The 72089-nt window shown below is 40.7% G+C and overlaps 3 protein-coding genes across 3 annotated transcripts in view; 2 read left to right on the forward strand and 1 right to left on the reverse strand.

The window, feature by feature from the left end:
- Window positions 1-2391: 2391 nt before the first annotated feature.
- On the forward strand, window positions 2392-17943 carry ALAS2 (5'-aminolevulinate synthase 2; the record flags this gene model as incomplete). Its single annotated transcript, XM_039224821.1, has 7 exons — window positions 2392-2614; window positions 3170-3354; window positions 8705-8884; window positions 11426-11590; window positions 12154-12422; window positions 13550-13712; window positions 17658-17943. Coding segments are annotated over 7 exons (1349 nt in total), but the record flags the coding sequence as incomplete, so codon positions are not given.
- A 765-nt stretch (window positions 17944-18708) lies between these two features.
- Window positions 18709-28315, reverse strand: APEX2 (apurinic/apyrimidinic endodeoxyribonuclease 2). The gene is made up of 6 exons (XM_039224823.1): window positions 28052-28315; window positions 27003-27086; window positions 24904-25084; window positions 23973-24119; window positions 23151-23220; window positions 18709-19973 (listed from the first exon to the last, which is right to left on the reverse strand). The coding sequence occupies exons 1-6, from the start codon at window positions 28206-28208 to the stop codon at window positions 19068-19070; spliced, it is 1545 nt and encodes a 514-aa protein (XP_039080754.1). The 5' UTR covers window positions 28209-28315; the 3' UTR covers window positions 18709-19067.
- Window positions 28316-35979: 7664 nt separating this feature from the next.
- The window catches only part of PFKFB1 (6-phosphofructo-2-kinase/fructose-2,6-biphosphatase 1), an 84724-nt gene continuing 48614 nt past the window's right edge, over window positions 35980-72089 (forward strand). The window contains exons 1-2 of the mRNA XM_039224820.1: window positions 35980-36089; window positions 65695-65820. Coding sequence (XP_039080751.1) covers window positions 35993-36089; window positions 65695-65820 — 223 coding nt within the window. The 5' untranslated portion in view covers window positions 35980-35992. The remainder of the gene's footprint in view (window positions 36090-65694; window positions 65821-72089) is intronic.

The raw sequence follows: 72089 nt of genomic DNA on the forward strand, positions 1-72089 counted from the left end.
GGAAATTTAAATCACTCAGAGATCCACCATTCACCATTAACTTTTTGTTATATTTTCTTCCAGATATTTTCCCATGGCTGGCCACACACACACACACACACACACACACACACATACCTCCTATGCTTCCGTCCACATGCATTTTTTACTAGAAATGTGATTTTATTCTACCAGTTTTGTTATCTTGATTGGTTTACCTTACAATATGTCTTGGACATAATTTCATGTCCCTAAGCATAGAGCTGCATAATAATTATTAATAGTTGAAATGTCTTCTGTAGCATGGATACACCATCAGTTCAGTTAATCAAACATCTATAATTCAGGTTACTATATTCAAATTTTTAACTTTCTTTATTTATATTGTATGTTGGTTTTATGCACATATAAATGTACTCAAAGATAATATATAGTATTATCATAGACCCAGTATGGATATACTAGAGGTTATTTAGCTATTGAGTTGTTCTTAGTTTTTCCTATTACAAACAATGGTGTAATAAGCAATGTTGAATATATTCCTCATGCACATAGGTAAGTTTTTTTTCTCTAGGATAGCATTAAGAGGCGGAAATTCTTAGGGTGTAAGGTTGCATACAACTTCAATATTAATAAATATTGTCAATTAGTGCTTCTAAGGGGCATACCAGTTATCAAAGAGAGTATCCATATTTCATACTCTTGCCAGCACTCGATATTATCAAACTTTTAAATCGTTATCTATATGGGTGAAATTTTGATTTTACAGTTTGATTTTCCTTGATCAAGCATCCTCTTCTACATTTATTGAATTTTCTGTTTATATTCTTTGCCATTTTTCTATTAGTTTGAAAAGTTTTTGTAGTAATTTTTCAGAGTTTTTAAAAAATAAGTTCTGGGGGCACCTGGGTGGCTCAGTTGGTTAAGCATGGGATTCTTGATTTCAGTTCAGGTCATGATCCCCCAGTTCATGGGATTGAGCTCAGCATCAGGCTCTGCACTGACAGCTTGGAGTCTGCTTGGGATTCTCTCTCCCTCTCTCTCTCTCTCTTTCTGCCCCTCCCCCTCTCTCACAATAAATAAATAAACTTCAAAAAATAAAAAAGAATAAAAAAGAAGTTCTGAGTATCAATCATTTTTTCTGTTAAAAATGCTACAAGTATTTCTCTAAATATGTCAGCATTTGCATTTTAAAAACTCTTTTCCAAACATCCCTACAGCAAAGATGTTACCAACTTACATCCCTACCATGTAAGTGGTCATCTGCAACAATCATGATTTCTGTCTCATGTATAGAGTTCTAGAGTTTAACAAATATTTTGACATACATTATGTCCATTTATCCTGAAAATAGTATTGCTCCATTTTGTAGTAGTAGCAGTTTAAAAAAGTAAACTCTAGGTCATATACTTGTAGGTCACTTACTTGCTGCATAACCTTGGTCAAATTACCTAACCTATCTATGTCTCCATTTCCTCATCTGTAAAATTGAAAATCAAACTATCCAGGGACATCTGGGTGGCTCAGTTGGTTAAGTGTCTGACTTTGGCTCAGGTTATGATCTCGTGGTTCCTGAGTTTGAGTCCCGCATTGGGCTCTGTGCTGACAGCTGAGGGCCTGGAACATGTTTCGGATTCTAGCTCTCCTTCTCTCTCTCTCTGCCCTTCCCCCGCTCTGTCTTTCTCTCTCTCTCACTCTCAAAAATAAACATTAAAAAATAAAAAGAAACCTCTCCACCCAGGGCTGTTGTGAGGAATACGTGAAATAATATTTATAACGTCCCTAAAAGAAGGCATTACCTATAATAGGTACTTGTTAAATACTGGTTATAATAATATAATTAAATATTAGCTGTTACTATTACTATTACTACTACTACTACTACTATAATTGTAATAATACTACTATGTACCAGATATTAGTTTGAGTGTATTACATTCTGTTTGTCATCAAATGCTCACGATTCTGCAAGTAGGTATTATTAGCCCCATTCTACAGATGAGGAGATTAAAACTAAGAGAGGATTTATGACTTGCTCAAGGTCACATAACTAAGAAGTGGCGGAGAAATGACTAGAAACCGTATCTGTCGAAACTCTTTTTACTGAAACTAGAAGTAGTGATTTCAGTAAGAAGGCTAAGACACTAACCTTAGAAAAAGAGAGGAGGCCATGCCAGGGGTAGGCAGCCCGAGTGAATGTATGAATAATTTACTGAGTGAATAAGCAAGTGAGTAACCAAAGGGATACTTGAAGTAGTGGAGAGTTACTGTGGCTCAGTAAGTTAATGACTGATCAAATAAATGAATAAATAGAGAACTGGAGAACTCAAAATCAACAGCACAAATAAAATATTGACTAATCCGGAAGTAATTTAAAATGAATTATTTTCATCTCCATCTCTACTTCTGCAGGGAACCATGTTTTTGGTTATGACCAGTTTTTCAGGCACAAGATCATGGAGAAGAAACAGGACCACACCTACCGTGTGTTCAAGACTGTAAACCGCTGGGCTGATGCATACCCGTTTGCCCAACACTTTTCTGAGGCCTCTGTGGCCTCAAAGGATGTGTCTGTCTGGTGCAGTAATGATTATCTAGGCATGAGCCGACACCCTCGGGTTTTGCAAGCTACACAGTGAGTAGTAAGATCTGGGTCATGAGCTGTGGGAACACATACAGAGAAGAATCAAAGCCACACATGGGAAAGGCAGAACTGGCAGTGGAAACCTGTGTTCCACCTACCAACCCTTTTGTTCATGGTCTTCTAGCATATCTAATCTTCAGATATGAACCATGTCAGCCAACAAACCATGATTTACAAAGTCTTGATTGTCCAGTTTTATGAGGAGAAGATGGAAGACCAAACAAGGCCCACTTTCCATGAGCTCTTATTCTGGTTACAGAATGAGTATTGCCAGACATAGTATGTGATCTCATCTAGAAGGTTTTCCAAGCTGTTCAGATTCAACCTAGCTTCTCCCTCCATCCCTGAGTGCCATCAGCCTGGGAAGGAGGACCCTTGTCTCCTCATTTTCTCTATCCTGGCCTCAACTTGATTACATAGGACACAGCTCATAAGGATCACTAAGTCAACACTGATCTCAATCAATGAAGAGAAAACTGCTCAGTTCCTCAGCGCTTGACAAGTCCCCCCCACCCCCTTGTCTTCTCTCTGTTTTCTCCTGGTCAGGGAGACTCTGCAGCGTCACGGAGCTGGAGCTGGTGGTACCCGCAATATCTCAGGTACCAGTAAGTTTCATGTGGAGCTGGAGCAAGAGCTGGCTGAGCTGCACCAAAAAGGTGCAGCCCTACTCTTCTCTTCCTGCTTTGTGGCCAATGACTCTACTCTCTTCACCCTGGCAAAGATCCTTCCAGGTAAGCCTGGGGCCTGGGTTCTGTTATTGTTGGTATCCTGCACTACAGCATGAAGCCTCACTGCCTTCATCAACTTTTCTTTCTGTTCTGAGTTCATTTGCTCCCATTGCCATTCCTTCTTACCCACTTTGTGTATCCTCAACACTGGATGACTGTATCCCTCTCATTCCTCCCCTTCTTCACTTAGGCTGAAGACTACTACAGAGTAGTAGTAATACTAGTGCCCAACCTCACAGATGGGTGACATGATAAATTTATCACCTCCCAAATCAACTGGGCTCTTAACACTCATAAACAGTCCTTTTATATCTCCGTACTAGCTTTTTTTTCAAGCTTTATTCTCTCTTTTAAAACCTATGACTATCTCTTCCTTCACTCTTGGCAAATAGCATCACATCTCACATCGCAAAGAAAACAGAAGCCCCCAGACAGAAACCCTTTTAACTTACAGCCACCAAGCCTACAAATGTATCTAACTTTTATCTGTGCTTCTTTCATTCTTTCATTTTACAACTTGAAGGCACATCTCTTCTTCCTAAAGCCAATCCTAGTGGATCCCATCTGGACCTAATCTTCCCAATCTCCCACTCTCTAGTTAATAATGTCCTCGACTCTTGTCATTCCATCACAGCTCCAACCACAGATGAATATAACTCTCCACCTTTTCCTTACCAATACTAGGTGTATATAATTTCTCAGATGGGAACCACTAAAAATTCATGGTACTCAACCTTTACCAGGACCTCTATGCTGTCTGGCAATTCTGTTTCCATGCTCAGTCCTCTAAGTCTCCCAAGCAGTTTTGCAAATCCCCCATTCTTATCAGCCTTCCCACACTTCCACCTCACCCTCACCCATAGCAAATGACTTCACCTCTTTCCTCACCGACAACAGAAGTCTCCAGGTAGAGATGTCCTCAACTCCTTGACAAAAACTACCTACAAACTCAAACATCCCCACACGTCCTCTCTTCACTCTTTCTCTCCTGCCACAATTAAAGAAGTGCCTTTTTCTTGTTTTTTTAAAATGTTTTTATTTTTGAGAGAGAGAGAGAGAGAGAGAGAGAGAGAGAGAGAGAGAGAATGAGCAGAGGAAGGGCAGAGAGAAAGGGAGACACAGAATCTGAAGCAGGCTCCAGGCTCTGAGCTGTCAGCACAGAACCCGATGCAGAGTCAAACTCACGAACCATGAGATCATGACCTGAGCCGAAGTCAGACGCTTAACTGACAGAGCCACCCAGGCGGCCCCTTTTCTTGTTGACTAATCCTTTTTCTGGTGTTCTGTGTCTCATGCCCCTCTGCCTCCTCAGGAACCTTCATCTATCACTTCCTTCTCTCCTTCTTGTGTCTTCAACCTCTCCTCTTTAAACATGTTAACGTCTCTTTTATCTAAAAAAAAAAAAAAAAAAGCCCTCTCATCAGTCTCTAGCTACTGGCCTATCTCTCTCTTCCCTATAAGAGAAAAACTACTTGAGAGAAGTCTCCACACTTGTTATCTACTTCCTTACTTCCTGTTGATTCTTCTGCACACTGTAAACATCTCCACTACTTCTCAAAAACTTTTTTTCTGAGATCACACATAACCCCAACCAAACCCAACCTCTTTGGGAATTTTTTTAGTGAACCTCCTCCTCTTCAATCATTAGAATTCAACTTCTTTCCATTTCTACTGCCACCATCCTAGCCTAAATCAACATCATTTTCTTGATTTCACCTTTGCCCTCTTGTATTCTTTTCTTCGTGGCAGTCAGAATAATATTTTTTAAATGCAAACCTATCTTCATTACCCCTCTGCCAAAAACCCTTTAGTATATTCCTATTGTCCTTAGGACCAAACCCAAACTTTTTATCCTGGCTTCTAACGTCCTCAAAAATCTAGCTTCATTCTACCTCTTCAGCCTTATCTTTTGATTCCTCTCCTCTCACTCTTTCATTCAGTAACATATTTATTTACTCACTTATAAATAAGTAATTTGCTTATCCATCTGTTCATTCAAGAAATGTTTACTCAGCATCTACTGTATACTTAGCCTTATACTAAGTACCAGAGACAGAAAGATAATATATATGTGATTCCTTTTAGTTTTGTTGATCGTTTCCTTCCCTGTGCATAAGCTTTTTATTCTGATCAAGTCCCAATAGTTTATCTTTGCTTTTGTTTCCATTGCCTCAGTAAACATCTAGTAAGAATCTACACCCAATGTCAGAGATTACTGCCTGTGTTCTCCTTTAGGATTTTTAGGGTTTCGGGTATCACATTTACACCTTTAATCCATTTTGAACTTATTTTTATGTGTGGTGTAAGAAAGTGGTCTAGTTTCATTGTTTTGCATGTTGCTGTCCAGTTTTCCCAACATCATTTCTTTAAGAGACTTTTTCCCATTGGATATTCTTTCATGTTTTATTGAAGATTAATTTACCAAACAGTTCTGGGATCATTTCCGGGGTTTCTATTCTGTTTCATTAGTCTATGTGTTTATTTTTGTGCCAGTACCATACTGTTTTGGTCACTATAGCTTTGCAATATAACTTGAAGTCCAGAATTGTGATACTTCCAGCTTTTCTTTTCTTTTTATTAAAATAAATGTTTATTCGTTTTTGAAAGAGAGAGTGTGAGCAGGGGAGGGGCAGAGAGAGGAGCAGAGGACAGAGTATTCGAAGTGGGGCTCTGTGCTGAAAGCAGCAAGCCTGATGCAGTGCTCAGACTCACAAACCATGAGATCATGACCTGAGCTGAAATTGGGCACTCAAACAACTGAGCCACCCAGGTGCCCCTGCTTTTCATTTTCAAGGTTGCTTTAGCTATTTGAGGTCTTTCGTGGTTCCATACACATTTTAGAATTGTTTGTTCTAGCTCTGTGAAAATGCTGGTGGTATTTTGATAAGGATTGCATTAAATATGTAGATTGTTTTGGGTAGTATAGATATTTTAACAATATTTGTTCTTCCAATCCATGAGCATGGAATGTCTTTTATTTCTTTGTGTCCTCTTCAATTTCTTTCATCAGTGTTCTATACTTTTCAGAATACAGATATTTCATCTCTTTGGTTAGGCTTATTCCTAGGTATCTTATTGTTTCTGGTGCAATTATAAATAAGATTGATTCCTTAATTTTTCTTTCTGCTGCTGCATTATTGGTGTATGGAAACGCAACAGATCTTGTGACTTTACTGAATTCATTTATCAGTTCTAAGCAGTTTTTTAGCAGAGTACTTTCAGTTTTCTATATGTCATTTGCAAATAGTGAAAGTTTTACTTCTTCCTTACTGATTTGGATTCCTTTAATTTCTTTCTGTTGTCTCATTGGTGTGACTAGGACTTCTAGTACTATGTTGAATAAGAGTGGCAAGAGTGGACATCCCTGTCTTGTTCCTGACCATACAGGAAAAGCTCTCAGTTTTTCCCCACTGAGGATGATATTTGCTGTGGGTTATTCATATGTGGCCTTTATTATGTTGGGATATGTTCTCTCTAAACCTACTTTGTTGATGGTTTCTATCATCAGTGGATGTTGTACTTTGTCAAATGCTTTTTTCTGCATCTATTGAAATGATCATATGATTCTTATCCTTTCTATTATTGACGTGGTATATCACATTGATTGATTTGAGAATATCAAACCACCCTTGCAAACCAGAAATAAGTCCCATTTGATCATAGTGAATTACTTTTAAAACTATTTGCTGGATTTGGTTTGCTGGTATTTTATTGAGAATCTTTGCATCTATATTCATCGGGGATACTGGCCTGTATTTCTCCTTTTTAATGGAGTCTTTATCTTGTTTTGGTATCAGGGTAATGCTGGATGCATAGAATGAATTTGGAAGTTTTCCTTCCTTTTCTATTTTTTGGAATAGTTTGAGAAGAATAAGTATTAACTCTTCTTTAAATGTTTGGTAGAATTTGCGTGTGAAGCCATGTAGCCCTGGACTTTGATCTGTTGGGAATTTTTTGATTACTGACTCAATTTCTTTGCTAGTCATCAGTCTGTTCAAGTTTTCTATTTCTTCCTGTTTCAGTTTTGGTACTTTATAATCAACAAAACTAAAAGGCAACCTATGGGATAGGAGAAGATATTTGCAAATGACATATCTGATAAGGGGTTAGTATACAAAATATATAAAGAACTTATAAAATTCAATACCCCCAAAATGATTAATCCAATTAAAACTGGGCAGGAGACATGAGCCATTTTTCCGAAGAAGACATACAGATTGCCAACATTCACATGAAAAAATGCTCAACATCACTGATTACAAATCAAAACTACAAATAATATCTTTTATTGACATATAAGTGTCCATAAACTTATGTGTAGAAGCAGATGGGAATATCCACATACTTAACTCATTAAACTATACTGCGTATAATGTGTCTTTCAAGGAACATCTTTCACTAAGATATGTGTTTGTAAAGGTATTTGTAGAAGCATACGGGAATAACCATATGCTTAACTCATTGGAACTACACTATATAATGTGCCCTTCAAATAACATATTCTTGCATTAACAACAATAAAAATTTCTGACTCCTTATCTCAAGAAACTCCCAGTCTACTTTTCTTCATGGCACATCCTCTAGGAAGTCATGCTTAATTTCCTCAGTTAGAAGTGTTCCCTTACTCTAATGGAAGGCCATAGTTCCTTGATGTCAGTGCAATTTTGGGGGAGCCAAGAATAAATTCCATCCATCAATTTCCCACCTCTATCTGACCTCGCATATTTGTTCAGTGAAAAACTCTGCATTCCTCAGGTTATAGAGAAAGGAAAACCTTTCTCCAGACTTTAGCTTCCTCACTTGTACAGTTAAGGACCTGGATTCCATGTTCACTAATATTCTGTTCTGCTCTGACATGCCATGAGCTTATGATTCAAACTGAAAATGTGATAAGTATCCACCCTGTAACTATAAGCAGAGAGATGCTACCTGAAGGATGTGGTATTTCATCTAAACCAGGAAGAATCTAGTATCAGTCCAAATAAACAAGAATTCCCTGGGATAAACTCCTTTCCAAGGCCTGATTTTATGTATTTTGATTTTATATATTTTGACCCTGCCCTCAAGAAACTCTAGGGCTTCTTGGGAAATTAAAATTTCCTCCAAACCAAGATAGTCAGTGCCAAATCAGAGTTAGAATGGACTGAAGGGAAGGGCATAGGTGTCAAAATTTCAGGCAGGGTAGTTCTTTCAAGGGAGGAAGAGGTGTCAAAAAGACTTCCAGGGGAGAAGGAAGCAGAGCAGGATCTTCAAAGGGAGAGAGGGTTGGCTCTCTGCTCCTGTCAGGTCAATCCTGAGATTGAAGTGGAAATACTAGAACAGAAGCTTAAGAAATATGCCTCTGGTTCTTCAGGGTGTGAGATTTACTCAGATGCAGGCAATCATGCTTCAATGATCCAAGGTATCCGCAACAGTGGAGCAGCCAAGTTTGTCTTCAGGCACAATGACCCTGACCACCTGAAGAAACTTCTAAAGGAGTCCAACCCTAATACACCTAAAATTGTGGCCTTTGAGACTGTTCACTCCATGGATGGTATGTATATAGCAAAAACCATGATGATAATGATAATAGCTGACATGTATAGAAATTTTTATATCTCAAGAAAAATTATAGTATTTTACATGTATTAATTCACTTAATCTTCAAAACAATTCTATGAGGTAGGTGTTATTATTATTTCTATTTTTTTACATGAGGAAACTGAGACACAAACAAGTTAAATAACTTGCCCAAGGTCATATAGCCAGTATATGCCAAAGGATGGAGGCAGCTATGATACTGATCTTACAGGTTAAGAAACTGAAGTTCAGAGACAGCACTCAGCTTGTCTTGGTTGGATCAGTAAATTGGTGCCAAAGTATTTTCACCAAGGACATATGATTCCAATTCCTTCACACAACACTCCCTCCTTAGAAATGATGTGTGTATCAGTCATCCAAGTGTCTGGTTTCTGTAATGAAAAATTTTACAAACCATTGGCTGGGAGTTTTTTCAAAATCCAATATGAAGCATTGGAATCAAAACTTGTTTTCAAGTGAGACAGATTTGGGCTCAAATCCCACCTCTGGCACTTACTGGTTCTACGGTCTTTAGTAATTCTTTAACTCCCTGAGTCTCAGTTTTCCCCAGCATAAAATATTTGGTTGCAAGAACTAGAGACAATGGAAGTCTTCCCATTTATTATGATCTAAGTAGAAATCAATGACCTCTACCCTCCTTCCTCTGCTCTTCCCCCAACTTAAACAATGCCCAAATTATTCTATTGCTACCTTTCTTCAGTAGAAATCATGTGTTTTAGGCATCACCTTCTAGATTTATTAAAGAAAGATGTACTCACTTCACTTCAATCTGTTGTTTATCCAACTGAAACAAAGGAGAGTCCATAGTATTACCCGATTTAGCCAATGTAAGTGCCATCAGCATCATGTAACCATGATGCTCAGACAATGGAACCAGACTATTCATGTTCAGATCCCAACATGACAACTTAATAGCTTGGGCGATTTTCTTAATTGCTCTCCGTATGTTGCTTTATTTGTAAAATGGAGGTTATAATAGAGTATCTGTGAGAATTTAGTTGATATATGTGAAGAACTTATTGTTGTGCCCACTGCACAGTTCTACAACTAGCAATAAAGTAAAACTATCTCATGATTATATTTCCACTGCTGAAACTAGTCTAATTCATTGTCTTTAGTGGAAACAATTTTGGTATCATTTAACTTCCTTACATTTGCAAATGAGTGGCTCCTTATTTTGTTGGTGGAAATTGCTTAAACTATCAATTCTAGGGCTAAATTTCTCCCATTGAAATGATGCTTGAGACATCTTACTCTTTATCTCGAGTTCCACCTGCTATGATTTTCTTCCCTCATGTTGTCCCAAGAGTTGCTCACACTCTTTAATCCTGGTTTGGAGCCCGTTTTCACCTTAAGAACTTTCTTCTGTATTCCAACTCCCTGCACCTCAGCATTTTCCAGATGGGGAAAGACAGAATGTATGAGTTCCTGTATATGCAGAGTGGCCACAAAGTATATATATGAGATTCACTGCCATTTGAAGACCTTATAAACAACTATCAGCATAGAAGATGGCTAAAATAACATGGGAAAATGGTAAATCTGTATGAAAAATAGCAAGAAACATACAGAATACTTCTAATTCTCTTTCGTTCAATAGATTGAGACTGTGCCTGTGGGAGGGTGCCCCCAGGTAACAGTATTGACATAAGTGAGAGAAATTCAATCCCATAGAGACACAGAAAAGACAAAGAGACAGAGGCACAGAGAAACTCAGAGACAGAAAAGTACAGAGAAATAAAGTCTGAAGCAGAAAGAGATAGACAGAAGGGACACAAACAGTGAGAAAGTAAGTTAGGGAGGAAGGGGAGGGAGGGAAGGCAAAAAAGAAAAAGAAGAAGAAGAGAGGAGAGAGAAAAAACAAAAGCAGAGACAGAAAAATGGAGACATAAAAATAACAATGGAAATGGCTATGAAAAACAGATAGTGACAGAAATCCAGAAGATAGAAACAGGGAGGACCAGTGAAGTATAAAGATATTGACAGGGATTCCAAAAGCACCTGCCTGAGTGGATGAGTTGGATCTGAAATCAGGACTGCATTAACCTAGAGCAAAACATTGCTTTTAATTTATTAAAGGCATCATATGGGCCAGTGCAACCCTAAGTGAAAATACACAGATGTAGGAGGGAAAAAAATAGAATGAGGCTGGGAAATGCTTTAAACAACAGGACAGATACTGTCAGAAGTAAAAAATGGGAAGATAGAGAGGTAAGTTTTGATAGCAAACTAGGAGTAACACACACACACACACACCACACCACCACCACCACCACCACCACCACCACCACCACCACCACACCACCACCACACCACACACCTTTTGAATGGGAATGAGTTGGAAGCATTCAACACATTTAAAGAGGTTTGAAATAGTCCCAACTGAGTATACACACCCTCATCCTTTTCCAATCCAAAGTAGTTATAGGTCACAAATTTCATACTGGAGATGGAGCTGGGGAAGGGATGTGATCTCCTATCTCTATTTTCTCAGGTGCCATCTGTCCCCTTGAGGAGTTGTGTGATGTGGCTCACCAGTATGGGGCTCTGACTTTCGTAGATGAGGTTCATGCTGTAGGACTATATGGGTCCCGGGGTGCTGGAATTGGGGAGCGTGATGGAGTCATGCACAAGATTGACATCGTCTCTGGAACTCTTGGTGAGTGAGTACCTTGGGCTCCCTTTATATATAATCCAGAAAGGAGGCCCCTGTAAGACCTTTTCCTTCCTCCTCTCCAAAACTGTAAACGATATTTGGGTAGAATCCACAGCTTCAGGCTATGGAACTCCTGGATTCTCTCCTTCCACCCCCACCCCACTGCAGAGATGCTGACAAAATCTGGGAGGGTTTTTTGAGAAAAACCCTAACCTGGGCCAAATATCCAGATTCCAGTCAGTACATGAAGAGTTGTGGTTCTATATTCCTCCCCTACTCCTGCTCCAAATTTCACCTTAGTTCCACTTTTGGGCCTAGCCAGCTAAAGATCCCCACCCAGTTCCTGCCTATCTAGTCGCTGCATATGGCAGACCTTGAAAGTCCTATCTCAAAGCAGCAGAATTATCAGCTGTCTGTCTTGTCATGGACAAGAGAGATAAGCAGAGGCCTGAGAAAGGAGTCTGGAACTCCAGCTTCTGGTGCACATCCTTGTGTTATCTGGACTTGATCCTGTTCCTGTAGAGACTAATGATGGTCTCTGTGCATATCCTTCTCCTTGTCTCCAGGCAAGGCCTTTGGCTGTGTGGGGGGCTACATCGCCAGCACCTGTGACTTGGTGGACATGATACGCTCCTATGCTGCTGGCTTCATCTTCACCACCTCACTGCCTCCCATGGTGCTCTCTGGAGCTCTGGAATCTGTGAGACTGCTCAAGGGAGAGGAGGGCCAAGCCCTGAGGCGAGCCCACCAGCGAAATGTCAAGCACATGCGCCAGCTACTAATGGACAGGGGCCTTCCCATCATTCCCTGCCCCAGCCACATCATCCCCATTCGGGTGAGAGTCCCACCCTGACCATTGCCCTACTCACTTATCTCTTCTGGAAGCCTTCCCACACCCAGCAAACCAACACCTGCTCCTCTCATCAACTCTTTGCTTTCCTACTCTCCTTATTTGGATCTTTGTTACATTTTTGAAAAATTATCAGCCATTCTGGATTAACCACTTCTTTTGCATTAGCTATTATCTCATGATTATTAGACTGTCCTGACCCTCCCAATATTGGGTACATAAGACCTATAATCCAGTGTTTTTGAAATTATGGACCAAGACCATTAGTGGGTCACAAAATCAGTTTAGTATGTTATGACTAGCATTAAAAATTAAAAAAAAAAAAACAGAACAGAAAATGTTGGAATACATCAAGCATAGAGAAGGTATCATTTTGTGAGGAATTTGTTTGAAGTTTTTAAATGTGTATATATGTATATATAAAACAGTCATGATGTGAAACATTTCTTAATAAGAATTGAAGTAAAAAAATTAAGCCAGAAAATAAAAAAAAAATCATGGGACAAGGTGCTATTTTGGATTCCCAACTATGTTTAAGAATTTACTGCCTTCAGAAATGAATTACTACTTCTTTCTTAAAACACATCTATTTGTAGGTGTCAGTATGTCAGGATGTGGTAAGGATACTTTTTATGTGACTGTTTTATGGATGAGAAAAAATAGTCACTGCTCCTTGGGCTAACCCAATATTCTTTTTGGGGGATATTGGGAAATATTGGGGATATTGAGAAAGACTATTTTGATATATATATTTTTTAATTAACCCAAAGAAAGCACCACAGAGGTAGCTTGCAGGGGGGCAGGTGTTATCTTCTTACCCCGAACCACCGCAAATTAACATACCATCTAGGTAAAACAAGTGTGCTAGCTCTGCAAACAGCTTCAAGACAAAGTACTTAGCACCACCTCCATCCCCACCCCTTCACATTTAATTGCTGCCTCTGAGAAACTCCTTAATAGAAATTCTGGAGCTGCCACTATAAGCCCCTTAAGGGAAAAAAAAAAAACTGTCCCAAAATTCAGTGATGTTTGTTCATCTGGCTCCCTCTACCTGCTTAATGGAACTAGTTATTAGGTTAACAGATACTGACAAGGTTTTCTCCTGAGCCCAGGTGGGTGATGCAGCACTGAACAGCAAGATCTGTGATCTTCTGCTCTCCAAGCATGGTATCTATGTGCAGGCCATCAACTACCCAACTGTCCCCCGAGGTGAAGAGCTGCTGCGCCTAGCACCCTCCCCCCACCATAGCCCTCAGATGATGGATGACTTTGTGGGTAAGTGCTCAGTATGGGTGTCTATAGCATTATTACTAGGGTAATAAATGGATGAGAAATAGACACATAGGGTCCCAGTTCAATTGAGCCCTAGTGGACACAAACAATGACCTTAAGGGGTGATCAAATTTCAACAAAGACAGTGCATCAGGGAGTTGTGGGAGCAGAAAGGAGGGGCCTGACCCAACATGTAAGATTCAAGACAGGCTTCTTAGTGGAGGTAACATCTGAGCTGAGTCTTACAGGTGAGTGGTATTGGACCAAGAAAAGAAAGAGAGTGTGGAAGTGGTATTCCTAGCAGAGGGAAGAGCATGAATAAAGGCAAGAATAGTGTGAAGCAGCCTGAGATATATCAAGAACAATAAGTAGGTGTTACTGGAATGTAGGGTAATAGGAATGAAGTGGAGGAGGGTAGTGTCAATCTATGAGTCTACAAAGACAACACAACACAGAGACTGAATTAAAAGGCTTGTAGAACTACTGAGTAGGTTGGATTTTATCCTGAATGATGCCAGTTTAGTCCATCCACCTAAAGTTTACTGGATTCCCATTGGGTGCAGTTTTTAGCACAGAGTCCAGCATAGAGCAGATGTGTATTCCAAGTCTTTTGTGTAAAAGACGAATATACAGGTGATGGTCTAGTAAAGGAGATAGACATAGACAGTACTGGTCCAGTATGATGAGCTCTAGTGCTCTGGGAGCTGGAGGGAGAGTGATCACTTATGGCTAGATAAAGTAGGAAGCATGAAGTTAGGAAAGCTTTGAGGGTGAGAAAGTCCTTGTGCTGCACCTTTAAGTACACGTGGTATAGTGTAAGGATATTCCAGAATAAGGAAATTCCATGAGCAAGGACCTAGAGATAGGAAAACAGAGGACATACATTGGCAACAGTCATTCTGTATGTCTGGAGCATAAGCAGTATGAGAGCTCAAGGAAGACAAGATAGTTAAGTGCCATTCATTCTTTAAAAACATCAAATATGTTAGCCAACATCTATTAAGTACTTACATGTGCCAAACACTGTTCTAAACATTGCATGTATTAACTCATCGAATATTCATGGGATAACGATGCTATTATCAGCATTTCCATATATATATATATATATATATATATATATATATATGGAAGCATAAAAATACATAGTAACAGATCCAAGATCACACAACTACTAGATTTGAACTGGGAAGTCTGTCTCTACCTCCATGGTCATAACCACATCTACTACCTCAGCTGATGATCCAGACTCCTGGACCTTTTGCTCACTTCTCTAAATTGCTCTTGGCTTCAATTATAGATTCCTCAGTAGTCTTGGTTCTCTGAGTATCCATTTATGCTGAGCTTTTGCAATAAACACATATGAGAAGCATCTACCATGATTCTACCAGTCCTTCAATCCCACAGCCAACCCTTCTTGAAGTCCTGCAGTTGGTCTCTATAGTCTCTCAAATCTGTTTTTTTTTCCCCTAGTGCCTGTTTATGAATATATGTCAGTGTGATTTTTTCCTAATTATCCTGCTTCTCTCTTGATCCCTTCTAATTTCTTCTCCATAATGACCATCAGAGGGGTTTTTCTAAACATCGGACTATATACTTCCCTTGCTTAAACCTCTTCATGTTTCCTATTTGCCTAGACTAGAGCAGTGGTCTCCAATGTGAGGTATGCAAGATAATCCATAGGATTAGAGGGATTATTAGAATTTTGTGTTTACCTTTTATATCTTAAAAATAGGAAATTAGGCATTACTGATATTGATCTTTAACATATAGACTGACAATGATACAAGTATCAGTATATAAAAAACATTCAGAGATTGGAGGTATGTGTTAAAATGTGTGTACTGGGGCGCCTGGGTGGCTCAGTTGGTTAAGTGTCCAACTTCGGCTCAGGTCATGATCTCACAGTTCGTGGGTTCGAGCCCCGCGTCGGCTCTGTGCTGATAGTTAGCTCAGAGCCTGGAGCCTGCTTCCGATTCTGTGTCTTCCTCTCTCTCTGACCCTCCCCTGCTCACGCTGCCTGTCTCTTTCTCAGAAATAAATAAAACATTAAAATAAATAAATAAATAAATAAATAAATAAATAAATAAAATGTTTGTACTGATAGAATGTACAGTCCAAAATTTGGAAACCACTGGCATGTGGAACAGTTGAAGCTCCTTGGCATGACCTTCAATGCCTTCAACATGGTGATCTCTATGTCCTCACTTTTTTTCCACACTCCTTTTATTTCTCCAGTTACACTGAGTGATTTTTAGTTCTCTCATTTAGTTCTGCTTTCTTACCTCTGGTATTTTGCCAGTTATGCTCCTTTTTAATTGGAATGCCCTCCTTCACTTTTCCCTCTGGCTTATTTCCTTTATCTTCTAGACTTAAATCAGTCATCTTTCACTTATTCTTTCAACAAATATTTATTGAGTATGGGAGTATGTACTGTGTGCCAGACACTGTTCTAGGTGCTGGGGATACAGCAGTAAACAAATATGCAAAATATCCCTCTGGAGATAATATTCTAGTGGAAGGAGATAGTCAAAAAACTTTAAAATATAAATAATGCATTACAGCATGGTAGCTTTAAGTGTTATGGAAAAAACAGTAGGATAAGGGGATAGGAAGTGCTACTGGGGAGAAATTAGTTTGTAGGTTTGTAGCATTAGAGTTTTAAGGGTAGAAATCATTGAGGTGACACTTGAACAAAGCTATGAAGGAGGTGAATGAATTAGCTGGGTAGACATCAAAGGAAAGGTCATCCCAGGCATATGGAACAACATAAGGCAGGGAAGAACCAATCACAGGAGTATTTCCTCTGTACTTGAGGAACAATAAAGAGATGAGTGTGGATGGAGTGGCGTAAGAGGCAAAAATGTGAGGCCAGACTGTGTAGGATACTTTAGTCCAGTGGAAGGATTTTGGCTTTAACTCTGAAATAGACAGTCTTTTGAAGGATTTGAACAGAGGAGTGACATAGCTGATTCAGGTTTTAACAGAATTGGTCTAACTTCCATGTTGAAAATAGACTGAAAGGGAGACTGAGAGGAAGCGGAGATCCATTTGGGGCCTACTGTAATAATCCAGGTAAGAAAGGATAGTGCCTCAGACCTGATGATGGCATTAAAGGTGATGAAAAAGTTTTGAAGGTGAAGCCAATAGTTACTTGCTAATAGATTGGATGTGTGGTAGGAGAAAAAGAGAAAAATAAAGGATGGCTCTAAAATTTTTCAACTGAGCGACTGGAATTGAAATCAACTGCGAGATAGGTTAAGTTTGAAATTAGAGTAGACTTGATGGAAGGTAGGGAGATCATTAGCTCAATTGTGTTCATATGAAGTGAGAAATGCTTATCAGACATCCAGGTGGAGATATAGAAAGAAAATTGGATATAAAAGTCTAGAATTCAGAAGGGTCTGGGCCAAGATGAAAAGTTCAGAATTTTCAGCATTTAAAAACCATGAGACTAGACAAAATCTCCCAGGGATTAAGCATAAAAACAAATCCAAGGACAGAGCCCTGGCACACACATGAGGCACTTCCAACAACAGGGTCAGGTTTTCTCCTCTGGGTTCCCACTCACTCCAGGAACACCCTCTGCCCCAGGCTCCTAGGTCACAATGATGACACTGTAGGATTACTGTCAGTGTTATCTTCATCAGGCTGAGTTTCCAAGCAGATGGATTCACTTCTTGGGCCACAGCATTTCCTGATCCTAGCCAGGCTAGTACAGCTTTAAGTTGTGTCAAATAAGTGCTTCCCAATCTTTTATACAACACCCACCCACAAATGGTAACATTCATAGCACACAATAGAGCAAACAGAAGAGGTTACTTCTGGCTCCAAGATATCTCAGAGGCTTGAGTGGATCATTATCTTGGCATATCTGTATTGTGACACAAGGGAATTAAGATTTAGTCTAACCAATTCTTTCCTTTCCCACCCTCTACTACCTTTTAGAGAAGCTGCTGGTAGCCTGGAATGAGGTGGGGCTGCCTCTCCAGGATGCGTCTATGGCTGCCTGCAATTTCTGTCACAGGCCTGTGCACTTTGAGCTTATGAGTGAATGGGAACGTTCCTACTTTGGAAACATGGGGCCCCAGTATGTCACCACCTATGCCTGAGAAGCCAGCTGCCTCAAAGCCCCACCCCATCTGCACTTCACATGAGACTGAGCCTCCTCCTCTGTCTTCTGCTTTATTGTGTGCCTCTAGCTGACAAGTCTAAAAATAAAGAACAAACTGCAGCATTTGTAGCCCTTTATTAAAGACAGAAAACTGCATATCTGACTCCTTCAGATGAGTGGCAGAGCCATGATGCAAATCTAGGGACTGACTCTTTACTGGTAGACCTGGACACAGTAGGCCCATGTAGTCCCTGAAGTCAGGAGATAGAATCAGCCCTAACTGAACTGTCTGGAAGAAAAGGAATAGTTCCCCAAAACTTTGGAGGTATTACCCAGCAGAGAGAATGGATGTCTTCTTTCTTTTCCACAGGACCTTATAGAACAGGACTTACCAGGTCTATTATCCAAGGTGGGAAAGAGGCTTAGCTATGGCAAGCAACTTTTTCAAGACAACGCTCCCAATCTTTCCAGGCCATAGCACACAGAATACATTTGCATGGCACACCCGGGTGAACTAATGATACTACATGCCTAGGAGGCAATTTCTCCTGACCTTTGTGCCCTGCTTGGCAACTTTAGGGCCATTTCTTTCCACCCTATAATCCATTTGTGGCAGCTGTGTAACATACCAGTTGGGAAGTGCCAGTTTAAGACTACACAATCCACCTGAGCTTTTAATACACCACACCTACCTCCCTTGCTGACCCAACCTCAGCAGTGCAAGGAACCCATATTACAACAGAGCACCCTTATGGTAAGTACCACTCTTTCTTCCCTCTCCCTAGGAGTTGTAACATCAGGCTACAGGCAGCTGGCAAACCCAGTGTTGAGATAATGTCTCTGACTCAACTTCATGGAACATATCCAAATTGTGTACACAACATAGTATGCTAAAATAAAAACAAACTTTATTTAGCCACAAATATATTTGTCAGCAAGAAGAAAGGTGTTTAAAATAAACTTCCTGGGGCAATTGGTTCCTGTGTACTTCTGACAGGAAAGTGGGAAGCACTTTGGGGAACTGGGTCACACCAATATGGCACAAACAAGTAGCTCACCAATGAGGAGGAGCTAGGCAGGAAGAAGATACAGAGGCCTTAAAGAAGGAAAAGAGAAAGAGGAAAGGAAGGGTCCTTGAGGAAAGCAGAAGAAGAGGTCTTGGGGGAGAAGAGGCAGCTTAGGAGGGAGCTGACCTGACTATGTACAGGGTTGACCATGATAGATATCCCTAGGCCTGGGTTGATTCAGCTGGGCCTACTCCAGAGAAAGAAGTTGCAGCGGGAGGAAGGGTCACTGGGAGGACCCTGGGGCCTGGCACACATATAGAAGTGGCGACCCAAGTTGGGTCCTGGCTTCTTCACAGTTCGCTTCACACATGGCTCCCTGTGGCCCCCACAGAGGGGCATGGGCAAGGGCCCCCCCAGCACAGACTTCCAAAAAGAGGTCCATATCTCCTTCTCATCCTTGGCCTCTGAAGCACTGGCCTGCCCCTCTACCACTTTGGCCATCACTTCCTTTTCTGGAATCTTTGGGGTCATGAGGGCACCCACACTAGGAAGTTCCAAGTTAGGAGAAGTTTGGGGATGGCTGGAAGATGGCTGAAAGTAGCTTGTCAGGTTTTTTTGGCCTCTGCTGGAGCCAGCTTGACTTGGCCGAGGCCTGGTTGAGCGCACACGGGCTTTGTTTTGGTGCATCTGTACCTGGGTTTTATTGTTGAGTCGCAGCGCTGATTGCTTGCACACAGGATCTTTGTGACGAACTAGGAAGCGAAAGATCTTGAGCTGGATGCCTGCAAACTCAGGGAGGAAGCGGGTACACAGAGGTGGGCACTCTTTTGCTGGCACAGAGGACACACTCAAGACTGCACCCACAGGGCAATGGTCAGAGCCCATCACTTCAGGCAGTAGGAAGGAGTCCTGGAAAGTGTCTATTACCAGGGTCCGGTCACCTAGCACATAGTCAAGCCGGGAGCCATAATTCAGATGGCGAGCACCACTGACTGCTGACCAGCAGGTGAATGCCCCCTCCTGCTTCGGCTGGAAGCAGCGGTAGCTATCGATGAAGGGTCCTACAGGGGACCCAGTCTGGCATCCCAGACTACTGAGCAAGCCATCCATCCACTTGCGCCCTGGGTCCTCTTCAAAACATTCCTGGTAAAAGGGAAAGAGGAATGAAGACAGAAGCAAAACTAGATGCCTAGACCTGGAAGAGACTTAAAACCAACTGCTTCATTTTTCAGATGAGAAAATGTGATTGTTCCAAAGAAGACTAATAATCAGGGTCACACAGTCCAGAACTGGTGGTATTCAATTTCCATCCTTACCTATTTAAAAGCCCATATTTGTTTTTCTTTCTGTATCAGACTACATTTGCCTTGTATTGATCCATAAATGCCAAATCTGAAAGCTTATTGTTTGCTTAATAAAAGCAATTCTCAGAACTGCTCCCAAAAGGATGGAAAGCAGGAAGTTAAAAATGGTTACTTCTAGGAAGTAGGGCTGGGAATAGGAGTTAAGAAGACTGTTAACCCTTTTCATTTAAACCCTCTGGAACTATTTGGCTTATCTTGTGTGTATCAAAGGCCTCACAGACCATCTTCCCGCTACCCCACCAACTCCTCAGCTGAGGGGCTCCACAAATCAATGCCTAAGTACTTCCTTTGGCTCTGATCCCCAGCTCATCCATCCATCCAATCCCCCTGCCCACCCACTCAATGAAAAATGTTCAAAAAACACAGATTATTTGCCAGGTATGATGCTAGGGACAAAGTGGGAGCCTGAACTCATACTCAAGTGATCTGGAGCTGGAAAGTGAAGGCTGATCAAGAGCAACCTAGGCAGAGGGTGTTATAAACTGAGAGGGCAGCCTCTGTAATGGGCCTGTGGAGAGAGGGAGCAGTGCTCCCAAAAGAGTTGAGGGGAGACCAGACTGGGGGCCAGCAGACCAGTAGGATAACAGTCATAGTCCATCTAAGCAAGAGAACATAATCATTCAAACTAGGGTAGAGCCTGAGGATACAAAGAAAAATGAAATTAAGAGATGATTTGGAACTAAAATCAACAGTACTCACTGATCAACTGAATGTGGGACAGGGGGTGGATAGAAAAGAACAATACTAACACAACTCCCAGGCTTCTGGTTGGAGCAGCCAAGGAGATAATGGTGCCATTTAGGGAGATGAAGACTAAAAGAGCCAGGGTACCTGGCTGGCTCATTCAGTAGAACATATGACTCTTGATCTCAGGGTCTTGAGTTCAAGCCCCATATTGGGCATGGAACCTACTTTAAAAAAAGGGGGGGGGGGTACTAAAAGAGCCATTCTTTTAGGAAGTGGACATATTCTACTATTTAGAAAGACTGTGCTTGTCATGTGACCTGGTACTATTAATTCTCTTTTCCCAGAAGGAAGAAGAGGTATAACTTTGAGATCTACAATAGTTCTGAACTAAGAAGAAAAGGCATAAAGTTATATAAAACTATCTCAGGAAGGAGAAAGAACAGACTGAGTAAATGCCTGATGAGGAATAAGGTAGGGAGGGACTGAAGGCTCACACTTTGTAATGTACAATCTCTTCCCTACCACACACAACCACAACCATTCTTTTTTTTTTTTTTATTTCTAAGAGAGAGAGAGAGAGAGACAGCGTGAGAAGGGGAGGATTAGAGAGAGAGGGAGTCACAGAATGAAACAGGCTCCAGGCTCTGAGCTGGCAGTCAGCACAGAGCCCGACGCGGGGCTCGAACCCACGAACCGCGAGATCATGACCCAAGCGAAAGTCGGATGCTTAACCGACTAAGCCACCCAGGCGCCCCACAACCATTCTTTCATTATCTCATTTCTGTTCATTTTTGCAGCTGAAAGCAACATCTACGTTTATATGGCTCTTCTGCAAACTAATCAAGGAATCTTCCTATAGCCTCTTCTTTGAGCCATGCCCAGTGCTGAGTTGGGCTAGGCCAGCATAAGTCACTCATCAGTCCCCTTTTGAGGCAAATTGGGAACTGGCTTATAGATTAAGTAGTTGTCAAGCTTGACTGTACAATAAAATTAACCTGGGACCTGTTAAAACATACTGCTATTGGGGGGCCTGGGTGGCTCAGGTCATGATCTCACAGTTTGTGGGTTCGAGCCCCACATCGGGCTCTGTGACAGCTAGCTCAGAGCCTGGAGCTTGCTTCAGATTCTGTGTCTCCCTCTCTCTCTGACCGTCCCCTGCTCACGTTGTCTCTCTCGGAAATAAATAAAACATTAAAAAAAATTTTTTTAATTAAAAAAAATAAAACATACTGCTACACTGGCCCCATGCCCAACAGATTCTGATTTAATTGGTCTGGGTGGCACCAAGATATGGCTATTCTTATAAAAGTTCCTCATTCTAGTGTGCTATCAGGGGGTGAGAACCATCAGCTTAAAAGACTCAGATGAGAGGTTCATACAAGAAAAAAAAGACAGAATGGTACAGTGAGAAGAGCCAAAATAAGAATAATTTTTGCAATGGACTGGGAGATGACCTGGGTGCAGTAGATGGAGTGTGTAGGAGTACTGAGGATGGAATTGGAGATGGCACAGACCAGAAAAAAAATCTTCAGTGCCAAGCCTAGATGTTTTCTCTGTATTGCATAAGGAACAAGGAGGTACTTACTGAAGGTTCATGAGCAAGAAACCATGTATGGTATTAGAGAAATGATCAAGGCAATGCAGAGTTCAAGGACCTTGAAATATGGCTCCCAAAGGACTCTCCAACCTCATGTCCGGCCACTCACTTCCCTTCTCATGTCACCACCTAACAAGAATGGGACTTGCAGTTCACCATGCACAGCAGGCAAATCCTCACCTTGAAGCCTCTGCTCATGCTAGAATGCTTTGCTTCCCCCATCCCAAAGCTCTGTTCTACTCATCTTAAAATCCAACCATTTTCAGATGTCTAGGCTGGCCCAGGAATCCCATTTCTCCAGGCACCCCTAGACTCCTGGCCTGCCATCTCTGCTTCAGCCTGAAGATACCTTTCTGTAATTGGCTGGTTTTATGTCCACAGCCCACCACCATGCTAAGACCTCTGAGGGGCCAAGAGCTAGTAATGACTGGTAACTGAGTCCCCAGCACATGGCTCAGGACCAAGCCAAGGGCAAGATCAGTAATGTCTGTCTTCTGAATGAATGAATAATCCTCAGTGCTTTGAGAATAGTATTTCAAACTAAGCTCTGCTTTTCCATGAAAGAAGCTATCCTTGGGCCCAAAATACAGCATTGGTTGGCTGGCTAAACAGAAACACAATCAGAAAAAAAAAAAAAAAAGAAGTGAGGCAAGGGACCTAGGAGAGCCTTACCAGGTTGACTGCATCCCAGTGGTCAATGGGGCGGTGGGCTGTATTCAGGTCACCCAGAATGATCACATGGCTGAAAAACATGATGTAGGATTATCAACTAGACATTCAAGAAAGGGACGCAGTAGTTCTGGCCCATGTACTTTCCCCTGGGCCCAAGAGCACAAATAGGCTACTTCCTACTTTGAGGCCAATGTGGGAACCCACAGAAATGCGTAGCAGCCTACATCTCCAACCTTACCATAACCTTACCACATTTTATGCCTGACTAACCCAATTCTGATCTCCAAAGATGATATCATTCCCTATTTGACATGATTATCTCACTGGTCTCTACCTAATGGCATCTTTCTGGACCTTCCAAGTTGAGCTTAGGTGCTACTTCTTTTAGGAAGCATCCCTTAATTACTCTAACCCACCCTCACTTTCCTGTCCTTCCCTGGGTCAAGACTTTTTCATTTGGTTCCAGGCACTTTTTCTTCATCTCATTTCATCCTTAAAACTATTCTGTGAGATAGAAATTCATACATTCAATTAACAAAAGAGAAAATAAAACAAGAAATAACCTTGGGGCTCATAGTGGGTAAAAGGAGCCACAATAGATGCTCAGAGGTATCTGAAAATAAAACCCGTATTTGTATCACTTTACCTGGTCCTCACAGCTCATATAGAGCAGGGCTGATTCAGGTAGGCATGCTGGTGTCTTCATCTAGGCTTTAAAGGAACTCAAAAGACAAAGGACCCCACATCCCTTCCAATGAAGCTTGACACCTAAATGGGCTGTGAATCTAGAACAAGCTCAAGTACTGCCCAGGTTTACAATACCTGCCAGCTGCCAGGAGGGCTTCTGCTCGGATCTGTAGCAAGCGATAGAAGCGCATCTTAAACGCCAGCCGCTCAGGTTTCCCAGGGTCCGCATGGGGACAATACACGTTGATTAGGGTCAAGGTCTTCTCTTTCCCTTCCCATGTGCTGGGGAGAAGAGACACACCCCCCAACCAAAAAGGTCATTTCCAAGCCTTCCCTCCCTATACCATGTAGATTCCACTTAATGGTTGTCTGTGGGATGGATGTGAAGAAGGCAATAGAAAAACATGAATGAGCTGGCATGCACAGAACTTGGGGACTGACTACATATGAGGCAGAGAGAGTGGCATCTATGATGACACCCAGGTAAACCAGGTGATGGTGCTGCCATTCACAATGATAGGACACCCAGAAAGAGTGCACTCTTGGGGGTGATGAGTTGCAAAGTTGCTTTTGAGGTGCCTGGGTAATAAGAGAGCTGGACCTCCTGCAGTTCCCCACTGTAGAGATGGGGAACTCAAAGCTCAAAGGGGAACATGATATGCCCAAGGTCACACAGTGAGTAGCCTAATTAGAACTAGAGTCCCAGAGGGGTGCCTGGGTGGCTTAGTCGGTTAAGCGTCCGACTTTCGCTTAGGTCATGATCTCGCGGTTCGTGGGTTCGAGCCCCGCATCGGGCTCTGTGCTGACTGCCAGCTCAGAGCCTGGAGGCTGTTTCGGTCTGTGACTCCCTCTCTCTCTGACCCTCCCCTGCTCACACTGTCTCTCTCTCTCTCTCTCTCTCCTAGAAATAAACAAAACATTAAAAAAAAAAAAAAGAACTAGAGTCCCAGAAAGGCAAGTTTAGGAAGTTTTCCATGATCAACACGTTTATTAAGGAAAGCCTCAGAATCATCAAACTCAGAGTAGAAGCAGCAGTGCTCAGTGACAGAGGGATGTGAGCTATTACCGGATTTTGTGCTGTGTGAGGAGGGCCCGGCCCTCACTATCCAGAGCCCGAAGCTCCTCCTGGGTGAACTCATCCATGTTTCCATAGCAACCCACGTCTCCCTTCTGAGTGGCAAGTAGGCCAGTGAGGCCTTCTTCAGCAGCCATGGGGGTAGCACTGTCCTTACAGAAGGTGGCTACACCTGGAGACAGACAGAGTACTCTGAGCAGGCCTCGAAGCCAACAGCCTATTACACAGCTTGTTGTCCCCACATGTTACCTGAGGCATCTTCATCAAGTGTGGCTGTAATGACAACCCTCCCAACTCAAGGGCCATGGATGTCTCCAAGAGCCTGAGGCAACTCTACTCAAACCATGGAGTCTGAGTTCCTTCATCTAGAAAAGCCACAGAATTAATAACAGCTAATATTCTAAATGTTTTACATGGACACATGGTAAGTACTCAAAAAGTGTTAGCTATTGTTATTATCACATGGACTAATTTGTTTAATCTTTGTACAGGCATGCCCCAGTAGATTTTGAGTTTAGTTCCAGACCACAATAAAGGAAATATTGTAATAAAGTGAGTCAAATGAATTTTTTGGTTTCCCAGTACAGATAAGTTACGTTGTTACTATGCTGTAGTCTATTAAATGTACAATATTTTGTCTAAAAAAACAATGTATATGCCTTAATTAAAAAATACTTTATTGCTAAAAAAATCCTTACCTGTTAATCTGAGCTTTCAGCAAGTTGCAAGCACTGATCACACATTACCATAACAAATATAATAAAAATGTTTGAAATACCTGCAATACAGGGTTGCCATAAAACCTTCAGTTTACAAAAAATGCAATATCTGGGGCACCTGGGTGGCTCACTCAATTAAGTGTCCAATGCTTGATTTTGGCTCAGGTCATGATATCACGGTTCGAGATCAAGGCCCTCCCATGTAGGGCTCTGTGCTGTCAACATGGAGCCTACTTGTGATTCTCTTTCTCTCTTTGCCTCTCTCCTCTCTCCTGCTCACATGCACTCTCTCTCTCAAAATATATAAACATTAAAATAAATAAAATAACACAATATCTGCAAAACACAAAGTGAAGTACTTACAGATGTATGTATATATATATAAACATATTTATGTATATTCATGTTATATATTTATTTACATAGAAGTTTATATATAAGCATTATATATAAGTATATATATATATATACATACAACACAAAGTATGCCTGTACTAGCCCTAGAAGGTAGGCATTACCTGCCATTTTTCAGCTGAAAAACATGAAGCCTAAAGAGGTTGAGTAACTTGCCAGAGGGTACACAGCTAGGAAGTGAGATAGGATTCAAATCTAGGCAGTCTGGCTCTAGAGCTCATACAATTAACTACCACATGATTGTTTCCAAAGTCCAATAGGATAATTTTATACATAAAAACTATCCTTCACATAATTTTATGTGACTTTAGCTTTGTGGACTAAAAGCCTGGAGGCCTGCAACATTGAGTAGAATGAGGGGATGCAACAGAGACAGGCCAGAGCCACTGCCCTCACCATGACCCTTGGTAAACACCACTAGATCACCTGCCAGAATATGAAAAAGCAGAGTGACCAGGTTAAGGGAAAGTCCGAAGAATGAGAATGACAGGCTCTCTGCTGCCATCTGCAAGCAGAGGGACTCAGAGATTATTCAGCAGAAGCAGAGAAAGGCTAAGAAGAAGGAGGAACCCAAGTAGCTTTGTGTCCAACCCTCTTGCCCTTCCCTGTGTGCCTGGAGCCAGGCCCATCAAGGTTTGTGTTTTCTCCTATAGCACTCACAGGTCCCAGCACAGATGGCATTCCTTTTGCCCTGAGTTTGCAACAGGTCCCTTTTGTACTTTCCTTCCCCTTAGGTAGCCTCTTTTTCCCCTGGATCATCCTGGGAATCAGGGGGTTACCCCTTCCCAGTATTTTTTGTTCCTGTGAGAATCACCCCAAAGTATTAAAAGTAGCTTTGTAATTTCAAAAAATTAAAAATAAAAAGCCTAAGTTTCTTATGACCTCATCAAATATTGGAAAACTTCCCCTGAACTGCCTCCATCACTCATTTTAAGTCCCCCAGAAAGACCCATTTACCAGAATAGCCACTGCGGCTGCGGCTGAAGCTGAAATAGGAGTTATAGCCGTCAGTGATAGCCAGGGGCTCAGTCAGCACATCTCCTGCAAAAACAAACAAACAAACCTTAAGATTGTGTCAGAGATAAAAGTAAAGCCCTGGACACACAAAGGTCTGGAATTACAGTTGTAGGCTAATTCATTTTACACATCAGAACCAGAGTTGGGAGGAAATATCTATGATTAGTGGAGAGTCTAGAAAGTTTGGGACTAGTGAAGAAATTGATATAAGGAGGGGGAGGCTAAGGAATGGGAGGTAGGGAATTAGGTGGGAAGAAGCTAATGATTAGGTTAATGGAGGGAGCTGGAGGTGGGGAACCGAAATATGGGAGGGAACTGGGAATCCGAGCTGGGAATAGGAGGTAGGAAACGGAGGCAATTACAGGACCTGAACTGGGGATGAAGGGAAATGTAGTTCGAGGGTCCCAGAGGTGGTGCATGGGAGAGGGAAGGAATGGGAGGTGTTGAGCTTGGGTGCAAGAGAGAGGGAACTTAGGGGATCTAACCTTGGAGTGGGACATGACATAGAAATGCTAAGAGGTTCTGAAGCTGGTAAGAAGAGAAATAGAAGATGTAAGGGAAGAACTGAGGATCTGAAATGGAAAGGAAAAAGGGAAGAACTCAGAGAATCTGAACTGAGGGTAAAGGTGGGGTCTGAGCTGGGCGCAAGGAAGGGGAGCTGGAGCTGAACAGTGTGTGGAAAGAGGAAATTTGGGGTACTGATCTGGGACAAGAGAATGAGTGGAAATTAGAGAATCTGAGCGAGGATGAAGGTCGGAAGGGTGAGGAAATTAAAGTTCTGCTGTGGACAGGAGATGAAGTGGGAATTAAGACATTAAGCTGGAGTGAGAGACAGGAGGAGTTTAAGGGGGAGGGGATCAGGATTCTGAAATGTGTGTAAGAGGACTCTACGGATAGAGAAATGGCAAAGTAAAATGAAATTAAGTAAGGGACAAAAGTTAGTAGAAAAGGTAAAGTATGGTAGGGGTCTTGGACATCTGTGCGCTCACTCGTCACTTTAGTCTCCTGGAAACAAACGATGTCGGCATCCAGCTTGTCCAAAATGCGCCCCACGACCATGGAGGCATAGTTGCTGGGCTCCTCGTGTACCATCCCTTGCAGGGGGCTCCGGATCCCATTGACGTTCCAGCTCACCACGCGCAACATCTTGACTGCAACACTTCACAGTCCGTGCCCAATCTAGGGGTACAGATCGGCCGGACACCCCCAATTTGGCCAGATTCTGACTTCCGCGCGTAATGGCGCCTGCGTTCTCCTGCGCGCCACTACGGGGTCCTTGAAGGTGGGGCGGGGCTTCGAGTTCCTCAGTTCTTATTGGCGGGAGGAGCGGAATTTGAATGAGGTGGTGCAAACGCCTACTGGGAGGAATGAATGTCAAGAGGAAGCTCTGCTGTTAAGCTCCCGCTCCTCCCGCCTAACGCTGGCGTCAGACTTCCTTTCCTTGCTGCTCAAAAGCCCTCTGGGTGCCACTACTTAAAACGAGATTTTGCCACCTTTTAAGCAGCGGAACCTTGAATGGAACCGCGCTGCGACTGAAGCCCCGTCCCTAGGGCGACGGACCCCCAAGTGCTTTGCTGGCTGCGTCACTGGCGTCCTGGCAGTAATTGCTGTAACTGTGCTTGGGTTGGGAGAGGGGATATGGGAAGGGAACTGAGCGGCTAGAGGGAGCAGGAAGTACATTAGTGGAATAAGTCTTAGGGGAAGGCCCCTGGCTTTATAGGGCAAGGAGAGAGGAAGGGAGGAAGCTGTCTCAAACCCACCTAATGGCCATTATTTGTCTTATAACATAATGCCTTATAACATTCCTAAGGACATGGTCCAACACATACTTTTCTAGGTTCCATTTCTCAGATGAGTAAAATCGAAGTCCAGAGAATTTAAGTGGGCCACCCAATCTCCAGAGCAGCACTGTCTCCCAGTGTAGCCCATGGCTCTTCCATATGCATTATTTGTTTCATTCTCTGGACAACCCTGTAAGGGGTATTAAGGCTAAGTATGAGAGAATGAGTGAATTCACCCCAGTCTCACAGAAGCGGTAAAGCCAGGATTAAAACTATCTTAATCAGCTCAAGGAATACTTTCCTGAATAAGTTTTTCCTAACACCCATATACCACACCGCCCCAGTTAGATCTTTTCCTCTGGGCCCCCACAGCTCCCTCTGGTCCATTCAGTCACAGCATTTATCACAATGCACAGCTACCATTGATTCTTGTTTTTGTCACACGACTTCCAGCAACTTGACAATATTGACTATGTCTGATTCATCTTGTTAACCCCATCTTCTAATCTAGGGCACAGCATATATTAGGAGCCTATAAATATTTCCTAACTGAATGAACAAACACAGGACAAATGCAAAACCAACATGTTAGTGACATGTTTTTGAGAACACAGTAGAAATAATAGACATGTCCAATGTCCAAGAAAAAGTATGACTTTGCATTCTTAGTTTCCTCACCCCAAATTGCAACATAATTATTTCCCCAGAATTCTTTTATAGTCTTAGAGCCATAATCCTCAATGTCTGCAGAAAAGACCCAAAGAGCTGCTTTCTTCTAGAGGACTTAAAGGTTACCTTCCAGTTATTGCCATCAAGATAAATAGCTCTGCAATTAAAATAAAAAATTTGTTGCTTTGAGCTTTTTCATGCTTTGGTGGTTATTGGCTCAGGATTGAGTCCCAGGAGTGGGATAACTAGGACAAAGGAAATTAACATTTTTATAGCTCTTGCTTCGTATTGCCAAAGCAATGTCCAGTAAGAGTCCGTGCCCATTTACACTGAAGACCAATCTGAAACTCAGCCCCGAAGAAATCCAGATCTTGCCTGTCTCCATTGCTGGTTTTAATTTCCCCATTCTGCAGTTGCTTGTTAATATTAGTTCTGACCTTTGGTGCAAGGAGAACACACGGTTGGCCTGAAGAGAAAAGGCTCCGGGTGGCTCACAAACTTCTTTGACAACTAACAGCTGATATTTCAACAGAGGGCACACATGCCCCTCTTACTAAGGGTACTTCCCTAGCCTCTCCAAGGAAACAACCAAAGACTCTCTCTTTGATGCCACCCATGGACTTGCTTTGAGAGTCTAAATGCAAGAACGCTGTGTGTCGGATAATTAGCAATGGAAGAAAAAATCTCTAGGAGAACAGGTAGGTGAGACAGAAGGAAAAATAGATGGGGTTACACAAATCCAAATTCATTCTTCAGGCTCTCTGGAAAGTTTTCTTTACATAGGGGTTGTTTGAAGTGTGGATTAAAGGCTATGGGAGTGTTGGAGAAAAGATATCTATAGCTAGTTATCTATCTACCTATCTATCTATCATCCACTCCCACCTGTCTTTGTGGGATACTGACCTAAAGACGCCGTTCTCTAGCACCTTTAGAAGTCTCTCTAGGGGCGCCTGGGTTGCTCAGTTGGTCGAGCATCCGGCTTCGGCTCAGGTCATGATCTCATGGTTTGTGGGTTTGAGCCCTGTGTTGGGCTCTGTGCTGACAGCTAGCTCAGAGCCTGGAGCCTGTCTTCAGATTCTGTGTCTCCCTCTCTCTCTGAACCTCCCCTGCTTATGCTGTCTCTCTCTCTCAAAAATAAATTTAAAAAAAAAAAAGAAAAAAAAAGAAGTCTCTCTAACTTGGTCTATTCCAGTTTTTAGTGAACTGGATGGTAGGAATTATATCTCTTACCTCCCCAATGGTGTATAAAGTGGTCTGGTTTGCTGTGGCAATTGGAACAAGATTTTCACCTTTTCTGGCTTCAGTAACCTCCTACTATAATGGAAATTGAAGCCCTTAGCTTACTTCCTTCAGAGGGCTTTCTCAAGGTGAAAAGGAGTAGGAGAACAAGAACTAAATTTCTGGAGATGTTTCAGGACTTCCATGTTTTGTCTGATATTAGTGACCCTGCTTTTTTCTCTAGCCTCCACAGGCAATACCACCACAGCCATCCAGCTGCTCTTCTCCCTGAGTGACTATAGTCTCTGGAGACACACTCCTAGGACTAGGATGCAGTGAGCCTTGGGCCCTAGGCATGGGGCTGAATATAGTGGGGGGTGGGGGGGACAGTGGGCCAGGGAAGTGGCTAAGAAGGAAGTGTTACCTAGGCTGCTGCCACAGAAGGCCTGATACTCACATATAGACACCTAAACTGTAAGAATGTGGCCAGTCTCCCCTCTATACCTTTATCCACCATAAATGCATTCATATCCACATACTCCCAAGTATTACTAATAGGGAGACCTCATTTGTGATTTTGTAACCCATCAGAATGGTCTTACTACTGTTTTTAATGAGATTCTCCCACATACCCCATACTTTGGGAGGATGGTCAGGATCAGTTGGCCTCAGGAAGTCACACTATGTATTTTTTCTTCCTAGAATTAACCTCATTTTAGAATTTGTGGCTAAGATCTGGGTCTTGAATGAGTCTCTGATACTGAGTGAACTCTCCTTGTGTAACCAGTTAATTGGACCTTTTCAGGGAGGGCTTTCATTCTTTTGTTTTTTCTATTCTGCCCTATTCAAGGTTGAGAAACTTTCTAGGTTGCACCTCCTACTTTCAGACCTAGTTAGTTTGCCCACCCAGTTCCCTGCATAGCTCTCAGTTATAACATTTACCTTTATGATTAAGGATTATTTGTCTACATGGTCATCTCATCTAGGGTAGAGAGATATAGATTGTACAAATACTCACTGAGGGAGTGTCTTCTCTTTGCCGGGACCTGATCTGGACACTGGAAACACATACCAAATAACTGAGGTCTAGTCCCCATCCTCAAGTAACTCACAGTCTAGTAGGGAAGTATACCAACAAACACTGGTAGATACTTGCTCAGATACTAGAACCAAAGATAATGCCTGTCCCAGTGTACAGGGAAAGCTTCCCAGAGAAGGCAAACATTGAACCATGTCTTGAAGAATGAGTAAGATTTCACTGAGAACGGAAGGAAAGATAAGTCATTTCAGGCTGGGCAAAGGCCCAGAGGGAGAGGGAAGGAAGGAAGGAAGGAAAGGAAGGAAGGAAGGAAGGAAGGAAGGAAGGAAGGAAGGAAGGAAGGAAGGAAGGAAGGAAGGAAGAAGAAAGAAAAAAGTATATGTTATGTTTGAGGACTCAGTGAGTCAGCCAGTGTAGTTTAAGCATGAGGGTCTAAAGAGACACATGGCTAGAGAAGTAGGTTGAGCTTGATTGAGAAGAGCCATTCTAAGACCTTTCCACAAAACTTGTTTAGTTCTCCTGCTTCTAGGATAAAAATTGATAACTGTGGTCTACAAAATTGATAAACTGTTGTTTACAACAACAACAAAAAACCAAACACACATACAACCACAAAAGCAAAACAACAGCAACAGCAACAACCACAAAAACCAACCAACTAGCTAGTGTCAGTTCCAGGCAATTTTGACTTGGGTTTTCAAGCCTGGAACCCAGGTTTACCCTTTCAGACCTTGCCAATAGCCTGCTGGCCTCCACTCTCAGATTTCCTGCTGCTAAAATTATCTTTCTGCCTCTTGGAAAGTTTGTGAGGACAAAATTGTTAACATAGAAGGGGGTTCATGTGACTGGCTCAATTACCTTGGACAAGCTATTTCCCCTCTATAGACCTCAGTTTCCCTGTGAGACTAGTGAGAATATTTATAAGGAGCAACTAGGATATGTTGTTGCTTTGTGTGTCATGGAAACATACATGTAAAGGGTTATTATTAGGATTATTAGCATTGCAAATCAAAATGAGATATTACCTCACACTTGTCACAATGGCTAAAATAAAAAACACAAGAAATAACAAGTGTTGGCAAGGATGTGGGGGGAAAAGGGAACCCTAATACACTGCTGATGGGAGTGTAAATTGATGGAGCCACTGTGGAAAACATTATGGAAGTTCTTTGAAAAATTAAAAATAGAAATACCATATGATCCAGCAATTCCCCCTACTGGGTATTTACCCAAAGAAAATTAAAACACTAATTCAAAAAGTTATATACACTTCTATGTTTATTGCAGCCTTATTTACAATAGCTAAGATATGGAATCACCCCAAATGTCCGTCGACAGATTAATAGGTAAAGAAAATATGGCATATATATACACAATGGAATATTACTCAGGCTTAAAGCGAATAAGATTTTGGGGCGCCTGGGTGGCTCAGTCGGTTAAGCATCCAACTTCGGCTCAGGTCATGACCTCACGGTTCGTGGGTTTGAGCCCCGTGTCGGGCTCTGTGCTGACAGCCAACTCAGAGCTGGAGCCTCCTTCAGATTCTGTAACTCCCTCTCTCTCTGACCCTCCCCTGCTCATGCTCTCTCTCTTCTCTCTCTTTCTCTCTCTCTCAGAAATAAATAAAACATTAAAATAAAATTTAAAAAAAAGAATAAGATCTTGCCATTTGCAACAATGTGGGTGGACTTAGAGAATAATAATGCAAACTGAAATAAGTCAGTCAGAAAAAGACAAATATGATTTCACTCATGCGGAATTTAAGAAGCAAACAAACAAGGAAAAAAAAGACAAAAAAAAACCAGACTCTTAAAACAGAGAAACTGGTGGTTGCCAAAGGTGAGGTAGATGAGGGGAGGGGTAGAATACATAAGGAAGATTAAGAGTACACTTATCTAGATGATCACTGAGAAATGTATAGAATTGTTGAATTATTATATTTCACACTTGAAACTAATATAACACTGTATGCTAATTATACTTCAGTAAAAAATCTAACACAAAATACAATATATGCAATATTGCACTATCAGAAAAAGTAAAAACGTAACTCAGTAGCAAGCAAAGTCAATGCTGAGGGAATAAAAAAGATTAGCATTAGCAGAGTAATACCAGTTAGGAGACTTATTAGGATTGAGAGGATTGTATCTCTACCAAAGTCTAGTTCTGAGACTCTAAAGGTTCTGAGATAATCTGGAAGACCACCTTCTTAAACCAGGCTAAATTCATCAATTAGCAACAACAACAACAACAATAACAACAACAAAAAGCCCTGGACTAGGAAACATCAAGTCCCCAGTTTCCTACTCCTGACTTGGTCACTTGTTTGCTACAGTACCAAAAAAGTAAAAGTGAATTTATCTAATTGATTGGCAGGAGCTCTTTATTTATTATAAATGTTAATCCCTTGTCATATGTTATAAATTCCCCTTACTGTTTGTTATATGCTCAGGATTACATTAGAGTTGCAGATTAGCTAAAGAGATGATTGATCATTTACTACATAAAGAGAATGGGTGTTAAGTAATGTATTTTGAGCATTTCCTAGGTTGCATTATGTGTATTAACACGTTGGATATTCAACAACTCTAAATTGGTAGAGGCTTTTATCATATTTTTAAAAATGAGGCACTGAAAGGTTAAGTCTTATGCCCAGGATCTCATAGCAGAAGGAAGAGGTGGGATTCCACTCAGGTAGTATGGCTCCACAGCCCATTGCTCTTTAACCACTGTAATTCACTGCCCAATAGATTCATTTAGATGGGCAGGCTTTGAAATGTATTGAAGGTTTGGAATGATTTATACACAATTAGAAGGAATCTAACCTCTGAATAGACCTGAACACTGAGAATAAACTTTTAGGGAACTTCTTAAAAGGCAAAATGGAGCTGAGAGCACTGGAGGAAAGTGATTAGAGATTTCTGTCCCCAAAAGCTTGCTCCTGTGTAGCACAGTTCAGTGGAAGAAAGTTGAGATTCCTTGTAGCCAATCACTGGAGGTTCATAAGGGGGTGGGAAGGTTGCAAAAGAATGAAGTAAGAGTACACTTGGACATCTTCCAGGTAAGCTGTGTTCTACAACTAGGGGGGAACGGGGTTGGTAGGTAGAATAGACACATCTGGGTGGGATGGTTCTGGCCTATGGACTTGTCCTACTTTGAGGTCATTGCTCCCTGGTCTCCACACTCAGCCTGCTGCAGCATTCATCCTAAGCCACCATATCCACAGCTTGGCCTGAAGTACTGTAGTCAGGCTCTGGATCAGATCATGATGCCTTTATCCCTGGGGCCCCTAATGGCAACTGGAAACCATGTGGGCAGTGCTTACCATCTCTTCTCCTGAGAAATACTGCATTCATTCCTCTTCCCAAAGTGTCAGGTTTACTCTAATTTATTTGGCCTTGGCTGGGGAGAATATAAAGATAGACGGTGTCCACCTCTCCAAGTGTGCCCACAAGTAGTACATTTTAGGAGGGAGAGGCCCTGTGGTAGGAAAGACAGAATTCAGGGGAAGACAATGGTGGCAATAACATTTGGGGGTGGGGGGGTAAACAGAGAGACAATGAATTTTCACTTCCAGTTCGAATTTTTGATTGCTAGCTCAAAACATTGCATTTTTCAGTAGGGATTTTGTTTGTACTTGAGAACCTTGAATTTCTGATGTGGATCTCCATTTCTGGGTTAGAACTTGGCATTCTACTTGGACCCATTTTTTATTTCAAAGCTGTGAGACCTGCTGAGACAGGCCTCCATCACCTTTACTTTTTCCACCCCACACAGGATGTAAGCACATGATCTTTGGTCTTTTATTTGCATACTCTACTATTCCTGTCTTCATTGGAGGGAAGTAACTGGCCAGACCTAGGCTGTCTTGCTGGCTACCTTCCTTGCTGACCTCCAACTTATCTCCTATGTACACAGCCCTTGGAGTTCAGAGGCCTCTGCTGACCTCTGCCCAACCTCTCCAATCTCTCTCTCTCTCTCTTTCTCTGCACCCAAGCCCCCACTGGTACATACAGGTGCAGAGGCAGGCAAGTCAGGCAAGGACTAGGAAAGAGGAGAGGGGGCTGGAGACAGGCTTCCAGAGGGCTCAGAAGCCCAGTGCACCTCCGTGTCCCAACTCTCCACCTGCTGCTGTGGCCACAGCAACAGAAGAGATAGCTAGTAAGACAGGAGTGAGACCCAGTACCCTGTGGATAGTGGTGCCATTAGCTGTGATACCTGAGATGTCTCGAGAGATGGGAGAGCTCACCCAAACGAGGTTGCAGAAGATCTGGATTCCACACAGCAGTGGCAGCAATGGGCTACAGCGGAGGAGGGGCTGTAAGTGTGGTTTGCTTCCATGGGACTCAAGGCGGTGGTGGTAGAGGGGGTATATAAGAGCAAAGGACATGGTCCCCATCTACCCCCAACCCAACCTTAAAGTTGGACTAGATAAGCAGCTGAATGAAATAGCTTTAAAATAACGAAAGGACAATGTCAGAAAAGATAGAAAAAGAATGAGAGAAAAGACAGAAAGAGAGAGATAAAGGACGGAGAAAGAATGCGGATTAGGTGAAAACCATCTTAATCAGAGAGATTTTTGACTAGGCACTTTTTCTTTCTTATCCAGAGCTTATTTCAAATGCTTCTTGTTTGAAAATTTACTTTTCTAGTTTGGAACTGTTTAGTGCTGGCCTAGAATGTTTCATTTCGGTGATCTCCGTGAAGTGTCTGGAAATTGGTCTTGTCTGATAGTGCTTGGGTGAAATAAGGTGATGGTTCCTGGCATAATTTCTTAGGGAACAGGTGCTGGATACATAATAGTACCACATCATTGGTCAGTTTGTCTCCTCCATTTTCTCAAGCCTCTTACGATAAGTTTCTATCTGTCTGATGTCCTGAGTGTCCTGTCTCCTTCATTGCCATCTTGGCACACATGGACACTTTTGCTGTTCTGGGAATTTGAGAGAGAAAACACTCAGCTTCTCACACTCTGCTATAAAATGTTCACTTGGAGAACTTAAAGAGCAGGGACAAAGGAGAAGTAAACAAAACTTGTAAATATATATTTTAAAAACTGAAGTATACCATTTCCTGTAGATGACAGGGATGGTTGTGAACCAAGGTGCTTCCAGCCCAAGGATATGGCCTGAGGAGTCTTGAGGTGGGCAGAGATAAGACAGCTGTGGACTGTGGGACCCAGACATCTTGATGAATAGCTGACTAAGCTTCCACTATACAAATGTTAGAGGAGGTTCAGGCTCAGTGCTATTGGGAGGAAAAGTAGTTGCTTAGAGAATACAGGAAGATGTAGAATGTTAGAATATGGTACACAGTATGTAAGATATAGATGAAGGAAGAGGAAGAGGCAGAAAACAAGCAGCATCCTGTTCTCTTTCCTTCTCCTATCCACCAGCAGTTTCACTCACTCATCTAGAGATATAGAAGCCTGGGTGAGACTGAGAATTACGTCCCACTTCCATCCAGTCAATCACTTTGATCCTTTCCAAGGGACTGTTAGGTTTAACTGGTAAACAGGCAAGCTAGTCTCTGCATACCTGGAGTTAGGCCTCTTATGTTCCCATGAACTCTGTCTTTCAGGTTGCAGAACCTAATATAGTCTCTGTCATGTAGAGGGTGCAAAACAAATATGTGCTCACCTTAGTTCTGAGCCTCTATTTCCTCAGCTGCAAAACAGGATTAATAACTACTCCCCACACCATGTTGTTGGGGGTGATTCAGGGATTCAGAGGTTCTGGATCCAGACTGCCTAGGTTTGAATCCCAGCTCTGCCACTTCCTGCCTCTGTGACTTTGGGCAAGTTTCTTTATCTCCCTGTACTTCCATTTCTTCATATGTAAAAATAAGTGACTAGTATTGTTGTAAAGATTAGAGAATTAAAGTATAAGAAATGTTTAGATGATAAGTATTTCCACGTTTGTTATTTATTAGTGGCATCTTTTTTTGAAGTGTCAAATCTTGTGACTATTTAAAATAAAATACCATTGTAATTTAAAGTGAAAAAAAAAAAAGAAATGTTTAGAGATTGTCTGGCGTATAGTAAGTGCTCAATGAATGTTAGTTATTATTTAAACAAGAAGGTAGGTGTGTGGTCTTTTTGCCCATCATATCCTCAGCACAAGCTCAAAGCCTGGCACAAAGCAGGTGTTTAATGGTCTACTTCCACCCTACCACTCATAATAGGCAAGCATGGGCTCTGTTTGCACAAGTCACTCATTAGTGATTGACTGATTTATGTCAGACCACAGATGCAATAAACTTAGTGTTTTAGTGTTTGCCAAATCCTGCCCTGGGCAATGTCTGCCTTACCTCCCTTCATGGGGAGTCTATTTACCACTGAAAGATCTGAATCATCTTATTCTTGGAGCATCCTCTCAAGAGACCTATCTGGCTCCAAAGGAGGCAGTAGGTGAGGAGAAGAACACAATCAATGATGCTATTCTGAGAATTAAATTCATTAACATGTGTAAAGTGCTTGAAAAGCTGTGTATGTCCATTGGGACTTGTTTTATCATTCAACATTATGTTTTGTGTGCCATCTATATTATTGTGCATGCAGTTACATTGTTTATTCTCCATGCTGTGCAATACTACATTTTGTGAATATATCATGGTTTGTTTATCCTTCTAACTGTTGATGAGCATTTAGATAGTTTCTAGTTTTTGGTTATGAAGAACACTGCAAAAAAATTTCTGTCCACACCAATTTTGGAAGCAACTTTTCTTTTTAAGTTTTAGAAAGAGATAGCATGCACAAGCAGGGGAGAGGGTGAGAGAGAGAGAGAGAGAGAGAGAGAGAGAGAGAGAGAATCTTCAGCAGGCTACTTACTCAGCATGGAGCCCAACACGGATCTTTTTTTTTTTTTTTTTCTGAGAGAGAGAGAGAGAGAATGAGCAAGGGAGGGTCAGAGAGAGAGGGAGACATAGAATCCGAAACAGGCTCCAGGCTCTGAGCTGGCTGTCAGCACAGAGCCCGATGTGGGGCTCAAACCCAGAACCGTGAGATCATGACCTGAGCTGAAGTCAGACGCTTAACCGACTGAGCCACCCAGGCGCCCCCCAACACGGGTCGTGATCCCAGGATGACCTGAGTCAAAATCAGGAGTGAGATATTCAACTGACTGAGCCACCAAGGTGCCCCAGGAATCAGCTTCTTAAGTTCCAGCACACACACACACACACACACACACACACACACAACTTTTGGGATTTTGGTTGGAATTACATACAATGTGTAGATCAATTTTTTAACGTTTTTAACGTTTATTTATTTTTGAGAGACAGAGAGACAGAGCATGAGCAGGGAAGGGGCAGAGAGAAAGAGGGAGACACACAGAATCCGAAGCAGGATCCAAGCTGTGAGCTGTCAGCACAGAGCCCGATACGGAGCTCGAACCAACAGACCTCAAGATCATGACCTGAGCTGACGTCAGCTGCTTAACAGACTGAGCCACCCAGGTGCCCCAATTATAGATCAATTTAAGAAAAGTTAACATTTTTGTGACATGGAATTTCTAAGATTCTCCTGGCCACAGGGGGTCAGTGTTGCTTCAAAGCAAAATGACCCCAAGTCGTTTTTACCTGTGTGTGTGTGTGTGTGTGTGTGTGTGTCTGTGTGTGTGTGTGTGTGTGTGTGTGTGTGTGTATTTCTCCCTTCTCTTATTGTTTTTGAACGGTGAGGATCCGAGTTAATTTTGTGTGAAATATATATTTTTAACAAGTTTATTTTTTTAACAAGTTGAAATTTTTCAACATGCTGTAACCATCTGTCACTCAGTAAGTCTAAAAATCAGATGTATCAAAACACGGTTTTCGTTAGAAAAAAGCGTAATAACGTAGTATGTCTCTCCACCTGTACAAACCATTTTCATGTTATTCAAATGAAGTTCTATAATTTGAAAGGACTTGCACATCATTATAAGGAATTCTTTTATTTATTTTTTTAGAGTGAGAGTATAGTGTGCACATATGGGGGAGGGGTGGTAGGGAAGGAGATAATCTCAAGCAGGCTCCATGACCAGTGAGGACCCTGACATGAAACAGGATCTCAAGACCCTGAGATGATGACCTGAGCCTAAATCAAGAGTCAGATGCTTAACTGACTGAGCCACCCAGGTGCCCCAGAAATTCTTTTATTTCTTGTTGCTATTGTAAACACAACCATTTTAGAAAATTTTATTTTATAACAATTTATTGATAATGTTTACAAATAAAATTGTAGCTTTTTGTATATTGCATTTGTAACTAGAAAACCTGATAAACATTCTTATTAATTTTGATAATTTATATGTAAATAACAGTTTTCTTTTTTCACCCCATATTTATATACATTTTTTTCCTTTTCTTATCTTACTACACTCCTATTACCTTTCACCTCCAGCACAAACACACCACTTTAAGTACAATGTTGAATAGGAATGTAAATAATGTGCATTGAAGGTTGATTCAAACTTTATTTTTTTAATTTTTCTTTATTTTAATAGTTTACTGTCAAGTTGGTTTCCATATTACACCCAGTGTTCATCACAACAAGTGCCCTCCTCCATAAACACCACGCCCCTTCCCCTCTCCCCTACCCCCATCAGAGCATAAAAGAGTCTCTCATGGTTTGCCTCCATCCCTCTCTCCAACTATTTTTCCCTTTTTCTCCCCCACGGTCCTCCGTTAATTTCATCCTAATGCACCAATACATGCAAACATATGATATCTGTCCTTCTCTGCCTGACTTATTTCGCTCAGCATAACACCCTCAAGTTCCATCCACGTTGCTACACATGGCCAGATTTCATTCTTTCTCATTGCCATGTAGTATTCCGTGGTATAGATAAACCACATCTTCTTGATCCATTCGTCCGCTGATGGACACTTAGGCTCTTTCCGTGTTTGGCTATTGTTGAAGTGCTGCTATGAACATTGGGGTCCATGTGCTCCTATGCATCAGCACTCCTGTATCCCTTGGATAAATTCCTAGCAGTGCTATTGCTGGGTCATACGGGAGTTCTACTGTTAATTTTTTGAGGAATCTCCACATTGTTTTCCAGAGGGGCTATAACAGTTTACATTCTCACCAACAGTGTAGGAGTGGGGCCGTTTCTCCATATCCTCGCCAGCATGTATAGTCTCCTGACTTGTTCATTTTAGCCACTCTGACCGGCATGAGGTCGTGCCTCAGTGTCGTTTTGATTTGTATTTCCCTGATGAGGAGGGACACTGAGCATCGTTTCATGTGTCTGTTGGCCATCTGGATGTCCTCTTTGGCGAAGTGTCTGTTCATATCTTCTGCCCATTTCTTCACTGGATTATTTGTTTTTCAAGTGTGGAGTTTGGTGAGTTCCTTATAGATTTTAGATACTAGTCCTTTATCTGATATGTCACTTGCAACTATCTTTTCCCATTCCATCAGTTGCCTGTTAGTTTTAGGGATTGTTTCCTTTGCCGTGCAGAGGCTTTTTATCTTTACGAGGTCCCAATTGTTCATTATTGCTCTTGATTCCCTTACTTTGGGGATGTGTCAAGTAAGAAATTGCTGCGGTTGAGGTTAAGGAGGTTGTTTCCTGCTTTCACCTATAGGGTTTTGATGGTTTCCTGTCTCACATTCAAGTCATTTATCCATTTTGAGTTTATTTTGGTGTATGCTGTGAGAAAATGATCTCGTTTCATTCTCTTCCATGTTCTTGTCCAGTTCTCCCAGCACAATCTGTTAAAGAGGCTGTCTTTTTTCCATTGAATGCTCTTCCCCGCTTTATGAAAGATTAGTTGGCTATACATTTCTGGGTCCAGTTCTGAGTTCTCTATTCTATTCCACTGGTCTATGTGCCTGTTTTTGTAACAATACCATACTGTCTTGATGATGACAGCTTTGTAGTAGAGGCTAAAGTCTGGGATGGTGATGCCTCCTGTTTTGGTTTTCTTCCGCAATGTTACGTTGGTTACTTGGGGTCTTTTGTGGTTCCATACAAATTTTAGGATAGTTTGTTCTAGTTTAGAGAAGAATGCTGTGCAGTTTTGATTGGGATTTCATTGAATGTGTAGATTTCTTTGAGTAGTAATGACATTTTAACTATGTTTATTCTTTCAATGCATGAGCATGGAATGCTTTTCCATTTCTTTGTGTCTTCTTCAATTTCCTTCATCAGTTTTCTATAGTTTTCATCATACAGATCTCTTACATCTTTAGTTAGGCTTATTACTAGGTATTTTATGGTTTTTTGTGCAATTGTGAATGGGATCAGTTCTTGATTTCTCTTTCTGTTGCTTCATTATTGGTGTATAAAAATACAACCGATTTCTGTATGTTTATATTTTACCCTGCGACTTTGCTGAATTCTTGGATCAGTTCTAGTAGGCTTCTGGTGGAGTCTGTCAAGTTTTCTATGTAGAGTATCATGTCGTCTGTGAAAAGTGAAGTTGGACTTCTTCTGTGCAATTCTGATGCCTCCTATTTCCTTTTGCTGTCTGATGCCTGATGCTAGGACTTCCAGCCCTATGTTAAACAGCAGTGGTGAGAGTGAACATCCCTGTCGTGTTCCTGATCTCAGGGGGAAAGCTCTCAGGTTTTCCCCGTTGAGGATGATGTTAGTTGAGGGCTTCTCATAGATGGCTTTTATGATGTTTAAGTAAGTTCCTTCTATCCCAACTTTCTCGAGAGTCTTTATTAAGAAGGGATGCTGTATTTTGTCAAATACTTTTTCTACATCTATTGACATGATTATATGGTTTTTCTCCTTTCTTTTATTAATGTGATGTATCACATTGGTGGATTTGTGAATATTGAACCAGCCCTGTAACCCAGGAATGAATCCCACTTGATCATGGTGGATAATTCTTTTTATGTGCTGTTGGATTCGACTTGCAAGTATCTTGTTGAAGATTTTTGCATCTGTATTCATCAAGGATATTGGCCTGTAGTTCTCTTTGTTTGCTGGGTCTCTGTCTGGCTTGGGAATCAAAGTGATGCTGTCTTCGTATAAGGAGTCCGGCAGTTTTCCTTTGATTTCTATTTTTTGGAATAGCTTGAGAAGAATGTGTATTATTTCTGTTTTAAATCTTTTTTTTTTTTAATTTGTTTCCAAGAGAGAGCGCAAGAGAGAGAGCATGAGCAGGGGACGGTCAGAAAGAGAGGGAGACACAGAATCCGAAGCAGGCTCCAGGCTCAGTGCTAGCTGTAGCACAGAGCCCGACGTGGGGCACGAACCCACAAAGGGTGAGATCATGACCTGAGCCGAAGTCGGAAGCCCAACCGACTGAGCCACCCAGGCGCCCCTATTTCTGTTTTATATCTTTAGTAGAATTCCCTAGGGAAGCCAACTGGCCCAGGACTCTTATTTGTTGGGAGATTTTTGATAACTGACTCAATTCTTCACTACTTATGGGTCTGTTCATATTTTCTACCCTTTCCCGTGTGTATTTTGGTAGTGAATGTGTGTTTAGGAATTTGTCCATTTCTTCTAAGTTGTCTAGTTTGTTGGCATATAATTTTTCATACTATTCCCTCATGATTGCTTCTATTTCTGATGGGTTGGTTGTAATAAGTCCATTTTCATTCATGATTTTGTCTATTTGAGTGCTCTCTCCTTTATTTTTGAGAAACCTGACTAGAGGTTTGTCAATTTTGTTTATTTTTTCAAAAAACCAACTCTTGGTTTCATTGATCTATTCCACTGGGGTTTTTTTTTGGTTCCTATATTGTTTATTTCTGCCCTGATTTTTATTATTTCTCTTCTCCTACTTTGGTTGGGGTGCTCTTCTTTCTCTCCTTCTAGTTCCTTTAGACGTTCTGTTAGATTTTGTACTTAAACTTTTTCTAATTTCTTGAAATAGGCCTGGAGTGTAATGTATTTTCCTCTTAAGACTGCCTTTGCCACATCCCATAGAGTCTGGATTGTTGTATTTTCATTTTCACTTGTTTCCATATATATAAAATTTTCTTCTCTAATTGCCTGATTGGCCCATTCATTCTTTAGTAGGGTGTTCTTTAACCTCCATGTTTTGGGAGGTTTTCCAGACTAATTCCTGTGATTGATTTCAAGTTTCATAGCATTGTGATCTGAAAGTGTGCATGGTATGATCTCAATTCTTTTATATTTATTGAGGGCTGCTTTATGACCCAGTATGTGATCTATCTTGGAGAATGTGCCATGCGCACTTGAGAAGAAAGTGAATTCCCTGGCCTCAGGATGTAGAGTTCTAAATATATCTGTCAAATCCATATGGTCCAAGGTGTCCTTCAAGTCCATTGTTTCTTTAGTGATTTTCTGTGTAGTTAATCTTTTCATTGCTGTAAGTGGATTATTAAAGTCCCCTACTATTAGCACATTCTTATCCATAAGAGTGTTTCTCTTTGAGATTGTTTCATGTATTTGGGTGCTCCCGTATTCGGTATATAGACATTTATAATTGTTATCTCTTCTGGATGGATTGACCCTGTGATTATTATATAATGCTCTTCTTCATCCCTTGTTGCTGCCTTTACTTTAAAGGCCAGCTTGTCTGATATAAGTATAGCTACTCCAGCTTTCTTTTGACTTCCAGCAGCATGATAGATATTTCTCCATCCCCTTACTTTCAATCTTAAGGTGTCCTCAGGTCTAAAATGGGTTTCTTGTAGACAGCAAATAGATGAATTTTTTTTTAATCCATTTTGCTACCCTATGTCTTTTGATTGGACCATTTAGTCCGTTGACATTCAGTGTTTTTATTGAAAAATATGGGTTTAGAGTCATTGTTTTCTTTGTAGGATTCAAACTTCTGGTGGTGTCTCTGGTATCCTGCATTCCTTGCAACATTTTCCTCAGAGAGTCCCCCTCAGGATTTCTTGTAGGGGTGGTTTAGGGGTGACAAATTCTTTCAGTTTTTGTTTATTTGGAAAGTCTTTTATCCCTCCTTATATTCTGAATGGCAGGCTTCATGGATAGAGGCTTCTTGGCTGCATATTTTTTCTGTTCATCACATTGAAGATTTCCTGCCATTTCTTTCTGGCCTGCCAAGTTTCAGTGGATAGGTCTGTAACCACTTGGATATGATTCCCTTTCAATGTTAGGGACCTTTTATCCCTAGCTGCTTTCAGAATTCTCTCTTTGTCCTATTTTGCCAGTTTCCGTATGATATGTCATGGAGAAGATCGATTCAAGTTACATCTGAGGGGAGTTCTCTGTTCCTCTTGGATTTTAATGTCTGTTTCCTTTCCCAGAGTGGGGAATATATCTGCTATAAGTTGTTCAAGGACTCCTACAGTGCCTTTCCCTCTCTCTTCCTCTTCTGGAATTCATATGATATGGATATTGTTCCGTTTGATTGTATTTCTCAGCTCTCAAACTCTTCTTCCGTGTTCCTGGATCAGTTTATCTCTCTTTTTCTCAGCTTCCTCTTTTTCTGTAATTGTGTCTTCTAATTCACCTATTCTCCTCTCTGCCTCTTCAATCCATTCATTGGATACCTCCATTTTATTATGCATCTCATTTAGAGCATTTCTTAATTCATCACAACTATTTTTAAACTCCATAGTCTTTGTAGCAATAGTTTTCTGATGTCTTCCATGACTTTTTCAAACCCAGCGATTAATTTTATGACTATTGTTCTCAATTCTTGTTCAGTTATGTTGCTTATATCTGTTGTGAGCAGTTCTTTAGCTGTCATTTCTTCCTGGAATTTCTTTAGAGGAGAGCTCTTCCGTTTCGTCATTTTGTCTAGCTTTCTGTTAGTTAGTTTTAAAAGCTTGTTATGCACTCTGCACCTTCAAGTACTGCTGTATTAAAGAAGGCTCTTTGATTTTCCAGGGCCTGTCCATTCAAGAAGTGTTCTTTGAATGGTGTCTCTTGGTCTCTCTTGTTGAGATTTTGGTTATTTTATTTCCCTACCCATAGTGGCATTTGAGACTCTCCACCATGTGTACTTTGGCCTGTTTCTTGAAGTATCCCTGGAAAAGGAAACAGACAGACACAGGGAACAAAGGCACGCAAATGCACAGACAAATTCAAGAAGCATGGAAACTGAAAGGGAGAAAGAAAAAGAAAAGAAAGAAGGGAAAAAAGAAAGAAAAAGAGGAAGGAGGAAAAACAAATAATAAAAAGAAAAAGAAAGGAGAAAAGAATAAAACTCAAAAGACAAAAGACAGTCTAAAAGCATAAAACCAGAATTCCCAGCTACAAATAAAGAACCAGGAGTATGCAGTGCTTATGAGAAAGCATATATGAAGAGAGAAATGACAGGGCGGAGAGGAACCAAAATTGGAAGAGAAATGACCAGGCAGAGAGACTAAGAGGCTTAATTCAGAGAGAGAAAGAGAAGAATATGGTAAGAGGTGAGGAAAAATAAATGAAGATAATGTTACTCAGAGAAACTATATAGTCTTATAACTCCAGAGACAGAGAGTAAGGTTCCAGTGGAGGTGTAGAATATACATCTAGAGAATGGATTAAATGTGACTGTTTAAGCAAACCAGTGACCAGAATGCCCAGTCCAGCAGAGGGGAGGGATAGGAATGAGAGAAGGAAAAATATATCTGAATAGAAAGAATTAATCACAGTAGTGTATCCATGTTGGTCTTGCCCCGGGCTCAGAAAAAAAAAAAAAAAAGCAGCTCTCTGGAGAGGATGGGCGTGGTTTGGTGTAGGCGGGTCTTAGCCTCCACTGTGTCCCGAGGCAGCTCCCCGAGGTCCTGCCTTGGTGGTTGTTGGGAGAAAAATGGCAGCGACCCAGTCCCCTCTCGAACCAAGCATTGCAACTCACTCTTTTGGGTCCGATCTCCTTGCGCCATGGGCGAAGCCAAGGTGGGTTGTGCTCTATGTCCCAAGCCTGGCCTTGTTTTCAGATCTTAGTCCCCGCGCCCCACTGATACTGCCAGAAATATAAACCCGCAGGCCGAGTCCCTCTGAGCAGTTTCAAGCTTCTTGCCTCCCCACTGGGAATCAAGCCAAGCCAGAAGAGTGGCAGAGCGGCTTCAGGCACGCTGCTTCCCTTCCATGTTGAACTGGTGAGCAGAGGAGCGGTTTCTCCCAGCGTGTCCTGCTCAAGGTTAGTTGCACAGCTCGAAACCAGATCCCTTTGTGTCCCGAGCCGAGGTTTTTCTCTTCTCCAGGGACAGGGACAGTTCCTTGAGCAGTTTCAGCCTCTCTTTCTTTTCCCTTGGACTCACCTTGGTTCCCCGCAAAGGGGGCTCACTTCCCTCACTCCGTGTCTCCAGGTCCCTGTCCGTTTTTTATCTTTCCCAGTTCGTACTCACGCTATAAGGTTTCCTCAGCAGACTCTGTCTCCGTTTCCTCCCAAACTCCTGGATTCTGTAAGAGTTCCTATGACTTCAGGCCTTATCCGTTTGAGAGATGGGGGTGAGTGAAATGTACGAAGCTTTCTACTTCCACCATCTTGCCTTCCAGATTTTTTTTTCAAGATTACTTGGAGTCTTTTGTAATTCCATACAAATATTAGGATTACTTGTTCTAATTGTGTGAAAAATGCCATTGGTATTTTGATGCAGATTTAGCTTTGGGTACTATAGTGATATTAATAACATTGGTTTTTCCTATCCATGAGCGTGGAATTTCTTTCAAATTGTTTCATCTTCAATTTCCTTCTTTTTTAAAGGTTTTATTTAAATTCCATTTAGTTAACATACAGTGTAGTAATAGATTCACGTATATAATATAGTGATTCAATACTGTCATATAATATGCAGTGTTCATCACAACTGCACTCCTTAATCCCCATCACCTATTTACCCAACCCTGAACCAAGTCCCCTCTGTTAACCATCAATTTGTTCTTTATAATTAACAGTCTTTTTCTTGGTTTTCCTCTCTCACTTTTCCTCTCTCTGTTCCCCATTGCTCAATTGCTTTGTTTCTTAAATTCCACATATTTGTGAAATCATATGGTTTTTGTTGTTACTCTGACTGACTTATTTCACTTAACATAATACTCTCTAGTGTTATCTACGTTGTTGGCAAATGTCAAGACTTAATTCTTTTTTATGGCTGAGTAATACTTTATTATACATTTACATATATATATACATGTTCTTTTTTGTTTATTTTGTTTAATTTTTTAATTTTTTATTATTATTTTTTCCTTTTTTAAAAACAGTTTATTGTCAAGTTGGTTTCCATATAACACCCAGTTCTCATCCCCACAAGTGCCCTCCTCCATGCTTATCATCTCCCTTTCCCTTCCCCCCATCCCCATCAGTCCTCAGTTTGTTCTCAGCATTCAAGAGTTTCTCATGGTTTGCCTCCCTCCCTCTCCCCCACTATTTTTCCCCTTCTTCTCCCCCACGGTCCTCCGTTAAGTTCCTCCTAATCCTCCTATACATGCAAACATATGATATTTGTCCTTTTCTGCCTGACTTATTTCACTAAGCATAACACCCAACAATCCAAAACCTATGGGATGTGGCAAAGGCAGTCCTAAGAGGAAAGTACATTGCACTCCAGGCCTATTTCAAGAGATTAGAAAAAGCACAAGTCCAAAATCTAACAGCTCACCTAAAGGAACTAGAGGAAGAGCAACAAGAACGCCCTAAACCCAGTAGAAGAAGAGAAATAGTAAAAATTAGAGCAGAAATAAACAACATAGAGACCAAAGAAACAATTGAACAGATCAATGAAACCAAGAGTTGGTTTTTTGAAAAAATAAACAAAATTGTTTTTAAATTTTTAAGGAGCTTACATACTAATTTCCAGAGTGGCTGCACCAGTTTTTATTCTCATGAGCATTTGCAAAATGGTTCCTCTTTCTCCACATCCTCGCCAACACCTGTTGTTTCCTAGGTTGCTATTTTTAGCCATTCTGACAGGTGTGAGGTGGTATCTCATTGTGGTTTTGATTTGTATTTCCCTAATGATGAGTGATGTTGAACACTTTTTATGTGTCTGTTAGCCATCTGGATGTCTTCTTTGGAAAAGTGTCTATTCTTGTCTTTTGCCCATTTCTTCACTGGATTATTTGGTTTCTTTGGGTGTTGAATTTGATAAGTTCTTTTTAGATTTTGGATACTAACCCTTTATCTGATATTTCATTTACAAGTACAGACACAGAGATGGATAGAACAGAATAGAGAACCCAGAAATGGGCTAACAAACATATGCCAACTAATCTTTGATAAAGCAGGAAAGAATATCCAATGGAAAAAGACAGTTGCTTCAGCAAATGAACCTGGACCACTTTCTACACCATGCACAAAAATAAACTCAAAAAAAAATGGCTAAAATGAGCAAATCAGAGAACTCTAGATGCTGGTGAGGATGTGGAGAAATGGGTACCCTCCTATACTGTTGGTGGGAATGTAAGCTGGTGCAGCCTCTCTGGAAAACAGTGTGGAGGTTCCTCAAAAAATTAACAATAGAACTCCCCTATGACCCAGCAATAGTACTGCTAAGAATTTACCCAAGGGATATAGGAATGCTGATGCATAGGAGCACATGGACCCCAATGTTCATAGCAGCACTCTCAACAATAGCCAAACACGGAAAGAGCCTAAGTGTCCATCAACGGACAAATGGATCAAGAAGATGTGGTTTATCTATATGATGGAATACTATATGGCAATGAGGAAAAATGAAATCTGGCCATATATAGCAATAGGGATGGACCTTGAGGGCGTTATGCTGAGCGAAATAAGTCAGGCAGAGAGGGACAGATACCATATGTTTGCAGGTATAAGTGGATTAGGAGGAACTTAACGGAGGACCGCGGAGGAGAAGAAGGGGGGAAATAGTGGGGGAGGGGGAGAGAGGCAAATCATAAGAGACTCTTGAATGCTGAGAACAAACTGAGGACTGATGGGTGTCGAGGGGGGAGGGGGAAGATTGGCATGGAGGAGGGCACTTGTGGGGATGAGCACTGAGTGTTATGTGGAAACCAGCTGGACAATAAACTACTTGTAAAAAAAAAAACATGAAAAATTTAAAAAAAAGAAAATAAACTCTAAGTGGATGAAATGTCTTTTACAAATTTTATAGCTTTACCTTGTATATTTAGCCCAATAATATATTTTGAGTTCCTTGTAAAAGTACAAGGTTTGTGTTGAGGTTCATGTATTCCATAGGGAATTCCATTTGTTCTAGTATCATTTTTGAAAAGTCTCTATTTTCTCCATTGAATTGCCTTTGATTTTTGTCCAAAATCAATTGACTGTATTTGGGTGGGTCTATTTGTGGGCTCTCTATTCTATTTCATTTACATATATGTCTATCTTTTTGACAATACCACACTGTCTTGAGCACTGTAGTTGTATAGTAAATTTTAAAATCAGGTAGGGCGTTTCCTCTAAAATTGTTATTAACTTGCAAATTATTTTAACTCTTTTAGTTCCTTTCATCTTCCATACTAATTTTAGAATTGGTTTGTCTATACTTTCAAAAAGATCATAATAAGAGTTTTTGTTGATATTCTGTTAAATCTATAGGTCATTTTGGAGAAAATGGGCATATTTACCATGTTGAGCCTATAAATCCATGAACATGATATGCTTATTTATTTGGTTGGTTGATTTCTTTCAGGAGCATTTTGCAGTTTTCAGCATACAGAGCTTATCCAGATTTTGTTAGTATTATACCTAAGTGGGTTTTTAAAAATCTTATTAGAGGTATTGTATTTTTTTAAATTGTTATTTAACCATTCATTGCTTATTTATAGGAATATTATTGACTTTTTTTGTATTGATATTGTATCCTTTGATATTAATAAAATCACTTATTAGTTCTAGGAGGACTTACTGCTTGGAATCCTCCCAGGAAATTCCCAGGTGTAATCTGAAACTAGAATTCTTATTAAGAAGGCAGGAAGAGACCAAAGAAAGAGGCAGTCCACTCCAGGTTGGTAGGAGGAAATTTTTAATAATAGCAATGGAAACCTACATACAAGGCTTGTCTTGGCTGGCAGCAAGAAAAATGGATATCGACACCTGGTCTCCAAATCTTAAAAGTTTATCATGAGGCCCTAACTGGCTCAATAACATACTGTGCAGGTATTTTCCTTTAACAGTTTTTTCTTTATTTTAGAGAGAAAGAGAGAGTGCGAGTGAGGGAAAGGGTTAGAGGGAGAGAGAAACTTAAGCAGGCTCCACACTGAGAATGGAACCTGATGCAGGGCTCGATCTCACAATCTTGTGATCATGACCTGAACCGAAACCAAGAGTCAGATGCTCAGCATACTGAGCTACCCAGACACCCCAGTATTTTCATTAAAAAATGTTTATTTATTTTATTTTGAGAGACAGAGGGAGGTCCAGAGAAAGAGAGGGAGAGAGAGAGAATTCCAAGCAGTCTCTTCGCTATTATCACAGGGCCCAATGCAGGGGTTGATCTCACAAACCGTGAGGTCATGACCTTATCTGAAATCAAGAGTCGGACATTTAACTAACATAGCAGTCCAGGCACCCCCTCATGCAAGTATTTCCAACACATCACCATCTCAAAGCTGTGTTCTTGGAGCAGAGTCTGGGAGTGGGAAAGGTGAATGGAACTCACATTCCAAAGGCAGAGGAGGGGTGAGGATTCTGAGTGCCTAGGTCCAGCTCATGGGGTAATTGGCAGTCACGTCTTTTTGGTGATCCTAAACAGGATTTTTGTAGATTTACTGGGATTTTGTACAATCTGTACACCTTTTATTTATTTGTTTGTTTTTGGCTTATAATACTGACTAGAAATTTTAGTCCTATTGAATAGAAATAATGAGAGTGCATATCCTTACTTTGTTCCTTTTTTTCAATTGTTTTCTGTTTTCTTTCTCTTTCTTTACAAATTTTTATTTAAATTCTACTTAGTTAACATACAGTGCAATATTGGTTTCACTTGAATTCAGTGATTCATCACTTCCATACAACACCCAGTGTTCATCATAACAAGTGCTATCCATCGCCCATCTGGCCCATCTCCCCCCTCATTCCTCCATCAATCTTCAGTTTGTTCTCTATCATTAAGAGACTCGTTTGTTTTTATCCCTACCATAGGTTCATCTGCTTTATTTCTTAAATTCCATGTATGAGTGAATTCATATCAAATTTGTCTTCCCTGACTGACTTATTTCGCTTAGCATAATACATTCTAGCTCCATTCATGTTGTTGTAAATGACAAGATTTCATTCTTTTTTTCTTCTTTTTTTTTTTGTTTTATTTATTTCTGAGAGAGAGAGACATTGTGAGCAGGGGAGGGTCAGAGAGAGAGGGAGACACAGAATCCGAAACAGGCTCCAGGCTCTGAGCTGGCTGTCAGCACAGAGCCCGACACGGGGCTTGAACCCACGAACCGTGAGATCATGACCTTAGCTGAAGTCAGACGCTTAACTGACTGAGCCACCCAGGTGCCCCAAGATTTCATTCTTTTTGATGACTGAGTAATATTCTTTAACCATTTGTCAGTTGATGGACATTTGGGCTCTTTCTATAGTTACCTTATTGTTGATAATGCTGCTATAAACATTGGGGTGCATGTACCCCTTCGAATCTATATTTTTGTATCCTTTGGGTAAATACCTAATAGTGCAATTGCAGGATCATAGGTTAGTTCTATTTTTAACTTTATGAAGAACCTCCTTACTGTTCTCCAGAGTGGCTGCACCAGTTTGTATCCCCACCCCAGTGCAAGAGTGTTCCCCTTTCTCCACATTCTCACTAGCACCTGTTGTTTCCTGTGTTATTAATTTTAACCATTCTGACATGGTTTTGATTTGTATTTCCCTGATGAAGTCATGTTGAGCATCTTTTCATGTGTCTTTAAGCCATCAGCATGTCTTCTTTGGAAAAAAAATGTCTATTCATGTCTTCTGCCCATTTCTTAACTGGATTATTTGTTTGTTTTTAATTTTTAATTTTTATTTAAATCCAAGTTAGTTAACGTATAGTGTAATAATTATTTCAGGAGTAAAATTCAGTGATTCATCACTTACATATGTGCTCACCCTAACAAGTGCCATCGTTAAGGCCCATCACCAATTTAGCCCATCCCCCACCCAACACCCTTCCAGCAACCCTCAGTTTGTTCTCTGTATTTAAGAGTCTCTATGGTTTGTCACCCTTTCTGTTTTTTTCTTATTTTTCTTCCTCTCCCCTATGTTCATCTATTTTGTTTCTTAAATTCCACATATGAGTAATATCATATGGTATTTTTCTTTCTCTGACTGACTTATTTCACTTAGCATAATACACTCTACTTCCATCCATGTTGTTGCAAATGGCAAGGTTTTATTCTTTTTGATCACCGAGTAATATTCCCTTGTATATAATATATATGCCACATCTTCTTTATTCATTTGTCAGTTGATAGACATTTGGACTTTTTCAATACTTTGGCTATTGTAGATAATGCTGATATAAACATTGGGGTGCATGTGCCCCTTCGAGTCAACATTTTTGTATCCTTTGGATAAATACCTAGTAGTGCAATTGCTGGGTCATGGCTTAGTTCTATTTTTTATTATTTGAGAAACCTCCATACTAATTTCCAGAGTAGCTGCATCAGTTTGCATTCCCACCAGCAGTGCAAAAGTGTTCCCCTTTCAGCACATCCTTGCCAATATCTGTTGTTTCCTGAGTTATTAATTTTAGCCATTCTGACAGGTGTGAAGTGGTATCTCATTGTAATTTTGATTTGTGTTTCCCTGATAATGAGTAATGTTGAGCATCTTTTCATGTGTTTGTTAGCCATCTGTAGGTCTTCTTTGGAAAAGTGTCTATTCATGTCTTTTGCCCATTTCTTCATTGGATTTTTTTTTTGATATTGAATTTGATAAGTTCTTTAGAGATTTTGGATACTAACCCTTTATCAGATATGTCATTTGCAAATATCTTCATCTGAACTGTAGTCTGCCTTTTAGTTTTGGTGATTGTTTCCTTTGCTGTGCAAATGCTTTTTATCTTGATGAAGTCCCAATAGTCATTTTTGCTTTTATTTCCCTTATCTCAAAAGACATATTTAGAAAAATATTGCTATGGTTGATGTCGACCTCAGTGCTTGTGCTCTCTTCTAGTATTTTCATCATTTCAGGTCTCACACTTAGATTTTTATTCCATTATGAATTTATCTTTGTGTATGGTGTAAGAAAGTGGTCCAGTATTATTCTGTCGCATGTAGCAGACCAGTTTCCCCAACATCTTTTGTTGAAGAGACTTTTTCCCATTGGATATTCTCTCCTGCTTTGTCAAAGATTAATTGACCGTACAATTATGGGTTTATTTATGGGTTTTGAATTCTGTTCCATTGATCTATGTATCTATTATTATTCCACTACCATACTGTTTTATTGACTACATCTTTGTAATATAACTTGAAGTACAGAATTTTGATGCCTCCAGCTTTACTTTTCTTTTTCAAAGTTGCTTTGGCTATTTGGGGTCTTTTGTGGCTCCACAGAAATTTTAGGACTTTTTCCCTTCTAATTCTGTGAAAAATACTATTCGTATTTTGATAGTGATTGAATTAAATGTGTAGATTTCTTTGGGTATTATGACCATTTTAACAATATTTGTTCTTCCAACCAATAAGCATGGAATGTCTTCCCATTTCTTTTTTAAAATTATTTTTAGGGACAAAAATAAAATTAGTTTTAGGGAGAGTGTGTGTGAGTGGGGAATAGGGGCTGAGGGTGTAAGAGAAAATATTAAGCAGATGACACAGTCAATGTGAAGCCTGACATGGGGCTCAATCCCATGACCCTGGCATCATGAGCTGAGCCAAAATCAAGAGTCAGATGCTCAACCCACTGGGCCATAGAGGATCCCTATCCTTCTAGTTCTTTATGTCCTCTTCAATTTTTTTCATCATTGTTTTGTAGTTTTCAGAATACAGGTCTCTTACTCCTTTTGTTAGGTTTATTCCTAGATTTATTATTATTTTGGATGCAATTGTAAATGGGATTGTTTTCTTGATTTCTTTTCTGCTGCTTCCTTAGTGATGTATAGAAATGCAACCAATTTCTGCAGATTGTTTTTCACATCCTGTGAATTTACTGAATTTATTTCTCAATTCTAGTCATTTTTTGATGGAGTCTTTTGGGTTTTCTGTATATAGTATCATGTTACCTGCAAACAGTTGAGTTTTACTTCTTTCTTACCAATTTGGATGCCATTTATTTCTTTTCATTGTCTAGTTGTTGTGGCTAGGACTTCCACTACTATCTTGAATAAAAGTGGTGAGAGTGTACAACCTTGTCTTGCTCATGACTTTAGGGGGAAAGCTCTTAGTTTTTCCCCATTGAGTACAATGTTCTCTGTGGGTTTTTCATATATGTCCTTTATTATGTTGAGGTATGTTCACTCTCAACCTACTTTATTTAGGGCCTTTTACTATGAGTAGATGTACTTTGTCAAATACTTTTTCTGCATCTGTTGAAATGATCATATGGTTTTTATCCTTTCTCTTAATTGATATGATGTATCATGTTGTTTTCTTTTTAATGTTTTATTTATTTCTGAGAGAGAGACACCGTGAGCAGGGGAGGGTCAGAGACAGAGGGAGACACAGAATCTGAAACAGGCTCCAGGCTCTGAGCTAACTGCCGGCCCAGAGCCCGACGCAGGGCTCAAACCCACGAACCGTGAGATCATGACCTGAGCCAAAGTCGGACGGTTAACTGACTGAGCCACCCAGGCGCCCCTCATGTTGTTTTTTGAATATTGAACCATGTCGCAGACCAGGAGTCTGGAGTTCTCTCTTGTCCAGCAAGAGAGTGGATGCAGAATTGAATACAAGAGAGACTAATGTCCAGGAGGAGGCAAGAGCCCTGAACAGGGGTTTCCTTTCCTTATTTATTGATCACTCAAGATCTCACACACTTGGTGAATGTGAAGAAATCAGATAGTAATTGTTAACTTGTGTGTGTAAGAAGCAAAGGGTCTGAGTGGCAAGTGGAGCTTGTGATCAAAGCACAATAGTATATTGGCACCAGATGGAAAGTAAGTTCCTGCAGGTGATATAACAAGTTACTCGTGATCTCATTACAATATCTTGCTAGCTAACATCGGGTGCTTTCGCCTCATGGTGGCAGCTTTCTGCCCTAAGCTTTTTTTCTAATCCATTTATGTAAGTAGAACCTATTTCCCCACAGAATCACTCTTGCAATACCAGGAATAAATACCACTTGATCGTGGTAAATGCTTTTTTAATGCATTGTTAGATTCAGTTTGCTAGTATTTAGTTGGGGATTTTTCCATCTATGTTAATCAAAGATATTGGCCTTTAGTTCTTTTTCGTGAGGTCTTTATCTGGTTTTGGTATCAGAGTAATGCTGACCTCATAGAATGAATTTGGAAGGTTTCCCTTCCTCGTCTACTTTTAGTAATAGTTTGAGAATAGGTATTAACTCTTCTTTAATGTTTGGCAGAATTCACTTGTGAAGCAGCCTCGTACTGGATTTTTGTTTGTTGGAAGTTTTTTGATTACTGATTTAATCTCATTGGTGGTTATCAGTCTATTCAAGATTTCTATTTATTCCTTTTCAGCTTTAATAGGTTATGTTTCGTGGAATTTATCCATTTCCTCTAGATTGTCCCATTTGTTGGCATATAATTTTACATAATATTCTTTTATGATTGTATTTCTCTTGCATTGTTTATTTATCCTCTTATATTTATAATTTTATTTATCTGAGTCCTTTCTGAGTGTTTCTTGATAAGTCTGGCAACAGGTTTATCAATTTTATTGATTTTTTTTTTCAGGGAACCAGCTCCTCTTTTCAATGATCTGTTCTTATTTATTTAGTTTCTGTACCATTTATTTTTGCTCTAAAATTTTACTATTTCCTTCCTTCTGCTGTTTTAGGTTTTGTTTCTTTTTCTTTTCTTAATGATATTTTTATTTTTCAGAGTTCTTTAGGGGTGCCTGGGAGGCTCAGTCGGTTAAGCATCCGACTTCAGCTCAGGTTATGATTTCACAGTTCATGGGTTTGAGCCTCATGTCGGGTTCTGTGCTGACACCTCAGAGCCTAGAGCCTCTTCAGATTCTGTTTCTCTCTCCCTCACTTTCTGTCCCTCCCCCACTAGCACTCTCTTTCTTTCAGAAATAAACATTAAAAATTTTAAATAATAAAACAATTTTAAACTTTTATTTTTATTAAGTAATCCTTTCCTCCAACATGGGGCTCGAACTCATGTCCCCAAGATCAAGAGTCACATGCTCTACTGACTGAACCAACCAGGTGCCCCTTGTTTGTTTTTCTTTATCTAGCTCCTTTAGGAGTAAGGTTAGGCTGTTTATTTGAGATTTTTCTTTCTTTTTAAGGTAGACCTGTATTGCTAATAACTTCACTCTTTGAACCACTTTAGCTGCATCCACAATATTTTGGACCATTTGTTTACATTTTCATTTGTTCCATGTGGTTTGGTTTCTGTTTTGATTTCTTGTTTTACCCATTCAATGCTTAGTAGAATGTTATTAAACGTCAATGTATTTGTGGGTTTTCCAAATTTGTGTGTGTGTGTGTGTGGTTGATTTCTAACTTCATCGTGTTGTGGTCAGAAAAGATTCATGGTATGATTTTGATTTTTTTTAATTTGCAGAGACTGATTTTCTGGACTAATATGTGATCTATTCTGGATAATGTTTCATGTGTACTTGCAAAAAATGTGTATTCTGCTGTTTTAGGATAGAACATCCTGAATATATCTGTTAAGTTCATCTTGTCCAGTGTGCCATTCAAAGCCATTATTTCTTGTTGATTTTCTGTTTAGATGATCTGTCCTCTGATATAAGTAGGGTGTTAAAAACCCTTACTCTTATTGTATTACTATCAATTAGTTCCTTTATGCTTGTTATCATCTGTTTTATGTATTTGGGTGCCCTCATATTAGGTGCATAAATATTTACAATTGTTATATTTTCTTGTTGGATTGTCCCCATTATGATTATACAGTGTCTGTTTTTGTCTCTTCTGACAGTCTTTGTTTTAAAATCTACTTTGCATGACATTATTACTGTTCCTCTGAATTTCTTTTAAAATCCATTTGCATGAGCTTTTCCCGTCTGCGCTCGGGGAGAAGCAGGCCTACCTCGGAGATCCTGCGGGTTCAGTTGCAGACCCCTGCAAGCAAAGCGAATGTCGCAGTAAAGTGAGTCAAGTGAATCATTTGGCTTCCCAGTGCATGTGCGACTTCTGCATGCACCAGACTATAGGCTTTCGGAGAGATATCCCACCTCTAACTGTGGGGCTTTCCTTGGACTGGTGGCCTCGGTCTGGCACTGGACAGTGGAAGTTCCCTCCGGGTTAGGTGGTACCCCAGGGACGTGGTCGGCATCAGGAGGAACCAGTTCCCTGCCCTGAAGTGCCTTGGCTTGTGGATTGCAAGTTGGGTGGCATCATTAACAACGCACGGAGTGAGGGCGTGAGGCACGGGAGACAGCCCGCCTCCTCTGCGCCTGTGGCACAGGCTACTTCAAGGAACAAACCTAAAGTGCACATCGTGGAGAGTTCAAAACATCACTACGAGTAGAGAAATAAAACCAAAGTCACAAGAGAGACCAAGGGACACCCTTCAAAGAAGACTTCCTGAACGGCCAGGCCCTGGACAGTGTATGAGCCTCCTTTAATATTAATATAGCAGCACTCACACGGGCAGAACACATCACAAGCTTTTAAAACTAACGAGAAAGAAAGCTAGCCAAAATGACAAAACGGAAGAACTCTCCTCTAAAGAAATTCGAGGGAGAAATAACAGCTAGAGAACTGCTCAAAACCGATCTAAGCAACATAACTGAACAAGAATTTAGAATAATACTCATAAAATTACTCATTGGGCTTCAAAAGGGCTTGGATGACATCCGAGCCATTATTGTTGCAAATACTGATGAACTAAAAAATGCAACACAAAATAAAATGGAGGCGTTGGCTACTGCACGGATTGAAAAGGCAGAAAAAATACGTGAATTAGAAGATACAATTATAGAGAAAGAGGAAGCCGAGAAAAAGAGAGAGAAATTGGTCCAGGAACATGAAAGGAGAGTTCGAAAGCTGAGTGATACAATCAAACGGAAGAATATCCATATCATAGGAATTCCAGAAGGAGAGAGAGAGAAAGGAGCAGAAGGTGTACTTGAACAAATAATACCTGAGAACTTCCCCAACCTGGGAAAGGAAACAGATATTGAAATCCAAGAGGCACAGAGAACTCCCCACAGACGTAAACTGAATCGATCTGCACGACATACAGTGAAACTGGCAAAATACAAGAACAAAGAGAGAATTCTGAAAGCAGTTAGGGATAAAAGGGCCCCAACATACAAAGGGAGACATATCAGGGTAGTAGCAGACCTATCTACTGACACTTGGAAGGCCAGAAAGGAATGGCAGGAAATCTTCAGTGTGATGAACAGGAAAAATATACAGCCAAGAAGCCTTTATCCAGCAAGCCTATCATTCCGAATTGAAGGAGAGATCAAGGTTTATCCCAACAAAAAATGGAGGAATTCATCATCACTAAACCAGCCCTACAAGAGATCCTATGAGGGAAATGTTGCAAGGAACACAAAGTCCCAGAGACACCACTACAAGCATGAATCTAACAGAGAACACAATAACTCTAAACCTGTATTTTTCAATAATAACACTGAATGTAAATGGACTAAATGCTCCAATCAAAAGACAGAGTAGCAGAATGGATTAAAAAGATTAGATCCATCTATTTGCTGTTTACAAGAGACCCATTTTAGACCTGAGGACACATTCAGATTGAAAGTGAGGAGATGGGAAAACATCTATCATGCTACTGGACATCAAAAAGAAAGCTGGAGTAGCCATATTTATATCAGACAAACTGGACTTTATTTTTTATTTTAAAGGCAAAGAAGGGCATTATATAATAATTTCAGGGTCTATCCATCAGGAAGAGCTAACAAGTATAAATGTCTATGCACTGAATTCAGAAACACCCAAATACATAAGACAATCACAAACATCGATAAGAATGTGCTAATAGCCAAATATGGAAAGAGCTTAAGTGTCCAACTGATGAATGGATCAAGAAAATGCAGTTTATATATACAATGGAATACTACATGGCAATGAAAAAGAATGAAATCTGCCATTTGTAGCAACATGGATGGAACTCAAGGGTATTATCCTAAGTGAAATATGTCAGGCAGAGAAAGATACCATATGTTTTCACTCATGTGGAACTGGAGAAACTTAACAGGACCATAGGGGAGGGGAAGGGTGAAAAACAGTTGGGGGAGAGGGAGGGAGGCAAACCATGAGAGACTCTTGAATACTGAGAACAAACTGAGGACTGATGGGGGGGGGAGGGGAAGGGGGCTGTTGGCATGGGGAAGGGCACTTGTTGGGATGAGCACTGGGTGTTATACGGAAACCAACTTGACAATATATTATATTAAAAATATATATCAGAAAAAAAAATCCATTTGCATGATAAATATTTTTTCATATTCCCAGTTTCAACCTGCAGGTGTCTTTTAGCCTAAATGAATCTCTTGTAGGCAGCATATAGGTGAGTCTTGCTTTTATTAAAAAATTTTTTAATGTTTTATTTATTTCTGAGAGAAAGAGAGAGAGACAGCATGAGCAGGGGAAGGTCAGAGAGAGGGGGAGATACACAATCTGAAGCAGGCTCCAGGCTCTGAGCCAGCTGTCAACACAGAGCTCGACGTGGGCCTCAAACCCACGAACTGTGAGATCATGACCTGAGCTGAAGTCGGACACCCAACCGACTGAGCCACCCAGGCGCCCCGAGTCTTGCTTTTTAATTGATTCTGTTACCCTGTGTCTTGATTGGAATGTTTAGTCCATTTACATTCAAAGTAATTATTGATATATATGTATCTATTGCCATTTTATTACTTGTTTTGTGGTTGTTTCTCAAGTTCTCTGATCATTCTCTTTCTCTCTTTAATAATATGCTGGTTTTTCTTGGTGATACATTTAGATTTCTTTCTCTTTATTCTTTGCATACTAATCAGTGGTTTTTGACTCATTGTTACAATTAGGTTGTATATAACATCTTCTGCATATCACAGTCTATATTAAGTTGATGGTCATTTAAGTTTGAACCAATTCTTTATTCTTCTTCCCACCTTTTAGGTATATGGTGTCATATTTGACAACCTTTTATTTTGTGGATTCCTTGACTTTTTTTTACAGAAATATTATCACTACTTTTGTGTTTCATATCTTCATATTCTCATTTACAGTTCTTTCTGTCCTCTCAAAGAATTCCCCTTTAATATTTCTTGCTGGCTGGATCAGGAACTCCAATAGTTTGTTTGTCTAAGAAACTCTATCTCTCCTTCCATTCTGGTTGATAGCCTTGCTGGATAGAGTATCTTGGCTGCAGATTTTTTCCTATTCAGCAATTTAAATATATCTTGTTCCTTCATTTGGGATAAATTTCTCTGTCTTCTCATTTTGTCTAAGTCTTTATACATGTTTCCATTTGTTAGGAAAGTCAACTACTTCCCATGTTCTTGAGGGTAATGAATGGTCTTATGAAGAAGATATCCTGTAGTGCTCTGTAGTGTAGTGTAGTTCCCCAGGGCTTGGTGCTTCAGCGGGTGTCTCTAATGTGTGCTGCAAGTGTTCTGCTATTGTGTCCTGGGTGCTCTACCCTCAGGCCAGTCATCGGCAGAGGTTCTCTTTGCCTGTTGTGGGCAATATTTGATCCCTACCTGAATGTGGAAAGTTTTAACTAGATATGCTCTGGTCTGCTTGTGAAATAAGACCTTTCACCACTGCTGCTAAAGCCAAGGCCCTGCAAAACTTCTGGTTTGAAAGATGCAGTATGGGCAGGGCGTTGGGCTGGTCTTCTAGGGGAAGGAGCCCACTGCAATGGGACTGAGGCAAGCATGACTCAGAAGGGTGGTTCCACCAGAGCATGGAGGTGGGAGTTGGGGCTTGGTGTAAACAAATTTTGTGTCAAGTATAGTCTTTGGCTGTTTCCTGAAAGTGGCCCTGTGCTTAAATTGAGAGGCTGGAGAGGGAAATGGTGCCTGCCATTCCCTTTGTTCCCAGAGATGTTTTTCCCTGAATGCTGCCACTCTGTTACACACTCCAACATGAGCAGATATCCTCCCCACTGTGTACCCCAGGCACTCTTCAGATTGCTGTTTCCATATTGTATTCACAGGCTGTTTGCCTGCTTTCTCTCCAAGAACAGCCCCAATGCCCTCTGTGCTTTCCCAGAGCCAAGCGTGCTAACTTCAAATCTCTAGACTTTAAGCCCAAGTGGTTGCAAGAACACACAAAATTCATCCTGTCTTGCTTTCCAAGCCAATTTCTATGAGGGCTTGTATTCCTCATGTGGGCTTCTCTTTGTGCTAGTCTGTCTCTCACCCCTTTATGCTACTGCAGCTCCTTCCCCACCATGGCAGCCATGATCCATTTCTCTCCCAAACTGTCTCTCCACACCTCCTACCTTCTTTGATGTGATCTCTTCTCCACCTTTAGTTGTGGAGTTTGTTCTGCTAGTCTTTAGGTTGATTTTTGGGTTATTTAGGATGATTTGATAGTTATCAGGTTGTATTCGTGGGACAATGCAAACCTAGAGTCTTCATATTCCACTACCATCTTCCCAGACCTCTTTGTTTCTTTTTTATTTTTATTTATTTTTTAAAAATGGTTTATTGTCAAGTTGGTTTCCATACAACACCCAGTGCTCATCCCAGCAAGTGCCTTCCTCAAAGCGCATCACCCCCCTTCCTGTCTTCCCCACCCCCATCAGCACTCAGTTTGTTCTCAGTATTAAGAGTCTCTTATGGTTTGCCTCCCTCCCTCTCTGTAGCTTTTGTTCCCCGCTTCCCCTCCCCCATGGTCTTCTGTTAAGTTTCTCCAGAATCACATATGAATGGAAACATATGGTATCTGTTTTTCTCTGCCTGACTTCTGTCACTTAGCATAATACCCTCCAATTCCATCCAAGTTACTACAAATGGCTAGATTTCATTCTTTCTCATTGCCAAGTAGTATTTCTTTTTTAAAAAATCTTTTTACCTTTATTTATTTTTGAGAGACAGAGTAAGACAGAGCGTGAGCGGGGGAGGGGCAAAGAGAGAAGGAAACACAGAATCCGAAACAGGCTCCAGGCTCTGAGCGAGCATTCAGCACAGAGCCCGACATGGGGTTCGAACCCACGAACCGTGAGATCATGACCTGAGCAGAAGTCGGATGCTCAACCGACTGAGCTACTCAGGTGACCGTCAAGTAGTATTTCATACAATGTATATTTTAAAATAATTTGGGTTCACCTTCAAATAACAAGCTCCTTATAACAGAATACTCCCAGAATCTTTTTCACTTACACTTTCTTTGTGTCATTGTTGTACTTATTTTATTTCATTTCATTTACATATATGCTATAAACACCCGATACATTATTACTAGTACTGCTTTAAACAGTTATATTTTAGGGGCAACTGGGTGGCTCAGTCAGTCAAACATTCAAGTTCAGCTCTGGTCATGATCTCATGGTTTGTAGGTTTGAGCCCCAAGTTGGGCTCATTCCTGACAGTTGAGAGCTTGGAGCCTGCTTCGGATTCTATGCCTCCCTCTCTCTGCCTTTCCCCCATTCATGCTGTCTCTCCCTCAACAAAAATAAACATTAAAAATTTTTTAAAAGTTATCTTTTAGAACAATTAAGAATATGCAAAATAAAAAGTATATTTTGCTTTCATTTATTCCTTTTCCAATGTCTTTTTTAGTTATGTAAATCTAGTTTTCTGACCTATATCATATCATTTCTGCTTAAATATTGTCCTTTAATATTTCTTATAAGATAAGTCGGCTTGTGGTGAATTTTCTGTTCTTGTATGTCTGAAATACAAGTATTTATTTTGCCTTTATTTTTGAAAGACATTTTTGGTGAATTTGTTTATTATTTTTTAATGTTTATTTATTTTTGAGACAGAGAGACAGAGAATGAGCAGGGAAGGGCAGAGAGAGAGAGACAGACAGACAGACAAAGACAGAGACAGAATCCAAAGCAGGCTCCAGGCTCTGGGCTGTCAGCACAGAGCCCTACACGGGGCTCAAACCCATGAACTGTGAGACCATGACCTGAGCAGAAGTTGGATGCTTAACTGAGTCACCCAAGTGCCCCCATTTTTGGTGAATTTAGAATTATGGACTGTCAGGGTTTGTGGTGTTATTTTGTTGCTGTTGTCTTTTACTTTCAATACTTTAAACTTTTTATTCCACTGTCTTTTTGCTTATGCGACATCTGACAAGAAGTCTAGTGTAATTCTTCTCCTTGTTCTTCTGTAGGTAATGTGTTCCTGCCACCTCTTTTTCCTGGCCTCCTTCAATATTTTATTTTTCCCTGATTTTATGTAATTTGAATTTTATTTATCTTGGGTATGCTGTGGTTCTTTTTAAAAATTTATTTACCCTGCTTGGTGTTCTCTGAGATACTTGAATCTGTGGTTTGGTATCAATAACTCAATTTTGGAAATTTTGGGCACTTTTTTCTTCAAATATTTCTTCTTTCTCATTATCTCCCTCTTCTCCTTCTGTTATTCTAATTATATATTACATATATTTTATATATACATATGTATATTACACTATTTGATAGTTTCCCAAAGTTTTTGGATGTTTTATTCTGTTTTCTTTTTCTTTTTTTTTTTTTTTTTACTAATTTTTCTCTCTGCATTTTAGGGTGTGTAATTTCTACTGATATATCCTCAAGTTCATTGATTCCTTAGCTATATTAAGTTCACATTGAAGACATTCTTCAGATCTATAACTGTGTTTTTTTCTTTTGATTTTCCTTTGATTCCTTCTTATACTTTCCATCCCTATACTGAAACTATCTATCTGATCTTTCATATTGTCTACTTTTTCCAATAAGGCTTTTTAATATACCAACCATAGCTATTTTAAATTCCCTGCCTGAAAATTCTAATATGTGTATTATAACTGAGTCTGGTCCTGATGATTTCTTTGTCTCTTCAGACAATTTTTTTTTCTTGCCTTGATTCTTCCCTTCATGCTGTTCTCTGGAGACAATTTATCTTTTGCAACCTTTGAGGAAATAATCTATTATTTTACTTTTTTTTACCCTGGTAGTAGGGAATCGGTGACTGATGACATTTCTTGTTAGTCTGAATAAGCCTCAGTCTTAGGCATGCTTATCCTCAGTCTTGGAGGTGTTACCTTCCCATGTGTTTCTGTCCCTTCTCTAACTACAATGGTGAACCCAGCATATATTCCTGTCCCTCCTGAGCTACAATAGTTTTTCTGTTTTCCTTCTCCAGCTGTGTTGAGTTTGTACCAGTACCCTCAGTTCCTGTTGCTCTTCTTCCTGCAGATTAAGGTTTATTTTCCTTGGGGAAGATGGAATAGATTGGTCTGGGCAGAGTTTCAGTAGTGTTAGCTGTTCCCTCTGTTGGCTGTAGTTAATTTCCATCACTGCTCTCAAACTACAGTTGCATTGCTTTTCTCTGTGAAGACTAAAGCTTTTGTTTCATAGAATATAAAAGGAAATGGTCTGGGCAAAATTTCAGCAATGGCTGCTATTCTATTTCCTCCCCAAGCCAGAACTACAGGACATCTTCTCAGGATTCTTCTGTCTTCCCTGTCAGCACCTGGTGGAATTCATAGAGGAAGTCTGCAAGAGGATGCAAAACTACCTAGATCTTCAGCCCCTAGGGGCTTCACATTCTCATACCAGCCCACAACCAACTTTAGCAATTTATTAAACATTTTTAGCTGAGTCTTCTTATGAGTATATGTTGAGCAGTAGTATCTATGAAAGATAAGCAAATACCTGGGCTTTCTTGTTCCCTCCAGATGCCTTCCTGTTTCTATAGATTAAGGGTTAGCTGTTTGCAGCAGTTTCCTGATGAATTTCTAAGTCCTTTAGAAAGTTTTCAGCTATTTGTAATTATTGTTGTTATTATAATGATAGGAAAGATAATTTTCCAAATCTGTATCTCTGAGCTGACACCAGTAGATCATAGTAACCTGGTGATAAGCTTTTAAGGCTCTGTTTATCTTCCAGCATCAATACCTCAGTTTACCAATTCCCCCACAATGGTGATAATGGTTGGCTTACCAGCTCGAGGGAAGACCTACATTTCCATGAAGCTCACGCGATATCTCAACTGGATAGGAACACCAACTAAAGGTATGTCTCTGAAACCCTTTGTTCTACAGCTCCCTACAGGCCACAGTCTGAAAAGAGTAAGGTAGCATGTCAGAAAACATTTCCTCAGTACCAGGAATGCTCCAAAATATTATTACCAGTCTTAGGATGACTACTAATGCTCCTGCTGCTGTTACTACTGCTGCTGCTGCTGCTGCTGCTGCTGCTGCTGCTGCTGTTGCTGCTACTACTACCACTACCATTACACTGTTACAAGTTTTATAATTTCTTGAGCACATACTCTGTGCCTAAATTGTATTCTAGGTACTAGGCATGGGAAAACTAGTAAGATTAAATGTCTATTCTCAGGGAACTCTAGTTTTGCAAGACCTTAAAACAACTGTCTCACACTATGAGTCCAGAGTCCTCTCTTGTCCAGCAAGAGAGTGGATGCAGAATTGAATACCAAAGAGGCTAATATTTAGGAGGTGATAAGAAACCCAAACAAAGTTTTCATCTCTGTATTTATTGAGCTCACAAGATATTACCTACTTGGTGAACATGGAAGAAAATAAGATCTTACACACGTGGTGAATGTGAAGAAACAATCAGATAGTGATCATTAACTTATGTGAGTAAGAAGCAAATGGTCGGGGGTGGTGGTGGTGGCAAGTGGAGTTTGTGATAGAAATATAAAAGTATATTGGTGTCAGATGGAAAGGAACTTCCTGAAGATGATATAACAACTTACTCGTGATCCCATTACAATATCTTGCTAGTTAACCTCATGCACTTTCACCCCATGGTGGCAGCTTTCCACCCTAAGCTTTTTTTCTAACCCATTATGTAAGTAGAACCTATTTCCCCACAAACAACCCTATTAGTAAAATGCTGTTTTTTATTACCATTACTGTTATTACAATACCAACATTACTATTTTAATTAGCATTACCATTTATTCAAAATCTTAAGATTTTTCACACTGGAGCCACAGCCCACAGGCCACCATAGGGTCTTCACTAAAGCAGGGCACCTTAGCTTACCTCATCCTCTGGAATCCAGAAGGCATCTGTTCTCTCCAAACCTCTCCCTAGGTCTAAGCCTGTCAGCTTCCCCTCCCAGCCAGGAGTGGTTCTGCCTTTTTCCCCTCCAGAGAGGTCTCCTTCTCTGCCTTCCAACCTCCTCCCTCACTCCCTACTTTCAACTTTCCATTCTCTTCAGTGTGGTCTCTTTTCTGTATACTACCTCTTATTTGGTAATTGCTCTCTACTATTCTCCATTTGATTTCTCTATCCTCCACCCTGTATCCCCATTCTTATTTGATTCTTTCCCTCCCTAACAGGACTGCACTTCTCTGAGCCCCCATACCAACACTTCCTACGCCCCCCTCTATGCCAACACTAATTACAGAGTGTGTTGTTGTAGTATGTGTCTTGGTCTCTCTCCCCAGGAGCTGTTCTGGGGCCAGGGGACCAGGTCATATTCATTTCTCTATACCATATGATCAGATTAAAACACTAAGAGGCTCTAAACACTAAGAGATAGGGTGCCCCCACATCTTATGCAATTCAGGATAAAAACGGTAAAGTTGAAAAAGTCTACCAACATTTTTTATTTGTCCCTGATGACTATATTGAGGATTTTAAAGAATATCAACTTATCTGAAATTTTTTCTGGGACCATGTCCCTCCTTTGCTAGTACACTAAGCAAGTACTTAGACTCTTGTGAAATGGAGCACTGCTCCCCAGTGCAGAAAACAGTTCTTGGACATTTTTTATTCACTCAATCATTATTTATTGAGCACACAGCTGTGCAAAAATCCTTGCTGGATGTTGGGCAAACAAATACAAATATGATAGAATGTCTGTCTTCAAACTACTAACATATATTCTTAAGTTTTAAAGTGCCCATGAAAGAGGAACTAGTATTATCATCATTTCACAGTTGATGAAATTAATGCCTAAGAGGTAAAGTGCCTTGTCTAAAGGCACATGGCCAATGAGTGACCAAACCAGAATATGAACACATCTGGTTGATTCCAAAGAATGTGCCAGGTCTGATATTTGGCTCTAATTGGCAAGAGAAAAGAATCCATATTGGCCTTATACTTTCTTTTTCTCCATTCTCTTCCTCTCCTTTCTCTTACCGATCCCAGCATCTTATTTATCTTCCTCCTTCCCTCTCTCTCTTTGATTCTCTTCCTTTCTTCTTTCTTTCTGCTGCTTTTCCTTTCCCTTTATAAACTTTTTCTAATTCACTGGTGAAGAGTTTATGTGCCAAAACCCATGGTAGCACTGAAGATGCAAAAATGAATGGCATTCATGCCCTGTATTTGAAGAGTTTTCTATCTGTTTGGGATGCATATGAATACCTGAATACCTCGTGTTACTTAAGGAATCCTACAGCAGGATACTAAGGGGTTCACAGAGAAAATCATCAACTGGAAGGCAGTGAAAGCTTCCAGATAGGGTATATTTAAGTTTGGTCCTGTGGGAGGAGTAGAATATTGGGAGAAGAGGAGAAAAAGAATGGTTCTGGTGGAGGACTGAAGGCTCCAAGGAACCTCTGCTGGGTATTAGATATATATGGGATGGTGGTGGATGGGTCTCTGCTCTAATGCACATATATTCTCCTATTGCTCCAATCCGGTCCATTCTCACAGAAGGCCACAGAGTCATGTTTCAAAGCACAAAGCTTATCATACATACAGTCTTAAAGGGTCTTCTTGGCCTAAAAGTTTCAGACCAAGCTTTTTAGCCTATTATTCAAGACCCTCAACAATCCACCCCTGCCAGTCTCTAGTCTTCAATCACAGTGAATTACTTAACATACCCCAAACATGTTCTGCCTTCTGCCAATGTCATACCGTTGCTTATTATGTTCCTCTACATGGAATGTCTATTACCCACTGCCACCCTCCATGGCTGCATAAAAGGCCTACCTTCCTAAAAGAACTCCTTCAAGAAGAAGGCAAGACGATGGAGAGTAGGGAGCTACATACATTTCACTCACCCCCATCTCTCAAACGGAGAAGGTCTAAAGCCATAGGAACCCTTACAGAATCCAGGAGTTTTGGAGGAAAAGGAGACAGAGTCCACTGAGAAAACCTTATAGGCTGAGTGCGAATTGGGAAAGATAAAACTGGGCCAGGTCCCAGAGAAACAGAGGGAAGGGAGGGAGCCCCCTTTGTGGGGAGCTGCGGTGACTCGAGGGGAAAAGAAAGAGCAGCTGAAACTGCTCCAGGAACTGTCCCTGTTGAAGAGAAAAACCTTGGCTTGGGACACAGAGGGATCCGATTTCCAGCTGTGCAGCTGACCTTGAGTGGGACTCCCTGGTCCCAGGTGATGCCAGGAGAAACTGCTCCTCTGCTTGCCAGCTCGACCTGGAGAGAAAGCGGTGTGACTGAAGCTGCTCCGCCATTCTTCTGGCTTGGCTCAATTCCTAATGGGGAGGTGAGAAGCTTGAAACTGCTTGGAGGGACTTGGCCTGTGGGTTTATATTTCGGGCGCGTGGACTAAGATCAGGAAAGGAGGCCTGGCTTGGGAGAGAGAGCACGGCACACCTTGGCTACCCCTGCGGTACAGGGAGACCAGACCCAAAAGAGTGAGTTGCAATGCTTGGTTCGAGAAGGGACTGAGGCGCCGCCATTTTTATCCCCACAACCACCAAGGCACGACCTCAGGGAGCTGACAGTAGGACAGGATACAGTGGACCCGCCTACACCAAACCACGCCCATCCCCTCTACAGAGATGCTTTTTTTTTTTTTTTTTTAAACCAGAGCTCAGGGCAAGACCAACATGGATGCACTACCGTAATTAATTCTAGATCAATTCTTTCTATTTAGATATATTTTCCCTTGTCACATTAGTATCCCTCCCCTCTGCTGGACTGGGCACTCTGGTCACTGGTTTGCTTAAACAGTCATATTTAATCCATTCTCTAGATGTATATTCTACACCCCCACCGATACTTCTCTCTCTCTCTCTCTCTCTCTCTCTATCTGGAGTAATCACACTATATAGTTTCTCTGAGTAACATTATCTTCCTTTCTTTCTCCTCGCCTCTTAATGTATTCTCCTCTTTCTCTCTGAATTACCCTCATAGTCTCTCTGCCTGGTCATTGCTCTTCCAATTTCACTTCCTTCCCGACCTGTCATTTCTCTCTTTGTATATGCTCTTCCATCAGCACTGCGTACACCCGGGTCTTCATTTGTAGTGGGGAATTCTGGTTTTATGCTTTTAGACTGTTCTTTGTCTTCTGGGTTTTTCTTTTTTCTTTTCTTTTCTTTTTTCTTTTTGTATTTTTCTTTTTATTATTTGTTTTTCCTCCTTCCTCTTTTTTTTCCTTCTTTTTTTTCTTTTTCATTTTCCCTTTCATTTTGTGTGTTTGTTGGGATTGTCTCTGCATTTGTGTGCATTTGTTCCCTGTGTGTTTGTCTGTCTGTTTTCTTTTCCAGGGCTACCTCAAGAAACAAGCGAAAGTACATGTGGCAGAGAGTCATAAATACCACTACGAGTAGGCAAATAAAATAACAAAGTCTCAACAAGAGACACCAAGAGACACCATTCAAAGAACACTTCCTAAATGGACAGGCCCTGGACAGTTAAAGAGTCTTCTTTTTTTTTTTTTAAATGCTTTATTTATTTCTAGGAGAGAGAGAGAGAGACAGCGTGAGCAGGGGAGGGTCAGAGAGAGAGGGAGTCACAGACTGAAACAGGCTCCAGGCTCTGAGCTGGCAGACAGCACAGAGCCCGACGCGGGGCTCGAACCCACGAACCGCGAGATCATGACCCGAGCGAAAGTTGGACGCTTAACCAACTACGCCACCCGGGCGCCCCTAAAGAGTCTTCTTTAATACAGCAGTACTCACAGGTGCAGAGTGCATAACAAGCTTAAAACTAACAAGAGACAGAAAGCTAACTAAAATAATGAAACGGAAGAACTCTCCTCTAAAGAAATTCCAGGAAGAAATGACAGCTAAAGAACTGCTCAAAAGAGATATAAGCAACATGACTGAACAAGAATTTAGAACAATAGTCATAAAATTAATCACTGGGATTGAAAAACCATGGAAGACATTAGAGAAACTATTGCTACAAAGACTATGGAGCTAAAAAATAGTTGTGATGAATTAAAAAATGCTCTAAATGAGATGCATAATAAAATGGAGGCGTCCAATGCACGGATTGAAGAAGCAGAGATGAGAATAGGCGAGTTAGAAGACACAGTTATAGAAAAAGAGGGAGCAGAGAAAAAGAGAGATGAACTGATCTAGTAACATGAAAGGAGAGTTTGAGAGCTGAGTGATACAATCAAATGGAACAATATCCGTATCATAGTAAAAGGAAGAGGGAGGGAAAGGGAAGGAGTCTTTGAACAAATTATAGCAGAGAACTTCCCCAACCTGGGAAAGGAAGTAGATGTTGAAATCCAAGAGGCACAGAGAACTCCCCCTTAGATGTAACTTGAATTGATTTCTGCATGACATAGCATAGTGAAACTGGCAAAATATAAGGACAAAGAGAGAATTTTGAAAGGAGCTAGGGATAAAAGAGCCCTGACAAACAAAGGGAAACCTATCAGAGTGGTTACAGAACCATCTACTGAAACTAAAGAATGAATGGGCCAATCGGGCAATTAGACAAGAAATTATAAACTATATGGAAACAAATGAAAATGAAAATACAACAATCCAAACTCTATGGGATACAGCAAAGGCAGTCCTAAGAGGAAAGTAAATTGCACTCCAGTCTTATTTCAAGACATTAGAAAAAGCGCAAGTATAAAATCTAACAGCTCACCTAAAGGAACTAGGAGAGCAACAAGTGCACCCCAAATGCAGTAGGAGAAGAGAAATAATAAAAATTAGTGCAGAAATAAACAATATAGAATCCAAAAAAACAGTTGAACAGATCAATGAAACCAAGAGTTGGTTTTTTGAAAAAATAAACAAAATTGACAAACCTCTAACCAGGCTTCTCAAAAAGAAAAGAGAGAGCACCCAAATAGACAAAATCATGAATGAAAACGGATTTGTTACACCAACCCCTCAGAAATATAAGCAATTATCAGGGAATACTATGAAAAATTATATGCCAACAAACTGAACAACTTAGAAGAAATGGACAAGTTCCTAAACACACACTCACTACCAAAATTCACATGGTAAAAGAGAAAATCTGAACAGACCCATAGCTAGTGAAGAAATTGAATCAGTTATCAAAAAACTCCCAACAGGGGCGCCTGGGTGGCTTAGTCGGTTAAGCGTCCGACTTTCGCTTGGGTCATGATCTCGCGGTTCGTGGGTT

This window comes from Hyaena hyaena, unplaced genomic scaffold, assembly GCF_003009895.1.
Source record: "Hyaena hyaena isolate Hyena2069 unplaced genomic scaffold, ASM300989v1 scaffold_1789, whole genome shotgun sequence".
Lineage (NCBI taxonomy): Eukaryota > Metazoa > Chordata > Mammalia > Carnivora > Hyaenidae > Hyaena > Hyaena hyaena.

Excerpts from the sequence above, each read along its gene's own strand:
- APEX2 (XM_039224823.1), bottom strand. The coding sequence starts at position 28,208 with ATGTTGCGCGTGGTGAGCTGGAACGTCAATGGGATCCGGAGCCCCCTG. Across the intron at positions 23,221-23,972 it reads GCCCTCCTGGCAGCTGGCAG|CCATGTGATCATTCTGGGTG; the intron begins GTATTGTAAACC and ends CATGTTTTTCAG. Across the intron at positions 19,974-23,150 it reads ACTGGGATGCAGTCAACCTG|GAATGTTTTGAAGAGGACCC; the intron begins GTAAGGCTCTCC and ends CCCTTTTACCAG.